Genomic DNA, 60,047 nt, shown 5'->3' with positions numbered 1-60,047 from the left:
CGGCGTCCCCACACTTGGGCCGTCCTCAGGCAGGGACACGGTCTCGGTCCTGGCGCGGCATCCCCACACCTGGCCCAGGTCACCTGCAGCACAACGCAGCCAGTCGTCATCGATCGGTTGCTGCTTCTACCTGAGATGATGTCATCAGACAAATAATCAATCCGGCTACAAAACCGTTCAGATATCAAAGCAGAGGAAGCAGGAATGCTGACAGTTCCCCGGTAACGTGAGGGGACCCACGCACCGTGGCACCTGTGTGGGGGTGGAGTCTGTGCTGCTCCGTCCAATAGGAGCTCCGCTTTCACAAAAGACAGGCACACAGGTGAGTCCGGTCCAGCGCGCAGAGACTTATGGAGCTTCCTCCAATAATAACTTTTGTCAAACATTCATCAAAACGCGGTAAAGAAAATGGGACCATGAGAAAAATTATTACAATCTGCTGGATGAAACCTGAACCACCTAAAATAGCACAATGGTTACAAAAAATAAGACAAGTTTACTCAATGGAACAATTAGCTTTCTTAATAATAACAAAGGACTTTCTTAATAATGTCACAAACCAGCCTTCACTTTAAGTTATTGCGATGGCAATTCATTCATGTTGCGTAAAGCCCGGTCTCAGAACAATGGTTGTAGTTGCTTTTTTTATTATTATTATTATTATTATGTATTTGTATCTGTTGTTTCGTTTTGTTTGTTTTTCTGTTAATAAAGTTCAAAAAAAAGAAAAAAAAGAAAATGGGACCGCTAGCTGACGCCTTCCTGTTAGCTTAGCTAGCTGCCCGCGCTGTTAAAGCCACAGCGCCGTTCATGGCGGCCGCTGTTGAAATACGTAATAAATTATGTTTTTGTCACTTTCCGGTAAGACGTGCGCGTTTTTCAGTCGGTTAATGAGAGTTCGGATAAAGTTTCTTCCCGTTATTCGGTGTTTGAACGCGCACCCACCCGTGCTGAAACGACAGTCCCGCCCCCCGAGTTCCACTTCTGTGGAATGTTGGTCTGTAACTATGGCAACGGAGGTGTACACAGACCGTCGCGGCCTGCCATTGGTCGTCCGAGCTGTCAGTCATAAGTGAGCAATTATGTGGACGAATTTGGACAAAAGTTAGTTTGAGAAATCACAGATAAAACTAAAGACTCGTCGTTTCGCCCGCGCGCCGGATCGAAGGTCCGAGTCCGCGCTTTAAAACACCGGGAGTGTTCCGGGAGACCGAAACGCACGTATCAATCCTTCACGCAGCGCAACAGCTGGTCAACACGTCGGGGCTCTTTCGCGGGGACAGCTAAAGCCAGAGGAAACGGTGGACGCGCGTCGCTTCCCAAAAGATCTCCGCTCGGAGGGACACGAATAAATACTTACCGGTACCGGTCGGTGCGCGGCGGCGATCGGGCTGGCTCCACCGAGTTATTAAAGCCGACTCGGGGGGAGATGGGTCAACAAAAGAAAAGCTGCACCATCTGGCGAAGTGAGCCTGAGGAGGAGGAGGAGGAGGAGGAGGAGGAGGAGGAGGAGAGGGAGGAGGAGGAGGAGAGAGAACCTCCAAGCATTTACAATCAGACAAGGAAATTATAGAGATCTTCGTGTTTGCTGTGTTCATAAAGTGTCGATGGGCTGAATAAACCTTCTAAAAACCACAAAGTGTATTTATTTATTTGCGCATTTATCTTAGAAATCGTTTCATGGAGCAGATGGAAGTTTCCTGCTAATCCTGTTAATTCCTTTTAATCAGGAGCGACCCTGATGGAACAAGAGGAAGCATATATGCTTTCATGCTGCGGTAATTAAAGGGTTAATTAAGAGGCTGGGCAAGATAACGGTGTCGTCTCAGAGACAGCCGGACAACAGGCTGCAAATGTAAACATCGAAATTCATTTTGGGTTCATTCCCACCACAGCTTGATCGGGAAACGGCTTCTTCTTCCAGAACGTTTCAGAGGTTCTCCCCTCACAGGCGGGTTCTGAGATTCGGATTTGGAACATCAAATAAATCTGTGCAGAAAATACAATTCACAAATATAAAGAATAACACCTTTAAATAATTTATTTGTTTCTACAACAGGCTGTAAAGCAGCTATCCATCTTTAAAATAAAAACGTAAGAAAGGAAACATTCTTCTTTTAGGTCTTTTCAAACAACCCTAATAAGAGTCCAGATGAAAGAGAAGAGGGGATTTTCATTATTCAGACGGGTTTTCCTCTAAAGCCAGCATCCAGCTGATCGATCAGAACAAAATCAGAGACTATACTCCCCTTTGACATGAAGATAAATAGGCTTAACGGAACGACCTTGGTCCATGACCTCACCAGCTTCCCAAAACCACAGACTTCTGGGTAATATGTTTTCTCGTGTATCAAGGAATCAGATTTTTATCTTCTACATTTTTAACGATCTCGATGAACTTCAGGGAGGCCTCGTATTGGAACGGCAGCTGCAGAGGACTTCTGTGTGAACGCTTTACTTCAACTAGAGCGCAGGGAAGACGGTCACGTTGCATTCAAGGTCAGAAAGTGGAAACGTGTAGAATACAGACTCAACTCGCAAACACAAAGTGCCAAAAAGCAGACAAACCATTTTGTGATTGCAACTCTTAAACAATGAGATCAAATATTCCGGAGCTCGTGAGACATCCTCCGATTTGTCTGAGCTGCTGCTGTTCAAAGGTTTCAAGGCTCCCTTCAGATTGTGTGGCGTCTCTCCCACCGTCGTGGCAACCGTATCCATGGAAACACTGTGTTAACACATACAATGCTAAGCATGCTTTCAGCGTACAGGACAGAGATTGTCGTTATCTAAGGCAAAGTGACGCCGCCCAGCACCTTCCCAGGACGGTCGAGGCCAAGTGTCCGATAAAATACTATAATCCTGGAGCTTCCTGCACTGCTTCACTTTGTGTGTGTGTGTGTGAGACAAAAGACAGACATGTACTTCTTGTCCATTGTAAGAGCTCTCGTCTTTACAGTCATTTGATCATGCACCATGGCTTCTGATATTACTTTACTGGACGTTTCTACTCCGGTCTTATAACAGTCACACCTTACATCGTGAGAATCCAGAGGAAAGCACGAGGAACGGACCGGTGGAAACATTCAGGTGCCCTGGGAGGATACAAGACTTGAATAATCGGCTTCCGTTTAATAAAAAATAAAAAGGGACAAAACAAATACAAGCAACGTAAAATCATAAAAAAGGTTGAGTTATCCTTCTGGACAGCGTCCACCATCAGAATATACACAGCGTTCAGTTCCTGAAATAGTTTTACTTCGTAGCTGGACTCGGAGGTTCGGACGCAGCGGAAGGGAAGGTGCGTCCAAACCCCCAGCTGGTTCTGAATATACCCGTCCAGCCCGTGGACCTCATGGCTCCTGGATCCGAGTCCAGGACCGGGACCTGTAACTTAGAGTGCAAACAAGTCGTCCTTCCTGCAGTAATAAATACATTTACGACACTCATCCTCTGCTTCCGATCATTCTTAAAGTCCTTTAACTCGTATGAATTTGCGTGACCACCAGTTGTTAACAGAAAGCGGGCCTCGCCGCGGGTCGCCGCGGGTTCACCGGGCCTTAAGCGCTCAAACTAAACGCACTGAAACTTTGGATTTTCTACATTTGCTCTATTTTGCTTTGCTGACATCACGATACTGAAGCAAGTCCTCACAGAACAAAACAAATCTTGTCATTAATATTTGACTTTAAATCAAGGTGCTGTCATTCCGCTGGATCGACAGTCCAGGTGGCCGGGGGGGCGGAGTTTCAGCCAGTGTAAGGAAGTGGATGAGACAAGACAATTAAACATTCTGTTCTTCACCTCCGTCACAACCCAAGAGGAAGCTGTACGTTTTACTGGTGCAAGGCTCCGCCCCCTTCGGCCCGGCCCGGCCGCCTCAGAGTGACGTGTCCTGGTGGATGGACTGCAGGCAGCCCAGCAGCTGGTAGTAAGGGCCGCCCGGCGAGGCCACGGTCTCGAAGACGGACTGGAACGCCCTGCGGTCCAGCTCCTCGTCGATCTGGTGCCGGTAGAAATCCATGGCGACCAAGCAGAACAGGCTGACGTCCACCACGTCGCTGGAACCCATCCGGCTGATCACGTGTGGCAGGCTGGTTGAGGGCAGGAGGGGGTCAAGGGTCAATCATCCTCGCGCATTGGAATTTAGACCGATTCAAAGGGTGCCATTGGAGGATACAGGGCCGAGATCCACTGGGACGTGGACGCGGAGACGAAGAAGCAGGACAGGCTCCACATGGCCATGGCGGCCGGCGTCCTTTGAGTGAAGTTCGATAAGGACAGGAGCACCCAGTCTCGCACCATGGAGGACTGGCCGGTGGCGTGGAGCGTCTGGAAAACCTGCAGGTGGGCCCAGAGCAGAGGGGATCGGGCTGCGGTTCTGATACAATAGTTTTCTCTCCAGCGGGTGTAGAAAAAAAAAAAGATGTTTCCATTTCAATGTGAGCACAGCTGAATCACGTTGCTTCAAATGTCCTTTGTCCTTTATTCTACTAGAAAACAATGAGGAAACCTCAGTCTGCGCTCCGGCTTAACGTCGTCATGACAACATATGGTCAGGTAGATCAAGAGAAAAGCTGCTGCAGCTGTCAGCACAGTGCAAAGAACTTGAATAATGAAAAAAAAAACAATATAAATCTAATCTGTCGCCGTGACTTTAATGTATTTTTTTATTTTCTGCAGAAGTGTTTAATCTCACGGCGCTGACCTTGTAGACGACGGTGGCCATGAATTGTGGGTAAGGCTGCTGATTGGACAGGAACTCTCCAATGACCTTATTCATGACGTCCTGCGGTGGGAAGAAGTCGTCCAGAAACTGCGGCAGGATCCGGGACACCACCCGGGCCTCGCTGGGCAAACCTTTACGGATCCTGCAGGCAGGAAAGCCCCAGAAGAGCGGATGTGTCCGGAACAAAAGCGCCTCGAGGCGTGCATCAGAACCCCCCCACCCCCCCAAACCAAATCATTCATAAACATGAAAGCTGAAGTGTATTTATGCTACTGAACACGCCAACGGGATGCGGCGTGGATCGGGATAAACACGGGGTCTGTCCATACCTGTCGAAGAGAACAGAGACCCTCTCCATGGCAACAATGATCGACTCGCCGTCGGGCGCTTGAGGGTCAGAGAGGGCGGGGCTGACCTTCTCCTTGCCTGAGGAGAAACCAACATGACCCGCCGTGACGCCCATCGCCTCGGCTACAGCAGAGCCGGAGTCAACCGGACCTCTAACCCCTGAACCAGCCGCGAGCACCGCTGGGAGGACGAGAGGGGGGGGGGGGGGGGGGTCACCAGGTGAACCAGTGGAGAGGTTAGAGTCGTCGGCGTAGGGACACTGATAAAGATTCAGATCTGGGATCTTTTAAAAGTCAAATGGAACGGCGTCCGATCGAATCAAACCGGTACCGAGGTGTTCCCCGAGTGGTACCAGACGTATTCGGGTTCAACGGGTGCGTCACAGACTGTCCTCTAGCGACTGGACGTGCTTCAGCTTGCCTTTAAAAAGCTCCCATCATGCTACGGGCTAAAGTTAGTAGGGGTTAGAGGTCGGGTGAGCCACATGCAGGAGGCGAGCATTAAACAGCTGGTTAGACGCTAACGGGATCGCTAGCATTAGCCACCGTGACGTAAACATCTGGAAAGATTGTGTCGTGTGGGGAATAATCCTGAAGGGTCATTTAGCAGCAGACGCTACTTTCTACTGTGATCTGCGCCGAGAAGGAAAGAGGATAGGAAACAGGAAACAGGGAAAAGAAATGGGATGCAGCCGCACTCGAGGCCTTTCTTACCGGTGTACATGCAGGTCAGCATGAGGCCCAGAGCAGCCATGGCTCTGTGTGGCGACGGCATGTTGACTCTGTCCACGCTCAGCTTGACCAGCGCTTCTCCGTCCACGCGAGACAACTGCTCCGACAGCAGGAGGCGCTCAAGCCCGCGCAGCACGCAGTGGTAGATGACAGAGGGGGTGGAGTCCTCGCTAGCAGACACCATCACGCCGCACACCTGAGAGACACGGGAAGCGAGAGGGTTCAGCGGGAATGGTCGTCGCAGATATTTCACCATAGCGCCGACTCAGAAACATTTTTATTCTGACTGAAGAAAGACTGACGGATCAAAGGGTCTTTGTGTTTACCTGAATAACTGCAGCCATGAACTCAGCGCCGACGTCCAGAGGGTAGTTCTCCATCATGTAGAAGGCCACTGCACACATCACCAGCACATGCTGCTGGTTCTGCAGGTTCACACAGCTGCAGGGCAGGAAGAGGCCGCCATTACATTCAGGCGTGTTGGAAACCTGGAGGCCGCCATCTAGTGGTCACATTCGGCACTGCACACTCATCCCCCCTGTTTCCTGGATTACTTTTCATTAACATTGCAGCAAGTGGCGCTTCAAAATGTGTTCCTCAATATCTCGGTTGATTATTGACCGATGTTTATGGAAGTTGACAGTCATGTAGGTGGGGGGGGGGGGGGGGTCTCCATCTCACCACTGAATGCAATCGGATCGGATCCGGATTGCAGATATTATCGAGCTCTTCTACATACGGCTGTATGCTTGCATTTCAGCCTGCTGTGTATTTAATATTAGAGATAGAGATTTTGAACAAGCGTCGTCTTATAGCCGAGTCGATTCCACATCGGCGCAGGTCAACGGATTTGTTCCATCTTTCAGATCCAGTTGAAATCGGTGTGAAACAATTTAGTTTTTGGAGCCTTTCAATAATATCTCTCTGATCAAGGAGGTTCCGTTTCCGCTGCCCTCACCAAGACACTGTGGAATTAGTAGAGGGCAGACAAATTTGTAGCATCTTCACAAGCTGTGGATCGAGATCCAGAAGAATCCTCCATTACTGAAAGTGTGCTTTTTGTCTAAATCACAGTATCAACATGAATCCAATCTGAAAAGGTTTGTTTTCATGGTTAAACAATCTAAATCACAATGTAGGGAGGCTGAGGGGGGGGAGAAGTGGGGACCCAGACGGCACTCACTGAGCGATGGCCCTGAGGTTGGACAGCAGGTACTCGGAGACGGTGGGGATGAGCTGCTTGGCCGTGTCGTCCAGCAGGTCACACTCCAGAACGTAGAGGACTCCATGCAGAGCCCCCATCCGGCTGGGCAGGTGAGTGCTGCGCAGGGTCGTCTCCAGCAGGCGGCACACAGGCTCTGCTATCACTTTGTCCTAAAACAAATGTCCATTCAGAGCTTCCGCACGCCGCCGGACGACGGAAACACGCGGCGTCGCTCACCATGCCCAGCACGGCGGCTGCTTTACAGACGGCAGGCACCAGGTACTGGTTGAGGATCTCGTCCTCTGGAGGATGGAGCTTGTGCAACTCCATCAGGGTGGAGAACATCATGTCGAACTGGTTCCTCTCCGTGAACAGGTCCGACACTGCCAGCAGCTGGACAGAACCATCGGGGAGAGGCTTTACTTCATTCAGTGCAGCAGGAGAACTCGTACCGCTGCGGACGGACTGCGCTGCAGCTCACCGATCGGACCACCTCGCTGATGAGGACGGTCGGGGTCCTCCTCCTGCCTGGAGATCCGGGGACGAGCCACTGGCTGTACAGCTCCAGCAGGAACTGGGAACACGAATGGATGTCCACACCTGCGCGGTGCTTCCTGAGGGCGAAGGCGGGGACAGGTCCCAGCGTTGGTCGTCGTTTCAGGGGGATCTTTAAATGAATATTGTGCTAATTAAATTGTGCGTGTGACCTGGAGTTGATGGGAGACATGGGTGGGGAGGTGGGGGCCGGAGCGTCGGCTTCATCTTCTTCATCCTCCCCCCATTCCTCCTCCCTCAGTGGGGTGATGCCGTTTCCCAGCCACACCGAGTGAATGGAGACCTGATGAGGAGAAACACATTTCACTCCGCCTGAAACCTTCGTCCTCCAGCACAAGCCTCGTCTTCCTCCGCCTCTTGGCTTACTTGTCCCAGTTTGTAGTCCATGTTGCCCACCTCTCGCTCGGTGTTGACCTGAAGCAGCAGTTTTTCGTGGCTGATCAGCGTTCCAGCTGAAACAAAATAAAGAAATGAGCGGCGCACGTTTTGTTTTCTTGCTGCGGCTCTTTATGAATGTGGATTGCGTCTCACCAGCCGAGGCCGCCGACAGCGAGGGCACCGGGTCCCAGGCGTGGTAGGGGTGATGCGTGTGGACGTTGTCTCGCTTTGACACAAGAGACTGAATCTCTCTCTCCACCTCCCCCCTGATCACCGCAAGTTTCTTTCCGAACCTGGGAACCCACACAAATGTTTATTCTTTAGTGTCATTCCGGCCGTGAGGATTCAGCCCAGGCCCGTTTGCTCGACAGGTTGCATCCCGGTGCGGCTGCGTACCTTGTTTCCAGGGCCTTCAGGCTTTTGTTGCGAGGCTGCTGCTCCAGACAGCTGACTGCGGGGTTGCCAGCGGCGGGCAGGGTCATGGCACTCAGCACCAGGCTGGTGATGGCCTGCACTGCCAACACATTTAACTGGGTCCGCTCCAAGTCCTCCTAGAGGCAAAAGCGTCACTCAAGCCGGGTCGCATCCAACAGAACCGACTGCCACCATTTAGTCAGTGTGGTTCTGAGGGGTCATGACCAGGGGTCCCCCAAACCTTCTCCTGAGGGCCACATAATGTTTTCCTTCTCTGATGTCAGTTTGTACAGGAAAAGTGTGACGATGGCAGGGGGGCCTAAACATTTATCGTTTTCCAGACAGCTACAAAATAACCCTTCACAGAAAAAAAGTCTAAGAGTTACCATTAATAAAATAACTAAATAACCCTTTCCGGGTTCATCACAGAAAACAAGTCCATGGAACATTAACTTTCTGGTCGCATGTGATCATCATTAAAATTGTCCCAAACAAAAAGGATGCTTTTCTTCAGAATATTAATATATTCTTCACTAATATTATTTTTAGGAAACGAAAGATTGAATTAATGACCCCTCTTAAATGCACCCCACACCATTATTGACCCCCCACCGGCTACTCCTGTTGTATGGAATGGAAAATAATAATATATATATATATATATATATTTTGGGGAATTGTTCAGGGGGCCGGGCCAAACGTGGAGGCGGGCCGTAGTTTGGGGACCACCGGCCGTGACAGAGAGCATCTCGCCGAGCAGGAGCGCCCGTCTTTATGTACCTCTTTCTGCGCCTCCTCCTCCTGGTCCATGGTGATGGGTTGGGTGACCAGCACCCCCAGTAAAGTGGCCCAGGTCTCCTCGAACTGAGTCCTGCTGCTCCAGCCTAAACATGAAGAAACGTTTGTCAGATGACAAATAAAACATGGATCGTCAAGACAAAGATACGAAACGGTTGCATTGAATGCGGATAAAGAGCATCGAGTGTGTTTTTCTGCACCGAGAGTGTTAATGCGGTACAGGAAGTCTCTGAAGACGTCCTTCTCCTGCAGGAAGTCCACAGGGATCTCAGGCAACGTTGTGCCGTAGTCTCCTCCTGGCACAGGGGCCCAGCCCAGTTTCCACACCTGCGCACGCACACACACACACACACACACACCACCAGTCTTACAGAGCGCTGCTTCACATGTACAAACTCCAGGTGCGTTGTTCACACACTGACCAGCGGAGGCACTCTGCTGTAGCTGTTCACTAGAGGCAGCCGCGACAGACTGATGATGATGTTGCGCAACATTGGTGTGAGGAAAGCCGGGAACGCGCGGTTTCTATGGTGACCCAGGGCAAGGACGCTCTGCAGGCCTTCCACCAGCTCGCCCATGATCTCACACGCCTGCCACTCAAACATGTCTTGAACAAAGTGAATCATATTTCCCATGATTACAGGAACAAGAAAAAGCTCAAGGAGCTGCAGCTGGACGGAATGTAAAGTATTCACGGTTAGCGTTAGCGGAGTCCGCTTCAGAGCCCGTCTCCGCCTTCGTTTTCTTTTCTGGATGCAGAAGTTGGTCGCCGGGACTCACAGCCACTGGGAGGACAAAGACGTTGGCTGATATTTAAACGGCACGCGGACATTAAAGTCTTCATCGCTTGTGACAACGCTGCTCACTGCATTTCAGGGCTTGAACAGACGTGCTCTGCTGGGACGCCTACCTGCAACAATGATGAGGCGCAGGCAGTAGACGAGGGAGCAGGTGTGTGTGGCGTACGCCGGGCTGGAGAGCTTGTTCCAGACGCAGGGCTGCTGCAGGGCCAAACACAGACAGGACAGAGCCCACTGCAGGTCCACGCTCAGGGGCAACCGGTCCTGTAGGATGCGCCACGCCACCACCTGGACAGAGAGATAAAACAGAACAAAGAAGATTTATATTTAAAAATTCAGTAGAGACAGGCAGCATTGCATCTTGGGGGTTCAAGACCTGGTTCGCATTTGAAGCACATTTTCCATCGAAGGTGAAGCTCGGAGTTCTTTTTCAACGTTGCGATCCAAGTTCAATTCAAAAGTACGTGAATCAGCCGTCTTTCAACAATGTGGTTTACCTCCATGGCGGTGCAGGTGAAAGCAGTGATCAGGTGCTCCTTGTCAGCAGGGATGTGTAGCGAGGAAGGTAACTGGCCGACACTCAGCAGGTACTGGGACAGAGCTCTGCAGAGCGACAGAACCCGGGGATAGAATCCTGGCTCGCCTGGAAGTCAGAAAATAATAAATACGACACCACAAAGAGCGTTTTCTCATCTTTACTGCACAGGACTCAATCCCGTTTCATGACTCACCATAGATGTCAGCCAGCTGGTCCCAGTAGGGCCGAGGCTGGGAGGGGGGCAGGAAGGACTGGTGTGGTACAGGAAGCGGCGCAGTGACCCCTGCAAGCTGCTCCAACGTCACCTGCAAGGCCGTCTCCAACAAGAGGGAACCCTGACCCCGCGCTAACCGCTGCACCCCCATGCTCAGGCAGGGACACAGCAGGCCGAGGTTGAACTCCTGAGGAGAGGTAGAGGCCAGTTTGAGAAGCAGTCGATTTTAGTCTATCAACATGTTCAGGGAACATTTGTGTGAAATCTGTGTCACCTTGCAGGTCATGATGCTCAAGATGTCAGCGGGAGGTAGTTTGTTGAGGAGTTCTGTCGTCTCCAACAGAGAGACATCTCCACGAACGCAACACTGAGACTTCACGAGAGACACGTACCACTCCTATGACCAGACATTAAAACTTGCTGAGAAGAATATACCTCCGATCCGAACTGCTTTACACTCTAGGGTCTATACAGAGCTTTAAAAAAACTCCATCCACTCACCTTGTCTACAATCACCAATTCAGGGGCAGGTGGAGGCGCTCCATCCAAGGGGTGTGATGTCACAGGAGGTGTTGGGCTGCCGGTGTCGGCAACAGTCGCTCTGAACCTGTCCAGCAGGGAGTAGAACCTCTGATGCCTGCGATTAGGTGAGCAGAAGCTGGCATGTCATTTCAGTACGACAAACATCCGATCCCCATTTTCTGTTTGGCTTGAGACGACTGTGCGACAGGAAGCTGCCGCTGCTGGAGTGTCACCTCTGAGCCAGGCCACTGGTCTGCAGGTATTCCTGGATCCTGTCCAGTTCCTCCACAGGAAGCTGAGCTACACTGTTCTGCAGGTTGGAAGGACAAGACAAGCGAACTGCACACAGCTGTCACCCAAAGATTGACAGAGAAACTCAGGTTTTAAATCGCTCGCGAGTTGTGAGAGGCTCAAAAATGCAAACCCAGAAATACCTGGAGTGTCTCAGCCAGGAGCATTTCTACCCGGCGACACGCTAGCGTGTCCACCATGCGAGCCAGAACCCTGAAGGGCGTGTTAAGCAGCTTGTCCACATACAGCATCAGCAAGGAGCCCGATTGACTCAGGTGGATTCCTTCCAGACACTGCAGGGTCTTCCTCAACACGGTCGGCTACAAAAGGAGAACGGGAGGAAAGAAGGCAAACGTGAAATTACGCTGTCGATGAACAAACCGACATAAAACAGACAAAAAGCAGGAAAAAGAAATGTAGATGGAAAGAGAACTTAGAGGTTGTGATCTCACAGTAGAGAGGTCGTCACAGCGAGACTGGATGGCCTGGATGAACAGGCCACTGGCAGCGGAGTTGCGGTGCACAGCACTGATGAAGTCCTGCACCGGAGGCTCATGGGAAAGGTTGATGAGGTCACTTACGTGGTTAACAATCAGCCAGGTCAGATGCTCCGAGTCGTGGAGGTTCTGACACTAAAGAAATCAAAATGAAGGCTTCACTTCGACATTGAATGAATATATTTTGAATGAATGAATGAATGAATATATTTATTAGATAGAATGTTAGAGTACAAGTACAGTCACACAGTAGCATGTATTACAGTACAAATAAAGTCAAACATCCTGTCTAAGAGGAGCATTTCAAAAAAGCCCTTGCGGTCTTGTTTCCGTTGAAAGTCCTTCATACATAAATCATCAACAATTAACAATACAAATTTAACAATACAAATAAAAATAAAACCAATATTCAATAACTCAATTGATGTAACATAACATTAGAAAAATAAAAATAAAATGATTTTACACCGCCGATGCAAACTAACAATTAATCTAAAATAAATCACACCACTGATGTAAAAAATGACAATGAATTAAGCTTTATATAATCAAAGCAGTTCCAACAGAAATAAAATATTAGACTCACCACGTAGTCGCAGAAAAGGATGAGGGCTCCTCGTCGTACTAGCTCTCTGTTCACCATGGCTAGCAAAGCCTCAGGCTTCTCCTCGTCCCCCTCCCCCGAGGACTGAGGGCTCAGCAGTTTCGTGCATGAGAGGCTGTGTCTCCTGAAGGACGGACGGAGTCAGGGTACATCTCAACAAGAAGAAGGAGACACCGTCTGTTCTTACTTGGGCGTCTGGTGAACCTCAGCCCACCAGGAGTAGTTGGTGTAATTGATGATGAGAAGGACCTGACACCACAGCAGCACCAGGGAGGGGTGGGTGGTGATCAGGCACTGGACCCTGCCGTTCAGCCCCTCTAAGGGGTAAAATGGGCCGGCCTCATTAGCGGTCTGCCCAGCGCCGCTCTCGCCCTTCAGGAGACGACTGGCTGCGGCCGTGATCCGGCGAAACATTCCTGGGAGGAGAAGGGAAAGCCGGAGACTGAAGGAACGGAATGCTAGAAGGGTGGATCATGGCGAACGCAGTTCAACAGAAGCCGCCTCTCCCTCCGTTATCTGCCGAATACCGATATAAGCTCACCGCTTTTGAAGACGTGTATGAGACACATGAGCAGCGTGCCCAGCTGCTGGCAGTAGAACGTGTGCTGCTGCTCGGTGATGTCCACTTTCACCAGTCTGGAGGAAATGTCATCCAGCAACACGCCGACCAGCTGGAGCAGGAACCTGAAGGAGAGAACAAGGTCCGGTTCGAGCAACGGCGAAGGGAAAATCAATCCTGAAGCCGCACCGCGTGAGCACACCCACCTGGCGAAGGTCTCTTCAGGCGGGGAGTTTTGAGCCTCACCGTCCGGCTCCACGGTACCAAGCGGGTCGCTTTGAGAGGGACTCTGCTGACGGAGACGCTGAATTGCGTGGTAGGAGAGGAGATGCGGGGAGAGGGACAGTTCATGGACCCGGGACAGGACAATGTCCTCAGTGGACTGGGAGACGAGGACCCTGAGAACCGCCAGGATCCCAGACACCCAAAGCTGGACCGTCGCCACCGGTGCCTGGTAATCCATTTCAGAAAGATGCATAGTTCCAAGTAAACAAGGCGTTGACCCAACTAGGGCGCTAGTGCATGTTCAGAGATCAGATCTGCTCTCACCATGGTGGCCGGCGTGGTGAACATGCTCTTCAGGAGCATGTCCACAGGTCTGAGAGACGAGGGCGCGACCGTCTCAAAGAGAGTGTTCAACACCCCCAGCGCCTCGGGCGAGTCCAGGTGCATCTAGGAAGAGACGGCAAACAAATGTATTCAGGGTCTACTCTTACATTTACACGTTAAAAGGAGACATTATGAAAAACTCACTTTTCCCATGTTTCTACACTATTATGGTGCTTTTTGGTCACTACCAACCCAAAAACAGCAAAACAAACCATCCGGTGAACCCTGCAGAGTTCTGTAATCACCTACTGAAACACATCTGGCAGAAATCTCGCCCTGTGATGTCACCGAGGGCAAACGTGCACAAGATGTTCTTAGACATGCACGTGTATGGCGTCATGCAATGAACTTAGTTTCAGTTTCGTTTTCAGAGGCTCTTCTGACAGAGCTGTTTGAGACTGACAAGAGGGACGCTGTCCTGTAGCATCTGTTTGAGATGGACAAGAGGGACGCTGTCCTGCAGCATCTGTTTGAGACGGACAAGAGGGACGCTGTCCTGCAGCATCTGTTTGAGACGGACAAGAGGGACGCTGTCCTGCAGCATCTGTTTGAGACGGACAAGAGGGACGCTGTCCTGCAGCATCTGTTTGAGACGGACAAGAGGGACGCTGTCCTGCAGCATCTGTTTGAGACGGACAAGAGGGACGCTGTCCTGCAGCATCTGTTTGAGACGGACAAGAGGGACGCTGTCCTGCAGCATCTGTTTGAGACGGACAAGAGGGACGCTGTCCTGCAGCATCTGTTTGAGACAGACAAGAGGGACGCTGTCCTGCAGCATCTGTTTGAGACAGACAAGAGGGACGCTGTCCTGCAGTATCTGTTTGAGACAGACAAGAGGGACGCTGTCCTGCAGCATCTGTTTGCTATTTTGACAAAAACCGTTACAGATATTTCATACAAGTGTCTGGGAACTGCGATATTTTGGAAAATACTGTGGAAAAAGAATAATATGTGATCTTTAAAGAAAGCGATCGGACAAGCAGATGGGACAGTTCCATGCTTTTCCCAACCTGCTGCTTGGCAATCATGGGAAGTATGACGTCAGCGATCTGTCTGGACAACCTCTTCCACTTGTCCTCGTTCTCCTTGTGGCACTGCTGCAGCACAAGTATGAACATCTCCAACACCTGCGACACACGCGGAGAGTGAATGTCCCATGGAGAAAAGAAGCCCCGGAACATTTTAACATGCTCAAGCGCTGCCTGGATCGATCCATGAGCGTACCTGGTGGTACTGCACGAGTCTGAGCAGCATGGACACCACCACCTCTTTCTGCGTGTCCAGCTCTTTGCCTGCATCAGCTTTGTTTGAGCCCCTCAATACAAACAAGTCGTGGACTATTGGCTGCAGGGCCGGGATGGCTGCGAGGATATCAAAGACAAATGTGACTATTTCAGCCCCTTTTCGATTCTCCCCGCGTCCTGGAGGTCAGGCGTGTGGTTGGCGCTCCTCTCACCATGCGTGACGGCCTTCCTGCCACTTGCCATGATGCCGTCGCACAGCTGGATGATCCTGGGAATGCTGATTATCTGCTTAGAGTGGTAACGCTCGTAGGACAGCAGCACCAGGAAGAAGAAGATGTTGGGAATGACGGCCTCGGAGTCTCTGTGTACAAGTACAACATGTCATTTCAGTTCACAGTGGAATGTTTGAGCGTAGCGCTCATCACCATGCGAGATGATGGGATGTACGGAACCATCGCACAGGGAACCCAACGCCTTTACAGGCCCTGTCGGCAGGAACCAGCCTCACTCTGTGTGGGGATTCACCGGCTGCAGCACACTGCTCAGTGCTGGAACCATTAGGACCGCCACACACACACACACAATAAAGAAAACATACCAGCGCAGGTGACTGACCTGTTGGACACACAGTAGCCATGGAGTGTTATTAAACACCAGACGGAGCAGCGCTCCTAATCTGATTGTGTAGCCACTATGCAAGGACAATAAAGGCTTTCTATTTCTAATATTAGAATTAATCTACACTGAACAAGAAGAAGCCATCACAAACAAAGTCACGGATGTGCACAGGTTTCTGGAAATGCAGCGCAGACATGAGATTTACCTGAACTGCCCAACTTCAATGTACTCAAACTGCTTCAGTACAAAACCTATGAACACCTGAAATACAGGAAGTCTGAGTGAGCCACGGTCGAAGGCGAGTCGACCCAAAATGCTGCCGTTTGGTTTCCAAACCTGATCGGAGTCCAGCAGGCAGTAGTTGACTCGGAGCTGCACCAGCTGGGCGAGCAGGTCCAGGACTTGTCTCTGCAGGGCCACAGAGGTGCTTGTAGTATACTGCTTCAAAGCTTTGATCACCAGCGGCTCAAACAGACGAATGTGATTGTGGATGGCATTCTGGGTAAACGCAGAGAACACGAAATGAGCAAGAATAGCGAGAAACAAACAAACAAAGCAGAGAGGCGGCGGCGTACCTTTTCTCCTCGGTGGCGTGTTGCGTTCGCGATGTTGGACCTCAGCTGGTTTGAAGCTTTCTGAATCACATCAAACCATCTAGAAACGGGAGATGGAAGCGGATTCTTTAAAGCAGCGTGTCCGATCCTCTGGAGACATTCATGCACACACGTTCCCGTGACTAATACAACTCACCCAGAAGTGTCCTGCTCCTGTTCAGCTTGCACCATGTTACGGAGACTAGCGTCGGCGAGAGCCTGAGTGAAGTGAGTATACGGCGCCATGAAGCAGTAGTGGTAAAGGCCCGGGCGCAAGCTGGACGAGCCAAGGCGGAGCGCCTTCCCCTGGGAACGGCTGGGTCCACTCAGGATGCCCTCGTACTGGGAGGCCAGGTTGGTGCCAAACAAAGTCTTCAGCAGCTGAAGATTGAGAGGTCCTCGGTTACTAAAGCGCTCATCACCATGCGAGATGATGGGATGTACGGAACCATCGCACAGGGAACCCAACGCCTTTACAGGCCCTGTCGGCAGGAACCAGCCTCACTCTGTGTGGGGATTCACCGGCTGCAGCACACTGCTCAGTGCTGGAACCATTAGGACCGCCACACACACACAATAAAGAAAACATACCAGCGCAGGTTACTGACCTGTTGGACACACACAGTAGCCATGGTAGGTTCTCTAGAGAAGCAGGACTTGAGGTAACCCAAGATTTCCTCCACACACTGACCAAAACAAAGAACACCAATTTACTGATCGTTACAATGATTGTAGCTTGGCTTTGTAAGGAGGGGATCATTTGCTTCCCAAAATGCTGCTTCTGTGGAACTTCATATTTACCCTGCTGATGTCATGCAGTGAGGCTATCTCCAGGAGCTGAGACAGGACATCTAAAGTGGCGCGTAAGAATCCGCCGAACTTCTCTTGGTTACTGTGGAGATCCAGCGTCACCTAGGATGTAAAAATCATTTTACACCGCGTCAAAACGTCACCAACCACCATTCGGGCTATAAGAGATTTGCTTAACACTAAAGTTATTGAAACTAGTGGGACCCGGTTCTGACCTTGTAGTTGGTATGTGTGGCTTTGAGGACATCATAAAGCTTGAGGTAGGGCGGCAGGTGGTAGAAACTGCCAACAGTGGTGGATTTGTTCACAGCAGTTGACCCTGTGCTGTCCATCGGCCTGCCTGCTCACACAAAGACCACAACAAACTCATTTAATATTCATATCAGGGGACCGTCTGCAGCCGATGGGTGGGAACACACCTGTGTTGGCGTCGTTGCCTTTCTTTGGGCTCATGGAAGCAGCACTGGGCTCAGCAGCATCCTTCTCCTTTCCCTTTCTCCGAATAGGACTGAGGGAGGGCGTGTTGCTTAGGGATGGGAGCGTGGCCTGCAGAGAACAGAACGAAATGTGAACTCAAGAATGTCTGCTTGTAATCAGAGACCACCAGCTGAAAACTACTTTGATTTATTCTGCCTATGAGCTGAGCAGTTGCCTTAACCGCTGGTCCCGGGGGGCTGTCGTCCAGCACATGGGCGCAGATGTTGAGGACCTTCATCAGGTGGGAGAAGAGTTGCTCCACCATCACCACCAGGGGGCGCTCTGACAGAGCCGCCCAGGGTTCCTCCATCTTACTGGAGCTTCCACTGCTGCCTTCTTCCTCCAAGCCCCAGGGATTTCTCATGCATTTGAGAGCCACAGCTGGGATCACACATTTTACACTGATCAGGAAATAATTTCATATTATTTTACCTGAAAGTTCGTAGGAAATGTTGCGCGTGTGCAAATACATAAACAGCCCATAACCCACCAGCAAGCAGATTGCCAGAAAGCAAAAGTGCATCCTGGTGTGCAGAGAGATCCAGCGGGAACCAGGCCGAGGAGAGCAGGGAGAGGACCATGTTGGCCATTCCCACCGTCAGAGCCCTCCGCTCAGCGTCTGGTGCCGAAGCGCTGCTGGGCTGCGACACACTGCAACCGAGAGGAAAGAAAACGGAACAAAATCGACGTCGGAAAGAAAATGGGTGGGAGATTATGCAACTAGAGCCCTTAACCCAATCTCTACTCCAGGGAACCCACAGAAGCATTTTAGAGCTCCTAGTGTTATAAAAAACAAACACGGGCTTGTTCTGGCTAACCTGGAACCACAAAGACGATTAGTGGCGCCGTTGGCCACAGTAATTCATGGAGACAATATCGAGCCCACAGCTTCGAGAAACATCTTTAAGGGGCTGGCCTTCCGTCAGCTTGCTAATCAAAATGTGCTCTTGTGTGTTATTAGTGACAACATTTACGATGAGATGTGTATTCACTGTGAAGCAGCAGGAACTAAGTCATTTTCAAGCTGCAGTGTCTGACATGCACCAGCGTGAAACCGGACTCGACGACAATCAGTGGAATGGCTGTGCCTTGGCTTCACTGCAAAACAAAAACCCAGGAAAATAGAGCAGCAGAACAAATCTGCAAAGACCTGAAAAGAGTCCAAAAGAAAAGGAGCCTTCACAAAAACTGTACTGCCTTGGTGATGCAGTGCAGGTCAAGGGTGAATTCACAAACCTGAGGGTCCTGGCCCTGCTGCGATGGAGACTGGAGCGTGAAGAGACGCTGCTGCTGCAGCTGACGTAGCCACAGTGCCAGCCTGTGCTCCAAATAGACACCGGAAAATGTGAAGCCAGGAGGCACAAAGCCTCGCAGCAGCCAAACTGCAGAGAGATGCAGACGAGCCGCTTGAGAAAGTAGACATTTATATAAACACACACACAGCAGGCAAACATGTAAAGCTGTAAGACTCACAGTCAGGGCCCTGGAGCTAGAGGAGGTGAACGCATGGGAGATTGCGGCGACAACTCGAGACAAATTGTTCTCCAATGTGACGTCGGCCACAACGTTGGACAAGTTGAAGCCTCGGTATGTTCTGAAAGGAAAGAGACGCCCTTTGATTCCACGAGCTTTACAATGAAACCGCTTGGAACGGCAACTCTGTGCGTACACACCTTGTGATTGTGCTGACCGTGAACTGGGAGGGGGGTTGTGTTTCATGCATCAGCAGCTGCAGGTAGACCGAACTCTGGTCCCGGGCAATGGCCACTACTGGGTCCACTTGACCTTGGTCACAGTCGTAGAACAACCTGGAAACCAGCCTGACAGGAGGAGGCGAGGGAGATGAGCAGGATATTTGGGAAAGTGGCTCGGAAACAGCAACGTCCAGGACAAAAGTGTGACCGTCACACATCCAGCAAGAGACGGCGTACCTGCTGACAGCAGACGCCGCCACGTGCCGGACTCGGGGGTCGTCATCGCCCAACAGATGGATGACCACGTCACTCAGAACTCGCTCCTGCAGTCGCAAACGCTAGACAAACGAGTGAGAAGAAACTGAGAACGGCCTCCAGCTCAAGCTGAACGCGAGGCGTCTCCCAAGCACGGCGCCCTTACCCCGGCGTAGTGATGATCCCCTTTGTGCGACGCCTCCGTTCGCCTCTCTAGGAAACTAACTAACCTAAAAACAAGGGCCGAGCGGATCTTTGTTAGCCCACCTCAACGTGGATGTGAAGAGCACACCGAAGCTACACGCCAACACAATCAGCTGAAGTGAAAAGAAGCATAAATGTATAACTATTGATCCCACCGGAAATCCATCTCAGCCAGGGTGTCCAAGAGCTCGGTACGAACGAGCCAATAGGACGAGTCCCGAAGAGCGAGCAGGCTGATCAACAGCTTCAGGCCGAGGTCGCCGAGGGTGCTGCTGCACACGGTCGCGATGCAGTGCTGACAAACACACAAACACGTCAGGCTCCCGCACGGCAGGCCGGCTCCTCGCGTTCCTGCAGGTGCTCCTTACCCTCACTGCAGAGCAAGCCATCTTGCAGGTGACCGAGGACTCGTCGCGCAGAGTTCTCTGGAGCAAAGGCACCAAGTCCACCAGGGACAGAGGATTACCTGGAGAGCAGCAGGCCAGGTGAGAGAGAGCCAAAACAAGCCGCTGTATGCACACCCCCCCCCCCCCCCCCCCCCCACCACCACCACACAAACTCACCGGTTGCTCTCTGCACACTGGCCAGCCAGGCGTGGATGTTGTAACGCGTTTTGGTGAGCGCTGCCTGGATGATGGCTCCACAGAGGATGGCTGTGGCGCCTCTGATCTGAGGGTCCCCGTGTTCGACGAGGCCCAGGACGTCACTGATGTTCTGTTGCTCTGCATGGAGGGTGGAAAAGGTCACACAGGGTGCCCGGGACAGACAACTACTACACAACTACTACTACTGCTGTACTTTCGGCTTGTCCCATCTGGGGTCGCCACAGCGACCCAACCTTCTCCACTGCACCCTGTCCTTTGCATCGTCCTCCCCAACATCAGCCACTCTCATGTCCTCCCTCACTACGTCCATGTATCTCCTCCTGGGTCGACCTCTAGTCCTGTTCCCTGCTCCGTTCCATCCTCAGCATCCTTCTACCAATATAGTCCCAGTCTCTCCTCTGGACATGTCCAAAACATCGAAGTCTGGTCTCTCTGACCTTGTCTCCAAAACGTCTAACCTTCACTGTCCCTCTTATGGTCTCATTTCTAATCCTGTCCAGCCTGGTCACTCCCAAGGAGAACCCCAGCATCTTCATCTCCTCCACTTCTAGCTCCGCCTCCTGTCTCGTCCTCAGACCCCTCCTGTTAATTTACTGGTTCATCAAGTCAGCTGTCCTTGAGTGAAGCTCCACCCACCGTTAACCTGATTCAAAGTCCAACTAGAAGAGCACTCAGAGCTCAAACCTCCGCCGAGCAGCTCATCCATCATTTCCGTTTATGCCTACCTTCTCCTGGAACGCTGCCCAGCGGCTCCAGGTACAGGGAGTTAAAGAAGGCTTCTGGATGCAGCGCCGCCGCCGCCCCAACGCAGCTGACCGCCAGAGCTTTCACGCTCACTCGCACCTCTTTGTCAGGGATCAGGCCTGGACAAAAACAGCACAGCAAAGACTAGAATAAAAACGTGACGATGTCAGACGCGACAAGAAACGACGACAGATGAAGAAACGACGCTTCGTCTTAAAGTCTGTCCATAGCCGATAGTTTCATGTCAGCGCAAATGGAAGAGAACAGCCGACATCAATGACTTCATTTATTGGTTAAGCTCATCCCAGTCATGTCTCGCTTCCATCCAACCAACCAATAAACACCACTATCATTCTCCGGCTCGGTAGCACTCACCATTCTTTTGTCCCGTCAGCAGGAAGGAAGCTGCAAGAAGCCGAACACAGTGCACCAGTGGCTCCACCCCTTGATCCGTGTAATGTCCAATCGGGCCCTTGATCCGCAGGGGCTAAGCGGCAGGCAGTTCAGTTATAAAGCTGGTTTTCCCCGTTTAGCATCTGGGTGCACACGGCGGGCGTCTTTACCTTGTTTTCAGGTTCGGGCTCGGCGGGTTCTTCCTTTGGGGTGACGCGGTCCACGCTGATGTCAGAACCCTGCCTGTTGTGGCCTCGGCCCTCAAATAGATGCGGTTTGCTCAGCGCTGCCCAAAGAAACAATGAGATTCACGACAACGAGGAAAATGTGCCAACGCAGCGTCGTTTCTTTGTTTAGGGGGGGCAGCATACCAATCGCGCACTGAAGTAACGGTTCTGAGGGTTCTTCTTGGGAGGAAGGTGCCGCTCCTTCGTCTTCTTCATCCTGTAATGCTCCGATCTGCATCCCAGAGTACTGGCTCTCGCTGCCATCCAGCACCTTATGCACAAACACACAGAGCAAACTTCTCTAGAGGGCAACTCAACCAAGTTCACAGGAAAAACACAAACAACAACCTGTGAAGTGTGAAGACATGCAAGGGCCGTTTGAAGAAGCACGACTCGTTCATTATCCAGTTCGATTTGCTGCACTGTGGATGAAGATAATCCAGAAGGCTCAAACATTCCTCTTCGGCTCTAATGGATCATGCTTGGGTTTTTCCATCGACAGCAAATCAACCTCACTAAAGACGGATCTCAAGCACAGGCTTGAGATCCGTGGCTGCACCAGAAGAACAGCAAGCTTTTGATCCAATCGAGTTTACTCTAATTATTAGATCAAGTCAGACATGGGGAAGGGAGAACAAAGTTCTTGGATGCATCACTGACAAAATGAAAAAGGCAGAAGGTAACATGCCGTGGAGAGGACGAGCACGAAGACCCAACACCTCCAGCCTTGAAGTCTGGTGTGGAAGCATTTTGGTTTTAATGAAGTTGATCTTTAGCTAAAAAGAGGCTCAAGATATTAAACTAAACTGAAATAACCGTGCCCATCAAGAAAAACCAGATCCAAGGTTTCACCCGGAGATGGAAGCGAAACAGACCTTTTAACTTGCTGCCAACCGAGAACAACTAACATTAAGATTGCAACCAACTCAGAATGAGCAATAATAAAATCACAGGCTTTCACGGTTCCGTACGGTTAGACCTACTGGCCTCTCAGCCTCTCTCTAGTGACACAGCTATCGGCATCGCTGAACGAAGTGGGTACTGTGACTGCAGCGAGGCGTGGCGATCCACGGCTGCCACAACCAAACAGTTGTACTGACGCACACTGCAAGAAACAAAACATCACTTCTCCAGGTTTCAGCAAAAGCTAGTCACAAAAAGGGTCCCAAATCTGAAAGAACCGACGTCCCTTATGAGGAGACTTTGAATTCAACACTTGGGGGTTGCTTGTTTTGTCTTTCAAAAGCATTTAATTATTGGAAGGGAATCACTGCAGACGAGAAAAGAGGGAGAGACAAAACGTATCGCCACCGGCAACAAGAGGGAAAGTAGCAATCAGCAGGGAAAATCTGTGCATGGATTGTACGAACAGGCCAAGGAAAGGACAAAGACGGAAGAAAGCCAAAAGGTTTCCGGACAAGCAAGCCCCTCCCCCCCACCCCAACCTTTCTTTTGGCTGACCTTGTCGCTAGTGCTAGAGGAGGAGGTGGCATAAGAGGAGGAGGAGGAGGAGGAGGAGAAAGAGAACGACGATGACGAAGAGGAAGCTGTGAAGTCGCCGTCTGTGGCATCAGGACCCTCGGTGGAAGTCGGTGAGGGTGGGGGCAGCTCAGTCACTCGAGGCAAAGAAGTGCATGACTGACCATGTGGGGAGAGGGGCGAGACCAAAACCGTTAGAATGGACAAAGCCACATCAAAAGGATTCTGGACCTGATTGACCCAACAGCGTGGCGTTTTAACTCGTCTGAGACGGACTCTGAACACGAGGGTTCGTAGTTATCTGCAGGATTAAATAGTAATTAAGTCTTTCTGCGTCTTGGGAAGTCCCCTCGTCATACAAACACGTACTCAAAGAACTCAACAGGATCTTGACCTGTCATTTCAAACACCAAACTCACACTGACCAGTTCCGCTACATCCGTAGGAGTGACAGCCGAGTCCGGCCCCTCTGTGGTGGTCTGGGACGAGTCGCTGGGTGGCAGCGAGCGATCATTAGTGGCTAGCAGAGGCCCGCTCTCTCCTAAGGGCCCGCCTTCTGGTGTGGCGTTCTCCGGAGTGGTGTAGTCAGCCGTCTCCGGAGTGATGTTGGCCCCACCACTGGAGCTTTGACTCAGCATGTCCTCCTCATTGTCGTTGGGGGATTCGGGAGTGTCTGATGCAGAGGTCACGCCTCCACCACCCTGGTCCGAGGATGCACTGAGGTCCACGGAGTCGCCAGGCTGCAGGGCATGCTGGGAGGAGCGCGGCTGCTCAGTAATAATGTCCGCCTGTGCTGTGGAGGAGGCGTCGGCACCAACCACGGACGCTGCAGAAAGACATTTTGTTTTACTGCTACGTGGGGGTTTTCTATCCACATTAAAGTGGAGTTGTAAGGCTGCCACGGCTGGGGCTCGCCTTCGGCCCTTAGGTGGGCGTAGCTCACCTGTGAAGGAGCTCGTAGTGACTTCTGTTCTCTCAGAATCATCCTCCAATCCGTCCTCCTCCCCAGAAAGCATTTTACCTGGAAACAAAAGGTGCAGGGTAATCAGCATTATGGTCACAGAAAGGGAACCAAGGATTAAAGCTGGCTGGCGTAAAGTCGCCTTCCACACGCTGCATTGGAAAAACAACAACAACAACAGACTCCGAGATTATCCCAAATATATCAGAAACCCTGAGAGAATCCTCATCAAGCGAGCAGAGGACATAAATAGACTGGTCACCTCTCTGTTTCCTGAGTAGGAGTGGACTGCAGGAAGACCCTCCCCCAACTGCAAAGGACAGGAAACAGGAAGTAGAAGCCAGAGATGAGGAAAAGAAAAGCAACAGAAACTCAGAAAGACTCTTAGGAGAGAAAAATTAGATTCACCCTGATCATAGAATGAGTTAGCAAGAACAGAAAGGCATGTGGCTAAAACACCTGCTGATTCTGTGACCTGTTAAAGACAGTCAGTGAAGTTAAAGAGTTAAAAGGTACCTGAAGCACAAACACAATAACGGCCGAGGTCCAGGTGACTGTGTAGCACAGAGCCAGCATTACATAATAGAAAAGGATAGCCCGGGCCTGATGGCGGTCTTTACCAATGAGCTCAAGGATGCTGCCGGAGCGCGCGCGACATCCGGTGCCCTGTCGGAACACAGTGGCGCATCGAATGCTGTCGGTGGTGATGAGCATGTGCAAAAGCTCTGGTGGGGGGGTCCTAAACATCTGCTGCAGGAGTTCCAGGGCTGCTGTAACCACATTGTGATCCCAGTGCTGCGTGTAGTGCAGGGTCAACTCGTACACCTGCAGAGACACTTAAACATTCACGCAAAGCTCTTTAATACGTAAAAACAGGCAATGCATTTCACATCTCCACCTGTAGCAGCTGCTCAGGTGTTGGCTGCACATCAGCCTCCTTCCTCATGACACCAAAACTTCCCTTCAGACTGCTCGTGTTGACCTGCTGCTGCAGCAGAGGCATGAGATAGCGGAGAGTTAACAGCACCCCCAGGATCAGGTGGCTGGGGTGCTCCTCATCCACTGGAACCAGCAAACCTGCAACGGAAAAACCAACAAACAGAAGGTTCTGGGCACTGCAGCCAAGGGCACAGAGACCAAACAAGCTCATAACGAATTGCTTGTGTAAGCTCAATCATCTTGTTCAACACCGGGGAGGTAATAAAGACCACAGCGTGCATGTCTGTCCTACCCAGGAGCACATTAAGGAGCCAGGTGTAGAAGTAGCTGGTGCGTCTGGAGTGTTGGCAAATGCTGACGGCTGAGCTGCCCGCTGTCCGTCTGATGGTGGGGGAGCTGGATTTGAGGTTGGCTACAAAGGATTTCAGCATCACCTGGGACAAAATGATTGAGAGAAGGCTGTCATACTGGACAGATGTATGCATCCGTCCTCGCATAAACGATGATGTGTGTAGATTTCAGAGTGCTGGTTATATTAAAAAAATTATGTTTATGCAATTAAAATGGGAAATACACATTCTGAAAATCTAAAAAATAGAACTCAAATTTAGATTAAGTTAAAAATAACTCTAGAATGTCACAGTATGAAGAGTGGGTAAATTAGTGTTTGCTTTGCGTGAATACCTTGATCTCGCCATCATTTGCAAAGTTTCCCAGCACTGCCATGATCTTGGGCATTGCAGCAGCGAGAGTTTCCTGTACAGTCTCCTCCTGCCGCTTGGTGATTCTAGCGAGGCATGGCAACAGGTTCACCAAGTACGGTCTAGGCCACAAGATGAAGGGACGGATAAAAAACCAATACAATTCTATGAGTCACTTAAAACGGAGCAACGCTCATACTTATTGATGATACTGTAACTACCTGCATTTCTGGGGTCTAATGAGGTGGGCAAGCTCAGCAAACCTCCACAAAGCTGCCCTTAGACTCCGAGAGGCGCCATTCTGCAAAGACACAAGCATTACCTCACATCAATATCATGTTTTCACGGAAACACACATTCTTACATTCCCACGAGATAAACGCAAAACCTGTTCAGTAATCAGTGAGACAAAAAAGAAATAAGATCTATATTTATCAAATTACCTTTTTAATTTCTTTATACAGCTCCAGCTGTAGTCTAGGCAAGTTGGAGTCCATCAGTGCCTGAGAGCAAGTGTCAGAATGATCATCCTAGACAACATGCTTTAAGAATAAAAACCAATTCATATCTGAAATTTATTATTTATTGCTGATCCCCCCCCAAAAAAACAAATGAATGAGGGACATCAGAAAAGAGCCTTGCTGGAGGAACAAAAGGTCCTGCTCACTTTGATGATTTTGTTCAGGCACTCATCGGCAACCATCCGGACATCTGATTCGCTGTCATCGCTGCAGAGAAGGAACATCTCCATGGCAATGCCGAGCAGTTTCTGAAATTCTGGAGACGTTCTGCTCCCAGGACCATAGAGCAAGGCAAATGTCATTATACACAGAAATACTCAACTATTCACGCCTCGACCTGACCTCCAACCTGCTCCATCTTTTCCATGAAATTAGTTGCAGAATTTCTAGCAATGCATGATATCTATGAGACAGGTACGGTTAGCAGGAGCTAGCGCAGCACAGGCAGCGTCGCCCTTGAGCCGGAGTTTTGCAGCAGGAATGGCATCCAGCGTAAAACCTTGCCAGAATTAAACATGCAATCAGCAGAACACTAAATAATCAATCTTTGCTCACTGCACCTCAGCCTCTTTTACACTTTCTTTCTGCATAAACCACATAAACCTCGTTTTATAAAGCGAAACAGTGAAATTATCATCCATCTTGATGATGCCAGCCAAGAGCAGCAGATAATTATCAGAAATCGGTATCGTCAAATGTCAAAACTTCAAAAATCTGAACCCAAATATTTATCGTCAGCCATTGTTATCACACACTGTCACATGTCAAAGAGCAGAGCCTACCTCAGAGACTGAGCCACGATGTTTTCACATATCGTCAAGCAGTGGGTAACCCGGTCCTTCTTTGTAGTAGCCTGTTCCTTTTTCCTGTGAGAGAGGAGTAAATCACTTAATAGTCAAGTTAACTCGAGAAGTCCCCTTAAGAGCATGCAAAGAATCAGCGTACATCAAACAATCCCCCTCACCGTCCACCTTTAAAAAGAGCCTGAAAGCCCACTTTTATTCATTGGCATTCGAGATGGTGACTGAGGCCTTATTCTTTATTTGTTCTATATGTTCCACTTACTTATGTTTTAATCTACGCATGTACTGCACTTTGTGTCAGCTGTGGTTGTTTTAAAGTGTTTTATACATAAAGCTGAGCTGAATTTAAACTCAAGTCAAATCTTCTCTGATGATCATTGATCTTAAGTGTCCACAGCCACTAGAGAAGAAACTCACAAGAACACAATTTAAACCGTATTTTCCTTGCATCTGAAAATATTTATAGCAAAACGCCATTGTTCTACCATAGTGAAAAATAAATATCAAGGTGATTACCAGAACAGATTGGTTATATGCCAAGTAAAGGTATACTACTACTGACGACAGGTGAAATACTAGGGCTCTCTGGTCAGCAGAGGAGCCAGATGCTTTAACATCAAAGATCTTGAGAATGGCTGGAGGCTGAACAATACGTTTGAAAAGGTGGACGAGATACTCCTCTTATGAGTGTGCTAGGCGTGAAGCTGCTTGAGCAGGGACGCAATAAATCAAGCCATGCAGATAAGGTCACTAAAAAAAACACGGTCGGGTTCGGCAAACGCGTAAAAGACGCCGGTCCCAGAGGCCATCGCTCCGGTGCTCCGGGTCACGGCTGAGCACGCCCGCATCCTTCCTTCGGTAATTAGCGTCACTATTCAATGCTCGAACCGCAACACGCCTTTTTCAGACAGCGTTGTGATTCCAACAACTCACTCTAGCTGAGGAACCTTTGGCTCGATCCCTGGCTCCTTCAGTCGGTGCGTGAGAATCAATTAGCGGCCCCCTTCTACGTTGTGAATCTGACCCTGAACATTTCTCGAGGCAAAGTGTGGATCATTCACCAGGCATTTGAGAAATGTCTTAAATTTAAAACATACAGGTTCAACTTTGCATGTTAGCCAGCGTTTGAAGCTAATCACTGGCGCTAGCTGAGTTACCTCTTTAGGCTTTCGCCTGTTCCCTGAGAAGTCGTTGTTAGACCAAAGAAAAAGAATCGACTTACTGTCTCTGGACAAGCTCCTCCGCGGTCGGCGGTCCCTGTTGCTGTTGGAATGTCTTCAAAGACTCAAAGGCCTTCATCAGTTTCTCCATGGTGGCCATTTTAGTAGCCAACAAGCTAGCTCTGTTAGCTATTATTTACAATATGAGATGACTAGCTAGCACTGTGGAGACAAGTTAGCGCACGGAGAACGCGAACGGCTTGTAGTGCTACGAGAGTGCTAACACCGCTCGTGACAACTACTACCGGGTCTCCGCTTCCTTCTGGTGCAAAATGTTATTCATTAGTAAAGAAAATGATGCTGATAATAAGCCATCTTATGTGCAACCTGCCGCTGCACCAACAAATCATACCAGGAAGTAACATATCGCCGCAGCGTTGCCAAGTCTCGCGAGAGGACCAAGGGAGAATCTACTACACCCGGTATTTAAATAGTTTGTGTGAAATTTCTTTATAATTTTTTTCTTTAGTGGGGATTTGCGTTTAATTATATATACAAACTATCAAAGGAATGCGACAGAGAACGGGATAATAATAGAGGAAAAATAGCCAATCAGATGAAACCAAACAGATGAAATCTGATTAGCCACTGACGTCTGTTTATTGTTCTTTTATTGGAGAGCTTCCAAACACATCTTGTGACGCTGCGTGAGAGGTCACGTGTGAGGAAAACTTACAATTTACGTTTGTGAGTTTTGATGCAACTTGGAGGACAATGATAATGTCATTTCCAAGTGAACTTTTACTAACTAGCACTGAACTTAGGTGGCTGTCAAACAGGTACTTACCGGTAACTACTTTAGTTGCCGTTGTTTAACAGTTGTAACATACAGTCGCAAGAATTCACATTATGCCACGCATCTGAAAGACACGTACGTTTGAGCCATGCTACGAAGATCACTTGCTCAATTCAATTATTTGAAAAAAGTGTGATGGATGCGATTCCTGGCTCGGGTTCAGAAGGTCATCAACCACAACGGTTCTGAGAATTCAAGTTTAAAATATAAGCATGAAGTCAGAATTCTGGTAATAGTTCTGAGAATGATGTCAGAATTCTTAGATTAAAGCCAGAATTCCAATATTTTCCCCCAACAAAAATACATTTGTTCTTAACCTACTTTAAATTGTAAAGAAATTAAAGAAATCACGTGGCCATAATCTTCTAGTGAGAGACAGGACAGCAAGGGAGCAGAAGGTCGATGAGTTTTAGACCAGGTCGAGAAATACAGTGAGATAATGACAGGTAAACTGTTATAGTTTAAAAAAAAATATTTACACTGATAATAGTACAAAGCATAATACTGAAAACAGTCAAAACTATTCAGTGCAATTGTTGGTGAAGGGCATCACCTGTCATCTGATATCGTATTACATGATTGCTATTGTAATACCTGCCAGCAAAGCTTAAGCCCTTTTTAAACTTCCTGAGAACAACGGGAGACGACAGAGTCAACATGGGGTCATGATCCTTGTGTCTCAATGGACATAAGACAAAGTACATGATTCAATTTGTGAGGCCTTTCAGAAGTATTAGTCATTGCAACAAACACAGCGCACACTAACTGGCTTTTGCAAGACTCTAACAGCGATTTTCCATTTAAAAAGTAACTTATCAATTGTTTATCTATTAATGTGTCGAGATACAAAAGGGATCAGGGATGTTAATTTGCATGTGAAACTCTCCCCGATGAGGAGCCATTCCGCAACATCCTTCCACAACAACCAATCATTAGGACACAAATAAGTCAAGACGTGACCATTTTATACAAATGGCAGTGTATTATTTTATAATTACAAATGTCAGCTATGGTACAACAACCAGTGATACAACTTGTACAAGAATTAACAATGACTGCAGTGGTTGAACAACATGACTGTACAGATACAAAAAAAAAAGAATCACTAAGTCCCAGACCCTGTTTGAAGACTAGTGATGCTTATTTTCATTCCTCCTTTCCTAGAAAATGTTACTCCTGTTATCTGACACGCGCAGACAGCGTGGTGTGCCTTCCTGGAATACGTCATCCATTGGTGGTTATCCCAAAATTAAACTCAAGTGACGTCAAGGGACGGAGGATCGCTCGCTCCAAGACGTCACTGGCGAGCGCATCACAGTTTTTAGTGCGAGATTCACCATCACCATCACCACCTCGGACGAAGGCCGGAGAGGAGGAATGCCAGTCACGTATTCAAACAGGGCCAACTTGGATGGTCACCTTGCCATTTATAAAGTTGTCCTCAGATGCCAGTGAGATATGTTGGCACTAGAAGGTCATCATTTACATATACAAGGAACCTGAAGTATTACAAACCAATACATGCTTGAGTAATAAAACATATGTATTTCTTGTTAAACAGGCAATTACAATGCACTTAGTGCGGACATTCAAAAACTGTTGAGCTGTTAAGGTTCCTTTATGTGAAGGAATTTCTCTCAGAATGGACGGAATGAGAACGAGGTTGAAATAAAGGCAGGATGTCAGAAATGAAGTCTGAAATTGGCACGCACTATAAAGGCTGACGACCTTTCTTCAGTAAAGAGCTGAACGAGTTGGATTTACAAGCGGGCTGCTGCTTTTGGTATCATTACAAAAACGTTAGACACTTCCTATAGTCATTGTCAAAACACGCCATAGTGCAATGAAAAGAGACAGAGCTGCTATACGGATGGTATCAGAGTCAAGCTTCGAGAATGACAGCGACGTGGGCGAAAGACAGTTTCCCCGTGACAGCCAGTGAATGTGTTAGAGCTTAGTTACAGGTCAGAAATACATAGTCTAATTTACAAGGTTTTTGAGGCTAAAATCTACATAGGCAAGAGAAATGGTCAAGGGCACCAGAAAAAAGAAGAAAACGACAATAAGCCAGCAACAAGCCAGATGCACGTGTCATATTCCTGATTTTTGATAGTGGAATGTGCAACAGGAGATAAAAAAAAAAGAACAAGCCAACCCTCCCAGGAAGGGCTCGGCCGGGGGGGCTTCATCTGCGTACCGTATGAAACGTCAGCAGTCTTGAGTTTGTAACTTAACTGAGAGACAGTCATGTCCCAAAGTCATTCTCAATTATTGTATTTCAATGCATACCATTTTATACACACAACATTTCCAGATTGGGTCTTCACAGCATTAAAACAGGAAGTGGGGAGTTAAAAAAAAGTTTTAAAAAATTCAAATGCCCCTGCAATCCCAGAACAAAAAGAGTGAAAATTGATTCCATGGTTAGAAAAAAAAAAGGGAAATCTAAGAATATGCATTTAATGATCCGCGTAGTTGGAAGGGCCGACAAGAGGGATCCAACTGGGGGCCTGTCTGCAGGATGTGTGGCCGACAGGCGCCAAGGCCAGAGGCCGACAGGCAAGCCAGGGAGCTTAGGACAATCCGTTATCTAGATGAAGCGCTCCATCAGCTGCAGGTCCAATCTCCATGTTAGCGAGAGTACAGCTTTATTGTATTTGAGTGGCAAACAAGAATACTTGGATTTCAATCCCTGTGAGAAATCACTTTGTATTCAAATGCACACATCAGGAAAAAAAAGGCCACATAGCTTCAGAAAAAGATGACTAAATCATGGATTGTGAGACTTCTACTTGATAGCTGTGCTCCCAGAGGACTCTGGTATCCGAAATTAACATTCTGAGCAACTTGCGGGTGAGAAATCTTTAAAAAGCTCTATAATCTCCGGTTATGCTTGGGAAAAAAGCTTCTTTAATACTGTTATTGTAAAAAAAAAAAAAAAAAAGACTTTTGTGACACACAATACTTTCAGAAGTCCATGCCGTCTCCGCCCGTCATGTTTTACTACACGTGCCGGCCAGTCCTCCGGGCCGGCGGAAGGATGTGGATTATGGTTTCCAAAGAGAATTAAATCAAAAGGGGCAGGTGCAGATCTGAGAAGCTCAGGGAAGGCTTTAGCAGCATGGCATCCAAAAACTAAATTTAGACTGGATTCACCCCCCCACATCATTTGGATTGATGCGCTTTATTCATATCTAGCTGAGCCTTGGAGGGAGCGAAGGCTAAGGGTTCCTTTCGGGCCGGGCTGGTCTGACGTGCCAACTATGAGTCACCGTGGCCAAATCAATGACAGACATGCAACAAGGGCTTCTGGTACATTGAGAAAAATCAAAAGGACTACTGGTACTGTGCTTCTGGAAAAAAAACCCTCCCCAACATACATTATCCATACTCATTCCAAAAGACAATGAACAGGAAAAAAAAAAAGGTCATGTATGCATTCAAGTGGTACTTTTATGGCTTTTTGTACAATACAACCTTTAGTGAAAATATACATCTAGACATAAATTCAAGTACAAATGTACAAAATCTTTAACCTCACATTTTTTTCTTTAATTATAATACACTTTTAATACAGCTCATAAATACAGGTCGACATTCACTGAGTTCCTAAGATTTACGCTCGGTTGGAGTTTGTAGTGAAGTTCAGTGGCGAGGGGGGGGGGGGGGGTGGAGGGAGGGAGTGGTTTAAAGTCGCGAGGGCTCTTCCATTTCGTCGTCGCTGTAACTGCTCTTAAAACAGACCTAGGGAGGAGCCAAAAGGAAGGAGAGGTCATTCAAACGGGAACCTTTCTCTACATCATTTCACGTGGAGCAGAACTCCTCGAGGTTGAATCTGAATCAGCTGGACGTCCCTCCGGGTCGCTTCGGTTCTGACTGGCTGGTGGGCGCCACCGATGTGAAGGTCACACATCAACAGTTGAGTTAAAAAGCACTATTACGGGATGTTAACGTCAAAGAGGACTTTCTAAATCATCCCTTTCGGCTGACTTAAGGTGTGATGTTCAGATCCAACCTTCAAGAATCACCCGGTCCTGCTGAAGGAGAATCTGTGATCGAATCGGTTATCATGTCATGCAATTCAATAATAATAGAAGCATAACAAATATGCAAATATGTTTAATTATCCAAGGACTGCCTCTACTGATTCTGTGCCTCGAGACTTGATCATGTTGGGTTCTTCCTGCAAAGAGCTACCTGGTCTGTCTTCAAATAAATGTTTTGGGAAAAACAAGCAGTGTTAATGACAGAGTCTGCAGGTCAAATACAGACTGAAGATCCTCCACTAATAGGATGCGTGTAGCCAAAAGAGAGAAAACTTCAGGCGAAAAACAAAAAAACAATTGAAAGAACTCGCTGCTGCCCGTAAAGCTCGTCGCTGATTGCATGTTCGTCAATGTGGGCGACTCAGATCGTAAAGTTTCAGCAGTTTTTCACTGGACATAATAACACGAAGGTCAAAAATGAAACTATAAAACTGTCGGACAAGAAGAAGGATCTTGATAGGAAGAGAGGCCCACCCCGTCCCCAGAGGCAGTTACTCCCTCGAATCCAAGGAAGGATTAAATGGCCGCAGAAAATGGTTGAGAGTCATTTCTTAGATCGCCGATGCATCAGTAGATCTAAACAGAGGAAGTCCTGATGTTGGTGCTTCCGAGGAGCACAGACAAGAACAGTCAAAGGGATCATTACCAAAGGGGGGGGGGGGGGGGGGTAAAGACCTTTTCCGAACCAACTTCAACAGGGAATGACATAACTGGAACCAACACATTTCACATGGGCGAAGTCTTCCCGTGTTGAGTTTGGACAAGGCCAAGGGAAAAAAGGAAGGAAGGAAAGAAGGAAGCGAGCAAGTACCTTAGCCCCCACCCCCTCGGACATTTGGCGCAGCGCTAGCACTTGCCTCTCTTCTGAAGAGGCGGTAGAAGAAGCCTCTCTTTGGTGGCGGGTTCGGCCGGTTCACGTCCAGGTCCGAGCACAGCGTCCCGTCTGTCTCGTAGACGTTGATTTCTTTGAAGCACTCCATCTCGATCATCTACAAAGGACGGGAGACTTATTGTGGTTATTGATCCTCACATCCTTTCACTCCTTTCAGAGTCTGGATCTACTAAAAGGCTGGAGTATGGATGGAGGGAGCGGCCGTGGGTGTGAAGCCCCGCCCCCCCACACCGACGATGTCATTTGCGTCGCTCTCATGACAGTACATTTACATTTAAAAGCAAGACATTGATTGATCCTTCGCATTACTCAATCAAGGTATTGGTGCCATATACAGTAGCTGCTGTGGGCGTGAATGATCACGTCATCTCGGAGGCCTGAGCCTGCAGTACCTCGTTCTGCCAGGGGATGGAGACACTGCCTGTGACAAACTTGTGGTAAAAGTCGTCATCCGTGGGGTCAAGGTTGACGCCTTTGACAGTGGAGAACTGCTCGATGTCCAGGACGTCTTTGCAGTACACGGCCCGGGGCTGCGGGGGAGAAAACAGACCGTTTACGCCTCAGGACGTTCTGCTGCTTGCGTTCCCTCTGCGGGGGCCCCGACTGACCCAAAATAGAAACGCAGATAACGCCATCTACTTTCAGCGACGGTACCGATTTATCCTCTCCCTCACTCGAGTCATTTATGACGTAGAAAATTGGATGACTGAACAGCTTCGTTATTGCAGGCGTATAAATCCAATAAACGCTGAAGTACGGTGGTGCAGGCGAGGCGGCGGTCGGCGTGCCTCCCGCGCCGCACACATTCACACCCGAGCTTTCCAATACGGCCGCAGCCATTAAAAAGCTCCCGCCACTTCGGCTGCTGCAGAAAGCGTGCCCTCCATTTCGTCAGTGAGCTTGGGCTCACGGGCGGCGGCGGCGATGAGATCCCACGCCTGCTTCCTCACCGCCACCGCTCGCCATCATAACTCGTTTATACTGGATGCGCTTGTTTACTTGTGACAATGGTATTTCCTGTGTGCTGATCTTCTGCACGTCTGTTTCGACAGCGTGTTCCTGCGTTTGCTCTTACATCAGGGCTGAAGGGGGGGTCCAGCATGTTGGCCTCCAGCCGCTTGAAGTTGATGTTTCTGAAGATGGGATGCTGCTTGACCTCCGCCGCCCCTCGACCCTGGCAGCCCAGGCGCTCCTTGGGGTCCTTAGTCAGGAGCTGAGGAAGAGGAGGGAAACGGTTTAAACGTCGGATCAGGCGGTTTTGCCGCCGCATGAATGACGGCCTTAATTTACTCCAGCCTCACTCTCGCTCTTTAAAGCAGGTTTTCTGTCTCGATCCAAACACGCACCTCGTGTGCGGACGAGACGCTGGATCGGTCCCGACAGCTTTATTACCAAATCCCTAAGCTTCAACGCATCCACCACGAACGCCAGCGCCGCACTTAATCATCGGGACTTGACATGTCTGACGCCACGTAACCTAATGAGACCAGCGTGAATGCATGCACAGCGGCGTGGGGGGGGGGGCAGATTTAGCTTCTGGATCCCATTAGCACCACGCCACCCACAGAACGGCACCAGAATGAGGATCGCTGCCCGGTTACATCACTCCAAGCCAACCGTGTCATGAGCTTCACCGTCGGCACGCTGCTTCACCTGGGTCTCGTCTCGTCTCAACACGCGCCTACTTTACATCCAGTTCCTGCTGAACTCTTTCTTCCCACCACCACCCCCCCTCCTCCTCCTCCTCCTCCTCCTCTCCCTGGAGAATCTTTGAATTTGCTGAACCTCGGGTCAGAATGTTCCACTGCGTCACACAGAAAATCCAACCCCCCCCTGCTCAAAAGCAGCTCTGACTTTCTCCTCCACAAGTGTGGAGGAGACGATGACAGACGGGGAGTGAAACAATCCACGGATCTCATTAATGTCGTCTCTTTATGTCAAATGTTATATTGATAAAGGGTCATGAAGACACGGGGACATTTTGCAGCTAAGAGTCAGAAATGTTTCCAGGATACGAGCAGCAGGACTTTGGCCTTCATCGGGTCACTGGATAAAATGCACGCCGAAGTACGATTTATCTTGGACTGCCTCCCCATGCATGCTGGGATCAACTCCCCACAACCCGGAACAGGACAGAAACATATCCCCAAAAAACCGGATGGCTGCTATCTGAGCAAGAATGATTCCCATTTCTAGCACGCAATCTTCAAGCAGTCCACGAACGAGTGCTTTCCCAGCTCACACCTCCCGTTCCCGCCCTCCTCCATCACACAACCTTGTCCGTGTTCCCTCACCTGTCTGCAGATGTCCATCGCCTCCTCTGAGAACTTATCAGAATACTCTTCCTGGTCCTCACGCACTCGTCTGTCCACCTCCTCCCGCTTGACGCGCTCCTTGCGCTTGCGAAAAGGCGATTGGCCCTGTATCATCTCGAAGATCAGGCAGCCCAGCCCCCACCAGTCCGGGCTGATGGTGTAGCTCTCGTTCTGGATTACCTCGGGAGCTGGGGGGGGGGGGGGGATTATAATCGGAGTCAAATCGCAATGGACAAGTTAAAGAAGTTCACAGGGAATCTGGTGGCAGCAAAAGGCTCAACCCAGAAAGGATGAAGAGCAGGGTATTCCCAGATTCTTACCCATGTATCCGACCGTGCCCACTCGCCCTCGTATCGTCTCTCCTTCGGGGATTTGAACGGCAAGACCCAGGTCTGAGATACGGATGTGTCCTAAACCGGAACAGGAACCACAGATTCATTACCTAACCGAGACCACACAGCGTTTTCAGCGGCTAGCAGAGGAATACATTTTGTTTCCTGCATATCCGCGTGCGACAGTAACGAGTTCAAACTGCTCTGACGACGGGAGAAAGAGAAGCCGGGAGGATTGAGGAGATTCCTCTATTTGAAGATAAGACCCTGTTACAGAGGATGCATGATAAAGAGTGTGACTCAGAGCAGAGCTTGTGATGTGAAGAAGTCGGATGACTTGTCATCCTGCGAAAGATGAGATCCTGAGCTACCGGCAACATTAAAGCAAGGACAGTCAAATAAATCCCCTCCTATTAGCAGCCCAGCCCGGCTTAGACTAACGGGGAAGTATTTAAAAAATGTCAACATACCGCGATCATCCAAAAGAATGTTTTCAGGTTTCAAGTCCCTGCGAGGAGAAAAAAAAAAGAAGTCGTGAGGGAGTCATTCTGTTGAGTATTGAGCCTCCAAGAATAAAACAAACGGAAACCCTGCATCCTTTCTTGACCTCATGTTGACATTTGACTTTCAGAGCTTGTGCGTTCTGCTCTTTGGCCTATGCAACCTTTCATGTGGCTGAATAGATGGCTTATCTGCACACCTCTTTATTTGCTTCATTTATTATCATGCATAATATTATTGTGCCGATCAATATTCCTTTTCTCTGCGTCGCAATAAATCTTAATGACTCGTGCGTCGTCAGGGATACGTTAAGAACCCTTTTCATTTAAATCAACATCCTCACTTATGCTGATTTAGTCTTAATTGGCTCAATTATTCTCTACATTTTTCTGCACCATCACAAAAGTCACTAACAGTAGACAAGCATAAGTGTGTGTTTTTTCACCCAAATGTATTTTAAGAAAGCTCCTTTCAGATCACCCCAAAAAAAAGTTACACAAATCTGCACTGCAAAGCCGCAGCATCTGATAAAACCTGCTTTGTGTTTTTCTATCAATAACTGCAGGAATTTAAAGAAAATGCAGTAGAACGAGTACTGATAGGATCACACAGCAGATACTGCACTTAACCTTTGTACTCTGCACATTTCCTTCAGCGAAGGGAGCAGCTTACGTCGTGGTCGGAGACGCCAAATCTGCTGCACCTCCATCATCTGCTAACACTCCCATCTACACCTGCCTCCCATGTGACCTGACCTGTAGACTATCCGCTCTCGGTGCAGGTCCTCCAGGCCGCAGCAGATCTCGGCGGCGTAGAAGATGGCCCTCTGCTCTTCAAAGCCTGAATTGCCCATGTTGTAGATGTGAAACTTTAAATCGCCGCCATTCATTATGGTCAGCACCAGGCACAGAGCATCCTTGGTCTCATAGGCATATGCTAGACTAACCTGAAGAGGGAGGCAAATATTGGGGAGTGGTAACAGGGGAGGCGAGGAAGTGGGCAAGGTGTAGCGTACGTAGAAAAGGGGGGGGGGGGGGGGGGAGAAGAGGAAAGAGCAGTGGTAAGAGATGGGGTGGCTGGCGGTTCATGATTGTTTCATTTCATTTTAATACGTTACAATTATTCATCTCAAACGTACACAGAACGAAGACGCTCAAACACCAACGGCTGCTTCTCCACTCATCGCCTCACATTTCTTCCCTTTACCCCCCCCCCCCCGTGGGTCAGCGACACCCAGGATATGAGTGTGTGTACAAGGAGGATGTTGCTGCCATCGGGAGGAATCCCATCTGCTCCAGAGCGTGCAGTCAGAGACGTTCGACAAGACGGGGCGGGGCTAACGTTTATACAGACGCATCACACAGGATGAGCGATTTAGCAACTGTTTTTAAAAGGGTTAGCGCAGAGACAGCCCTGTCTCATCCACAGCAGAACGTCGTGGACACACCCCCCCCCCCCCCCCCCCTTCCTCCTGAACTGTACGCTGGAGGGATGGAGACGGTAAGGAAGAGCAGAGAGAGACACAAATGAGGGATTTCAGAGAGCCCTCGACTCTTCTCCTCGCTATTGCTGTTTGGCCAGTGTTGCCAGGCAACAGAGCTGTTCTTGTAAGTAGAGAGGCACACGAGGAGTCATCAGATCCGCCGGCAGCACAGAGAATGAACACATACAGACAGAATCATGTGCAAATCTCAGGTGACAAGAGCTGCAAGTCTGAGGATCTGTAAAAAAATAAAGGAAGCCATGCATGTGTACACATACGCAACATGCTTGTAGCGTGACTCATGCAAAACAAGGACACGCAACATGCCTCATGTCGCATCAGACGCAGACTGATCCGGCGTGTAGGGCGCCTCAAACGCTGCCCTGGGCTTCAGAAAGAGGCTCCGCCTCTTCCAGCCCAGCTGGCTGCACCACAGATCAATGCAGAGGTTCTGTACAAACAGTAGAACACCTTGTCCTACAGTATGTACACAACACACCAAGCCCGTCCCTCCAGCTGCTCCTAGCCATGTTCCAAGAATGCTAATGGAGCGCTTGCTGTAATTTCCTCGTTCTTGGAAGAATCTTTTTTTTTTTTTTACAGACGTGACGCCGAGCCAAAGCTGCGTTTTTATTTTCCTGCCGGAGCACCTGAGGAGGTTTTCTACGCACAGACGTAATGGAGGGAGGCATACGTCATTGGTTTCTTCCGACGGCGACACGCGTAGGCAAGCGGAATTAAAACGCAAGTGTTCATGGCAGAAAGAGACCCCCCCCCCCAGGATTATGCAAAAGGAAGACATGGACTCAAGCGAATTACTCGTATTGTATCAATGAAATGTTAATACAAGTCTTATTTAGTGTGCATTTCACACACATTCAATAGAAATAAATTACCCATAATGCATCATGTAGGCCTTCAGTACTGTGATGATGGGGGGGGGGGGGGTGAAACTCCGCGAGGGTGTTGCCTTTTAAAACGGGGCACATGGTGGCCATCGACTGAGAATCACAATGAGCTGCACAATTCAAAGAGTGAGACCTCGTCTTTGGAAAGTATGGACGCCCCCCCGCTTTGCTTTCGTTTTAAACCAGGGGCGTCAAATTATCGCGTTAATTTGCGATTAATTAATTTCAGTCATATTTAGAGCGTAATGTTTTTTTTTTATTGCGTTAATCTAATTTTTAATCTCCAACTTTACTGCTTCCGTTTTTATGCGTTGGCGTTTTGGTGCTCGCGTTGCTGCGGGTGGAAGAGTCAGCGGCACCCTGAGGTGGACTCTGATTGGCTGTCGTTGCATTTGGGCTTCCTCAACAGCCCTTCCAGCATGTTTTTAAAATTTCATGCTCATGCTCTAGATATGACGTGCATTCCGGATTCATTCCAAATCCTATCCAAACTATTTGTTTGCCCCCCCCGAGGCCTTTTCTTTCTACAAGTAAAGGAATTTGCATTTACTGTAACTCTCTTAACCGACAAAAAGCGCTCTGTTAATTGTGGCATTCAGGTTCTAACACAATAACAGATATAAAAACATGTGGGATCATAATAGGAAAGCCCCCCCCCCAGCCCCCCCATCACATTCAAATGCATAAAAATACAAACAATTGAAACATTGAAAAATAGACTGTAATCACATTTTAGAAAACATTCAGACAACTTCCGGTTTGCAGAATGCTCCAAATGAAATCAAGCTTGGCATGTCTGCACGGCTACGCCGCCAGCTGATTGGCCAAACTCGCCTGCTTGATGGCCCACTTCTGGGTTCTAGTTTTTTAGTTCAGCAGATTCCTTCACGCTGCGACTCACGAGCTCTTCTACCGGGCTGACGTCATTAAACAAGCAGCAACCGTCTGACAGCTGATCGACCCCCTTCGCAAACATGCCAAGCAATTTCTTTTGCAGGATCCTGAAGCCATGACAAACAACACTCTCACACACACACACACGCACAGACAGACAGACAGACAGACAGACAGACAGACACAACATTTCTGTTGAAAGGTTGAATAAGAAAAAGGTAGTACTTACTACAAAACTACTGTTAACTTTTTCTAAAATGCGTTTTTCGTTTAGTGCCATTGCTTCACCTTTTCGTTTCTTCACTCGCTTCTTTTCCAGCTTTTTACAGGCGTACATCTTACCGGTGGCACGTACTTGGCAGGCACAAACCTGAAGAGCAGCGGGAGAAGAAGCATGATCACACACAAACACACACAAAGACGGTAGCTTTCTCTACCCAACATTACTGATAAGTAGCAGAACTCTGGGTTGCAGCTAAACTCACCTCGCCAAATCCACCTTTTCCTAGTACTCTATAATGTCTGAAGGTATTTTTGGTTACTGGTTGCCTGCAGGGATGGACAGAAGAAAAGATGTCAGGAAATGCGACGTTGCAGACAGGATAATGCTAATATATTATTAATCCACTGTTGTTTTTTACCCAACTCCATTAAGCCAAGTATCATCAATTATTTAGACGCACTGACTGGCACCGCCCATCTAAAGCTTATCTCACTGTATATTTTATTTAGCACGAGCACTCCTCCCTGGTCATAATTCTTAGCTTCATTAATGATTTACTTGATTGTCTCTGCTTCCTTCCTCTATTGATAATGATTCATCCAAACAACAACAGCTGACGCAACCCTGAACAACGACGGCTCACGTGTCATTTTGATGCAAAGCAAAGGAGCGGGTGATCTGCAGCCACGACTCACCTCTCCAACCATTTCCACTGCAGAAAACGAGAGAAGTACATGGATTCCTGGTAGGAGGAAAATGGAGCCCCACTCAGATAATCACGGACAATTCTGTAGGGGAGGGAGGAAGAGGCTGGGTGATCGTTTAATAACAAACACGATGAAGATGCACCAAAAAAAAATTAGCACACGTGGGATTAAAAACTCAAAATCCTGCAGACAGACGAGCAGACGGCAGGCCCGTGTCTCCAAGAAAAGATCTTCCAACCTTTACAATGACAGCAAACGCATCCTTCTTCATGCAGCTGTACTCTCAAGTCGCATGCGCGTGCATGTCTGCGTGTCAAGGCGCTGCAGCACAATGCAGATGCACCGCGGGGAAAACGGGTTTCATCTGAGCCCGAGGTCGAGCGGAGCGTCTAATCTCATCTCATCGGTCAGGCACACGCGCGAAAAACAGTCGAAGCTCCCACCGGTGGTCGGAGGATCGAGGTCGGCGCCCGCTGCGAGACAAAAACAGAGGCCTTTGAAAGGAGGGCGTCACGAAAGGTCACGGCCTCCTGAGCGAACGTCACGGTCGCTCCACCGTAAGAACGCGACCCCGCCAGCCTCGCCGCTCAACTTCCCTTTACGCTGCTTTGACTGCGGACGCTGTTGAACTCAAACAAAATGTCCCGTTTAGGACTGTTGTGTCAAACAGATAGGAGCCGAGCCGCACCGAGACGAGTCCCCTCGCGGCTGTGGTGAACATAACGCAGGTCAGCAAAGCCAACGGTGATCGGAGCGTCTCGGATATCTGCCGTCCTTGCTCTCTGTAACGACTGCACACAAAAATAACACTGCCAAGGTGAGCTGGGAGGAGGGCTCATCTGATTTGAGGACGTTTCACGCTGTGTTTGGGGTGTGTCATTAGCACACACACCAAAAAAAATAAAAAAATAAACCTCACGGTGACGTGCGTGCAAGAAAATTAAAGCAAGTAGAGGAGGAGAAATAAATTAAAAGTCAGTTCATGGAACGTTAAAACGCCAGGAAACAAGCAGCAAAAATAGAACTTACTGTTATTATATTCGTGTCCTTTCCCTCACACTGGTGAGACACTGGTGAGCAGCTCACCAGTGTCTCACCAGTGTGAGGGAAACACCCCCTGCCAGCCATCAACACGCCACTGAATACCAAAGTTACAGCACATCCTTCCACTGCCACCCAACCGCTGAGGAGATGCTCATATTTGGCGAGGAGATTTTTCCTTGACCAAATTCTTAAATTACTTCATCGTTACTTCATTACTGAGCAGGAAGAGAAAAGCTGCCTGTGGTCAGCAGCAGCCCCGGGGAGGCTGCTCTCGGCAAAAGGCTTGAGCAGCGAGAATTTCCACAAGCAGAGCTCTCTCTTTCTCTCGCTCTCTCTCTCTCTCTGCTGCGTAAAAGAATAGCGAGTTATGTCATCATGGCATGGCGAATCGGTCTATTTCACCAGGGCTGTCCTTGCTCTGTCTCGGAACTTCAAAGACAGAAACACAGCTTCAACACAATCTGCAGGACGGCCAGTTCTGACTCAAACTCAGGCCCGATTGGCTAACTGGATCTAGCTGGGACGTGTCCCGGTCTCTGGTCACAGACCCTTTGTCGAAGAGGACCCAGAGAGGTAGGATCCGAGCTGAGCCTGGCCTGGATCCGAGCCTCAGCCTCCTGCAGCATGACTTTTGTTTCACACATGAAGGGAGCTGGACGGAGAGGAAAATACAAATGACCTTTGTCGAGCCTGGCAATCCACGAAAGTGCGTGATCCACAAACACGGAAGGGTATTACGTAACATGCCGTGTTTCCATGTGCAGCATCATGCTTTCCTTCAGGCCGAGGAAAAAAACCCAGACAATCTCCGGGTCAGAATTACATATGGGAATATTGAGGAAAATTCACATTTCACAATGGATCGTGGAAGGAGTGAGAGGATCCAGTCGCTGCTGCTGCCTCCACAAACAAGCGTCCGTCGTTCCGTTTTCCTCCATCCTAGCTCACTGTATTTTCAGTCCGGTTGGGAGTTTGGACGGAGAGGATGTCGATTGGGCAACAGTTCTTTTCCTCTGCTCTCTCCACAGGCTTCTGATATCGTTGATAAATCCATGTCTGATTTGGATCCATCTTAGAAGCTCCACAAACCCGAACAGCTCCACACGCTCCGTCCAAGTGGGAGTAGAACACAACATTCCTCATTCTTTCTACAAGATTCCGGTTTTCCCACAAGGGAAGCTCCGGTAAATCACTTGCCGGTCGCAGCGTCTTCCCAACCAGACGCACGCATGTGTGGCTTTAAGGTTCGCGCTCCAGCCCGGCGCTCGCCTGGACCGATATCATGAGGGGGTTGCACAATACTATTGGTATAAATATATCACATCAATATTTAATCTTTCACTGATGTTTTTGTAGCTTCTGTATGGCGAAGGGCGTGGCTCACATGCTGCAAAGCCCCCCCCAGCGTCACTTTATAATAAATAATAAACATAGATGAAGTCGCATCAGGCTGCATGAAAATGTCTATTTAAAGCGCACAACGAGTTGCTGTCCTCGTGTCACAATCTCAATTCTGGTTAAATTGAGGACAACCAGTGTCCTTTAACAGGCCTTCAGCCGACCAATCGGTGCGCGGCGCGGCGCGGGACATACCCGACACAGCGTTGCACTGAGGCGGGGTAATAATCCGCGGTCTGTTTGCTTCTCTGGGCTCAGAGCAGGAAGCAAAAACACCTGCAAGTGTGTGTGTGTGTGTGTGTCTGAGTGTGTGTGAATGGGACACTGAGGTGGCTGTTGTTTTCGTGCCAGCCAATCCGGATACTCGCTCCTCTCTTTCATTCACCTCCGGTGTGTCTGTGAGTCTGTGTGTCACGTCCAGGTGCCAGCTGCCTCATTATCAATAGCGAGAGGCTGCAGCGGTGCACGCCGCCTGCAAACACACACTGAAGGGGCCGCCGCAACCGGACCAGAAGCCCCAAACACAAATAAAAACACAAACAACAGTGCGCCCGCCTCCGACAGAGACGCCTTTCACGAACAGATGGCTATTGTGGGAGAAGTGGCGTGAGATCGCGGCCGCGGAGGCCGTAAAAGCGTCCGATACGCCCGACGAGGGGACGAGATACTCACTTGGTGCAGTCGTTGAAAAGCTCCTTGCACGGACTTTGCTCCAGCCTCTCCCGGCACACGCCGACCACATCCTGGGGAATGTCTGGCAGATGGGCTGCCGACTGGAGGGAAACGGAGGACGGGACAGATTAGTGAGCATCGCGGGCGGAGACGGTCCCGGCTGACAAACCGATCCGGGCCGATCCGCTTTGACCGATTGTAAATATGGAAAATATCATGTTAAAATGACTCGGTTGCGTCCATATTGGACGGGTTTGCGTTTGGAGCAGCGCCGTACCCCGTTGTTGAAGTATGTGTCTAAAACATTCAGTCCGCAGTCCCTCCTCTTCTCATCAGGAGCGAGCTGGTACATGGCCTGAAGGAGGAGAGCACAAGTCAAACACTGCAGGACATCGTCCTATCTCTCCAAATAAGGCGAGGGAGAAGGGCACCATGGGGCAGAACGTCAGGATGGGATGGGGGGAGGAGAGGGGGGAAAGCTAGGTGGACCAACGAGGGGAAGAAATGAGCAGATGAGGAGGCTCCTGGTGGCGGCACGCCTCGTCTTCGTCAACGCAGAAAGCAAGCGTCCGTGTTCGTCTTCACACGTTTGCTGCTACATCTGTCACCCGCCAGGTCCCGGTTTTCACCCCGTCGCACCAGCACAGATTGTGTTTTTGGTCAAACATGGCCGTCGGCAGGGAGAGGGTTGCGCTCGACTGATTCGACCGTGTGTTGTGATGGAAAACAAGCCTGGAGGAGAGGAACGGGATGGAGGAGTGTGTACACGCAGCCAGTAGCAACTAGCCCCGCATGCCGGGCGCTGAATGCTACTCATTGCATGTTTGGATTTATCCGTGCGTCCGCCGCCATTGCTTGGAACACACTAGTGCACTCTGTGGCCTCTCGATGTGCAAGCCCGATCCCCCCCATTTTCCTTTCTCGCATACCTCCAGGAGCCGAGAGACAAGCCCCAGCCCGTGTTTGCTCGCTCACCCAGGGGACCTGCTCGTGACGTGGGCTTGACTTCACGGAGGAGTGAACAGAGGAAGGGGAGGAGTCCCCTCTGACAGCCTGTCTAAGTCACTAATCACCCCGCCACCCCCTACACCCACCGCCCCACGTTCCTGCCAAGAGCAGGCAAGGGACCAAGCAACGAAATTTCCTCTGCTTGTCCTCGCTCTGAAGGGCCCCGATTCAAACCAAGGGGAGACAAACCGAGTGAGGTTGGGACAGCGAGGAGAGGACGGGCGAGTCAAAGCGTGTGAGCGGGACACTGGGGGTCTTACCACGTCATCCATGAACTCGATGCAGCGCTTCAGCTCCGGCCTGGTGTCACAGTACTGACGGAACAGCAGCCGTCCGATGGGCTGCTTCTCACACAGACTGGTGTAGTCCCTGTCTGAGGGGGGACAAAGGGGGGACAAAGGGGGGGGTTGACACACAGACAGGAATGTCATTACGCTAGAAAGGCAGGCGTTTCAAAATTGTGTCAAGACCCTGTGCAAAGTAGTTCTACCTGAAATGATCATGTACGTTTTATTTTTTATAGTGCAGCTCTCACCGAAGCAGCCGAAGCACGAACGAAGAAGGGAACGCGAGTCCGTAAACTGCTGGGGCGGCGTTTCGTGTTACCTGGTGCGACCCACGGCTCGTTAAAACACCAGGAGCGGAGGCAAGTCGGAATCCTCATCGCCGCGGTTACCGTCAAAACATATTTATCCTACCGTCTTTGAAAGTGTGTGCTAAATAGACATTTCACAAAAAGGTAATACTAGGATCTCTTCCCAATAGCTTTTAGCTGGAGTAGCTAAATGCTACAAAGTAAATGTTTTCATCACTTCAAACCAGAGAAGTGAGAGAATAGAACTAAATCCTAATCCTAAATCATCTGAGCTTCCCGACAAGATGAAAGCTCGTACCCGGGGATTGGAAGTGAGCGGCGGCGGCGGCCGCAGCTTCAACCTCATCTCTTCATGCACAGCGACAAACGCTAAAAACACAACGCATTGTGTTTCAGTTTGTATACGTGTGTGCGTGTGTGTGTGTGTGCGCGCATCCCACGCTGCTGGCCCGGGCCCATTAGGACTTCATGGTGTCCATTTGAGTCATATTTCCTCCGGTACCAAATGAGGAAGACGACTCAGGACGTGTTTCATCACTGTTTGACAGCTTGGACACACACAAGGTAAACAAAAACAAACACACACACACACACACACAAACACGCTTGTGAGGAGGGGCGGTGGAGCGATGGGTGGATTTCAACGCAGCATTCCCCTCGCTGCCCTCACAGCAATCCCGCTGGCGAGCGCACAGACTCCAGATGTGTTTTTATTGCTTCCCTTTCAAGTGGGATGTTTTCAATCTGAAGAAGAAATCCCCTTTCACGCCGCCACGGTGGTGGAAGCCTGCTTTTAAGTATTAGCACCTAGTCCTATGCTAACGATGCCAATGCATCGCACCTCAAAGTCAATTACTTTAGTCCCCGAGCCAAGCATCCAAACGCACCTCGAGTTCAAATCAACTTGGATTTTCACAATTTCCGACGGGCCTTGAACGCAGCGTAGGTCGCCACAGAGCCAAGCTAATCTGCCGATTTAGTTTAGACAGAGTCCGGTTCTCCGTGCCGTTGTGTGCGATCCAAACACGGTGCAACGGCGATGAGGTTTCAGCGCCTCGCTCGGAAACAGGTTTTCGCAGCGAGGACTTCAGGGAGGTTTATGTTAGCGGCTCGTGTTTCCTGCCACTTCAGAATCCCGAGCATCCCGCCCTCCGCTGAATCACAGCACGAATCTCTGGGGGGTGACACACTGCAAGTTTGTGCAATAATCAAAATGTTGTGTAAGGTTCTGGAAGCCGTTTGGGTTTTTTTTTTACGTAACCGAAGCATCCGACTCCAAAACGATCCCTCGGCTGGTCACAAACAGAATTTTAGGCTTTGGTTGGGCGGGGGGGGTTAAGATGATTCTCGTCCCCGTATAGCAACAGGCGTGTGAACACAAGTTAGACCAATCCTAACAAAGTTTAGTGTCCCCCCCCCCCCCCCGCTTATAGCCACGCGTTTAAGTCCAAATGTCAACATAGGAACTATTCTTCTTTAACTTCCCCTTTTCTTTGATTAACTTGTTTTAATTTTGACACTGCAGTAAAATAAGGATTTGCTTTTTAAATCCTATTTGCGTGAGAGATCACTTTCCAGAGAATTAAAAGGAAGAAAGAAAAACCTGTGAAAGTGAGACGTGAGAGGGGGGGGGGTGAGAGCTCACAAGATGCCAAGGTGTCACAGAAAATGCGTCAGGGAAAAGAACGGTGGGAAAATCGTAAAGCGTCGACAAGCCTCGACGAGCAGGCTGCAATTAGAACTTCAGTTCAACTCCCATCTCGGCCCAGACTGTGGATTCGACACGACCAACGGCCGTCCCAACGCAGACAAGTGCCAGCGTGTTTGACAGATGTGCATGCAGTGCATGCATTGGATGTCTACCAGAAGAGAGGTGAACATGGGCGACCGTTGGGGGGGGCAGACAGACCGGCTTCAGCCCATATAACGTCATCGAGGCGTCCTAGAAGCGCTGCACGCTTGTCAAGGCGAAGGTCGAATGGCTGACATCGAGACACAACAGACCGGCGCTGCTATCGGCTGGGCCTTCGCTGGGCGTGCACCCCCCTGCACACAGGTGTGTGTGCCGGCCTGCACGTTTGTGTGTCTCAGTAGGCAACGGGGATTGTTTTGATCCGGAGCGGCGCGATATGGAAGTGACGCAACAGTCTGCGTGTGCGCACACGCATCGGTGCGAGCCCGTTTTCACCCTCCCCGGAGGAGTCGTGGTTCAAACAGCGTTCCGTATCGGAGGCACAGGAACGTGTGGCATTTAAGCGCCGTTTTTGGGCAGGAAATATCAGCGCTGTATGCCGCCACGTTTATGGAAATGAGATGAGCTTAAAGCAACATGGAACGAATCTGACGGCGTGTTTCGCATCTACGTCTCCCGTCGTTTCTCTGCCGTCCTCTGCAGATCTTTCCTTCCATTGTCAAAGCGCCCCCCCCCCCCCTCTCCGTTTGTGTTTTTCACTCTCCTGTCGCTCTCATGTTGCTCTGAAGTGGTGGAAAGAGGGAGGGAGAGAGAGAGAGAGATATGGATGGAGGGAGGGGGGATGCATGGAGACAGAAAAGTGGGAGGGAGAGCATGTGGGGGAGGGTAACACTGCGATATCTGGCAGAGATAGCTGTGACGCACACACACACACATGGAGTGCTGTGGCATTCAGAGAACCCCGGTGGGTGGGTGGGGGTGAGGTGATAATGTAGCCCAGGAGTAGAGCACTTGTCTGGGCCACAGAGAGAGAACCGGCGGGGGGGCTGTTCAGATACTCAAATTAAGAAAGCGCCGATGCAGAAGGATTCCCCAAGTCAGAAACTCACACAGATCCACACCGTTTCCTGTCCCCTGCCTGTAACAGCGGGTGGAGACGGGTAGAAACAGGAAGGAAGTCCAATCTGAACTTCCTCCCGCAGGCGGACCCACCCCGCCGACGCAGCATGGCACGCCATCTCTCTGCCTCTCACACTCCCAGAGTCTTACCGATGGCACGGCGGAGCTCCTCACACTGGCTGATGTGGGGGAGCTTCAGCATCTCCTTCCATTTCTTACTGCGCCCGTTCCTCTTCCCTCCTCCACCTGAGACACAGAAAGACTCGGATCAGCCCAGCGGGCGAAGGTGCAAACACAAGAACGAGAACACGTTCAACCGAGCGTGTGTGCGCGTGCAAGCGCGCGTGTGTGCACGTAAAACCGTGATGACGTTCATCCGTGTGTGTGCGTGTGCGTGTGTAAAACCGTGATGACGTTCATCCGTGTGTGTGTGTGTGCGTGTAAAACCGTGATGACGTTCATCCGTGTGCGTAAAACCGTGATGACGTTCATCCGTGTGTGTGTGCATGTGCGTGTAAAACCGTAATGACGTTCATCCGTGTGTGTTTGTGTGTGTGTAAAACCGTGATGAAGTTCATCCGTGTGTGTGTGTGTGCGTGTAAAACCGTGATGACGTTCATCCGTGTGTGTGCGTGTAAAACCGTGATGACGTTCATCCGTGTGTGTGTGTGTGCGTGTAAAACCGTGATGACGTTCATCCGTGTGTGCGTGTAAAACCGTGATGACGTTCATCCGTGCATGTGCGTGTAAAACCGTGATGACGTTAATCCGTGTGTGTGCGTGTAAAACCGTGATGACGTTCATCCGTGTGTGTGTGTGCGTGTAAAACCGTGATGACGTTCATCCGTGTGTGTGTGTGTGTGCGTGTAAAACCGTGATGACGTTCATCCGTGTGTGCGCGCGTAAAACCGTGATGACCTTGCGGTGACCAGAGGCAGCTGGTTCATCTGGACGGAACATGTGGTGAGGAATGGACAGCTTCAAACGATCATTACTCACACACACACACACACACACATTCCAGTGTGAGGGTCTTCTAGACACACCGACTACCATCCTGGGGTGAAGCAGCAGCATTCTGCGGCTACCTGGGGGGGGTCGCCGTCCAGCTGCAGGTTCACCTGCTCACTCAGCTGACCGTGAACAGAACCGGCAGCACGAAGACGCGGCGGGATGGACGCCAAGGCGGATTAGTCCATTCCTTCAGTCCATTCCTTTTTTATATTTTGCTGGACTTTGTATTTAAAACGAGGCTTTATTCGGTCCAGTTATTGCCGGTCGACAACGAGCCCATCTAACAAGGCTGGAGCAACATTAGTCTTATTCTCAGCCCGTTGGACTCGACCAAATCACCGTGAACCGTGTGAAACGCAAACATCCACAGATCGGCGACCGTTCACGGTCGCACAAACATATAAATGAGCTATTCATGATGGCGGCGGCTCGTACAAATACATTTTTCTCCTGTGACATAAGCGTGAGGCCTGATCGGACCCCACCCCCTGAGAGAACCTGAAACCAGACCTGTGAGAACCGGGAAAGCAGAATCAGAATCTTTGAAACCCAAAGGATGCCGAACCCTAAAGCGCATCGCTGCACGCAAAAAAAGACACAAAGAAAGCGTCAGTTCAGGCTCTGGTTAGATAGGAAAACCCTGCCTCTGATCCGACGGTGAGGCACACCTGGGGGGTGGTTGCTATGGTGAACGTGAGCATTGTGTATTTGGATAGGCAACACACATCCCCCCCCCCCCCCAAAAAAAAGGTGCACAATCCTGTTGGATGTCGCACCTGTATGAGCAGCTACATGTTGACGCTAATGAAGATCACACTGGTGTCAGGTCGGAGGTGTTGCCAAACCTGTTTTTTGCTGCAGGCCGCGCACACACACACACACACACACACACACGCATGCGCGGAAAGATGAATTCATGCACGCATGTTCCCAAATACTGTTTCCCCTCACCGGAAAAGGAAAAGGTGAATTTTAACAAAGTTGTAAAGTGCATTTACTGACAATAACATGACAGGAGAATTTTTTTTTAATATATATAATAAATGTATTATACAGTACACAATATATGAATTAAAAAGTAGAATGTAGATATTATTAGAACGACAGATGAGGGTGGAAAAATAGAGAATTCAACAAGAAGAGAAATCCATGGCTGTGGAAGCGAGTGCACGTGTGGATCTGGCTGAGCCACCCCGCCCTGTTTAATGTCACTCTGACGTCAAAGCCCTGCGTGCAGGCCCTTAATGCAGACAGGATGGAGCAAGTATTTATTTAACTTCGCTTCTCCCCCCCCCCCCCCCCCCCCCCCCCAAGAGAACGGGGCCCTCCATAAACAGCGACTCCACAGCAGCTTGGCTCGTTCGTGGCCGGTGCTGAGATCATCACGCAGGATGTCGGGACAGGCCTGCGCCCGAGTGGCGAAGACCGGATTCAGTTCCTTTGCTGCAGCGGCGGGATCAAACGAGTCGCCATCTGCTTCACGTGGATGATCAGCAGCTGGTTAGCGTTTTGTGGCGTGAGATTAAACTGGTTTAGTTTTATGTAAACCAGGATTTGTCAGGGGCTAGCAATGTGCTAATGCTAGTTAGCAGGGATAGCCCATTGAGGCCCAATCCCAAATGCTATTGATGAAGCTAACCCATCGTAATGAAGTGACCGCACCAAGGGACAATCTGGGATTGGGACCAACGCAGCGCCACCAGGTTAGTGCAGTCTGGTTTTTCATTGTACGCCCCCGGCTGAACGGCCGTCAGCGATGATTGGGTTCTGGTTCTGAGGAGCGGCTTAATAGTCCGGGTAAAGAACCTCCGAACATCGCTGGCGTTCATCCGTTCATGAAAAATAAACCTTCAGTGCAAACTGACGATCAATACAATTGATTTAAGGATGACCACGGCCAGAATAAAAGAATCTGCACCATCATGCGTCTGATATCAACCAGAACCCATGAGGGGACATGGGGGGTCACTTCCTTCCTGTTGCAACAACAAGTGTCCCGCACCCTTTCAAATTAAAGCTCTCCAGGCCCAAGGCTTTTATTGTGAAACACTTGGAGGAACGTCTCTCCTTCCATCCTCTCCGTCGAGGATCAGGTCTTCCTTTTATTTAGGATTTCCATGCTAGAATTCGGAAGCCAACTGAATGCCCGTTGAAAGCGCGCCACACCCGTGACTAAATGTAAATGTTTAAATCAAGCCACGCCCAGTCGCCGTCTCCTGCCTTTATCCGGCGTGCCCAATTCCCACGCCAATAACAGCCTTATTTACAGCATAACGCGCATTTTGACACTTTCTGCACTTTCAAGTCCAACCGGTTCGACGTATTCAGGAAAGGAGTCTGAGACATGGAAACAAAATAGATCAAGCAGGCGAGGGCGAGGGCTCGTCCCGTCGATGCATGCACAGGCGCTGTCTCTCCACCCTGTGATCAGTTGCAGGTTTCACAAGATCCTCGTGTTTACGCAGCGAGGCCAAAACACGGCCCGGCACCATCCCAAATATGCTGCACTCCCCGTGCTCCCTTTCCTCCCTTCTTTCATCTCAAGCAGGAGGCGGCTGGCTGGAGGTCACGCCATGTCAACGCCCACCCATCGGCCCGCTCCTGCAACCACCGAGGGTCCGGTCGGGAACCTACCGAAGAGCGTCCCACGTTAATGATGCATTCTGGACGCAGTGGCTTTACAGCGTCTCAACGCTTTCTGTCAGATCTGCATGCATCAGCAGCGGAAGTCGATTTGATGCATCTGCTGATATTAGCTCGAAGATATTGGGGATGCGTGACTTACGTCTGGCGAGGAGGTCGAGTTTCCACCGCCGTTGTTTCGTTTGAGTTTTAGCAACAGAATTTTTCCGGAACATTGCAGTCAATGGAGCTTCAACATTTGTCCCTCGGTATCTCGGTTGATTAGTGACCGATGTTTATGGAATTTGACGCAGTCATGTAGGGTGGGGGTCTCTATCTCACCACCGAATTTCATCTTGATCTGATCCAGAATGGAGTCAGCAAAAAAAGATTAAATCTTAACATTGAAAACTCCATTTACGGATTCAAAAAACAGTTAAAAATACAAATACATAAACTCAGATTCACTTTTACTTTTCAGGGTTGGTGAATAAAGATACCAAGAACGATTTAGAGCCTTTTGATGATTCAGATCATAGATCCAGTTAGGGATCTAGGAACGAGCCGCTTGGCGGAGGTTTGTGCTCTCAGCTTTTCTAGTTATTCATAAATTCCCCGCAGGACAGAATTTGTGTTCTTGTCCCGTAGTGTTAAAAAAAAGCCTCCTAAAATGAATTTGAGCCAGAAAACGCTTCAGCAACTCAGATGTGAAACAAATTGAGACGCTGAACTTTGGAGAAACATTTTACAGAATAAATGATTAAATACTTCAGATTCCTGAAGGACTGAAATCCGCCTTCACTACAATGAAACCAACGCGTGTTCTGAGACTCGTCCTGGATCCCGTGAATAAAACCGTCACGCTGTGAGAAGCTAAAACAAGCCGTGACAAAAGTACAACTTGGAAGTTAACGCGGCGACTTCTCCTGTGATTCCCCAGGTTTCTCTGGGGGGGGGGGGGATTGCCACCAGACACGCTGCCATCTCCGTGACCCTTTCTCTGTTTCTGTCCATGCGGGGGGAATCTGCTCACCGATCTGATGAACACGCCGACACTCAGGAGAAACCAGCTGACGGACAGACAGCGGCGAGCGGCGCCGGAGCATGGCGGTCATCAGGAGAAAGACTTCTTTCTTTCCATGAAACAGATAAAAAGTGAAGCCACGACGTTTTGGCACCGGTTGCATTTTTCCCAACTTTCCAAACACAGAAAGAAACGTTTACCCAGGTAGAAGATATTCGGTACCAGCCCACCGCCCCCCACAGGTGGGGGTTTGGACCGGACCTGCTGCAGGGCCCTCCCAAAAAAAAAAAAAACACTTTAAATGGTAGGAAATGAGAGCGGGTCACGCAGACTATATGAGCCCATTGTAACACGAGCGTGCGCACACAGCAGCACAATGGGGCCCGGGCATGATGGATGAATGGGCCGGCGCGTTCCCATCACCGCTCTCATACGGCGTGTGATTGGCCCACGATAAGGAAAACATTAGCGGCGAGTATCTCGTGTTGCCCGAGTCGAAGCAAAAGCCAAATGTTTGCATAAAGTAATCCGTCTGTATACTCAGAATATCAGCTGAGGGAGGGAGGCATGTGAATACCAGGCAGCTCCGCTCTCCCACAACTCACCTCCATCACACGCTGCCCTCGGCTTCCACCGGCCCTCTCCAGGCGCCCCTCCCCCGCAGAAAGCGTTTCCTTCCCTTATTATGCCTTTGTTAGTTCTTTTTGGCTACAGAGAGGACGAACCGGAAGGTCAACGTTTCGGACGTCATCGCCGACTGTCTCTCAGATGAAGGGTCAGCTGCGTCGAAAGAGCAGGAGCACGCCAACGCAGGTGAACACCTCACGCCTTGAAGATTGTCTTTGAGACAAGGTCCGCCAAGAAGGTTCTTTTGTCGACGGTGTTAGCAGGATTACGGAAAAACTGCTGGATGGATATTGATGGGGGAAAAAATCTGGAGATGGGCTAATTTAGATCCCATTAAATTATTTTTAAAAAATCTGGATTTTCCCATTTACTTATAATGGAGGCTTTTTTTTTAATCACATCATGTAAAATATGCATTCAATTCACTTATCAAAAATCAGTCATAAAGGGGTCCGATATGAACCATCATGAAACATGTATTCTGGTTCTGATCCAGAATGAGGTCAGGAATAAATATTACATTTTAACATTAAACCCATTTATGGATTCAAGAATCAGTTAAAAATACATAAACTATGATTCACGTTGACTTTTCATGGTTGGTGTATAAAGATACCAAGAACAATCTAGAACGTTCTGGTGCTGATCCAGATCACCATGTGGACGGTGTAGATCCGGTTAGGAGGGGATTGAGCTGCTTGGGGGACGTCTGCGCTCTCGGAGTGCTTTTCCAGTTTGAAGGTGGGGTTGACAAATTGAACAATCGAGCATTGAGGACCTTTTTTAATGCTCCCAAAACTATTTTTAGAGAAACCCGATTTTCATTTGCACCATAAGGACTACGCTCGGCCGCGCCGTCATCAGCCGACACATCTGGGCCCTCGCTGGAAGACACATTTAACCTTTAACAGCTGGAACGCCACGTCCGTGATGACGACAAAGTGCATCAGAAAGTGCCCCTTCATGCTCGGTCAGCCTGCCAAGAAGTCGTGCAAATCAACGTCCCAGTTGTCACCCAGTAAAGCCGAGCGCTCCACACAACCCGTCTGTGGCTACAATAACTGTAAAATCGGCCCCACATCAAGGGACCGTCGCAAAGCGACGTGTTTTACGGCCCCCAGCTGGAGGAAACACCCCAGAGTGATGACAACAAGTGTTAGCTCAGCGATGGCCGCAAACCTAATAAAGCTGCACGAGCTAACGTCACAGGAAACCCTGGGGGGGGGGGGGGGGGGGGGGCAGAGAGCAGCACATCTGTAATGTTATACAGCAAGAAAAAAAAAAGAGAAAAGAGAAGAAGCTGGAAGCCAGTTAACAAAATCCAAGCTTCCTCACTTTCAACATTCCCTCCGGAATGATGAAAGGCAGACGGAGTGAAATGTGATTCCAGGAAGAGGTGGGGGGGGGTGTGGGGGCTAAGCCGTTCACATCCAGTTCCTCTTAACACTTGAATATCGAAATGTGTGAGGATGCGATACGGAGCGAGCCGGCCTCGTTAGCCTTGTTAGCTCCTTCCTCTTTCACGCCCTGTTCAAGGCGGGCCTGCTGCACCTCTACCACACCTCACCCTCCCGTTTTAAAAAGGTACAACACGCACCCTGCTAACAAACAAACAAACAAACAAACAAAATCCCAAAGGCTGCGACGACAGGCCGGAATCGGAATGTTTCAGACTCGCTACAAATTTCCTTCCACCAAGTTTTGTCTGTTGCGTTGATATTTGACATCCGTCTGACGCGAAGCGACCACAGACTGTACACAGACGGCTTCCTGTCACGTGCACGCTGCTTCCACGCAACAACGCAGGAGCACAGCCGAGGATCTCCGAGGAGGACCGCCCCGTAGCAATCGCTCACGCCGTTTCAGTTTGGGGTTCGCCGTCCTTTGAAGGAGGGAAACTTCCAGCATTGATTCGCTAAAGCTTTGACAACGTAAAGGAGGCGGGACATTTCATCGTTTCGCTGGGCAGACATCACGCCACCATCTGCTCCGCCACGATGGGACGTTCCGCCAACAGCAGGTATCGTAAACAGTGGCGTCTGCGGGACAAACCAGTTTCTGAGCGCTCCTCTTGTTGTTGGCGTCTTTGCGTTTCACTTTGTGAATCGATATCCCGCGTCAGAAAAACCTCCGACGTCAGACGCGGCGTCGCACCCGAGCGGCGAGACGCTTATGTTAGACTGCATGACCTTAAAGGTGTGGGGGCGGGTGTGGGGACTGCATGACCTTAAAGGTCATGCAGTCCCTCACGGGCTGCAGGCTGGTTTGTGGCGTTCCCAGACTGCTCGGTGTATCCTCAGGGGGGTCACAGCAATAACTGGGGGGGGATACCAGGAATGGCTCACGCCCAAACGCTCAAGTTTCAGGTCCAGCAAGCGTCGGGTTCTGGGACGCGCACGCACACACACGCGCACACACACACATACATACACACAATTAATCTGAGAAATTGGTTATCAATTCCTGTCTCCGCTGCAAGGACAGAGGACCGGCTTAATATCTTGGCTCAAGTCACTTCGGCAGGACAAACTCGGCCCGTGCAGCTGGTGGCTCGATGTCACGCAGGAGGACGATGACGATGAGGAAGACCCAAGAGATGATGATGATGATGATGATGACCCGGATCATCACCAGCAGACAAACAAACTCGCCCTCCTTTAGGAGGTCCTGCCTGCAGGGGGAACCTCCTCATTTATGGGCCACAGACATCTGTGACGTCAGAGGAGCCTGTAGGTGCGATCAGTGACCAAGAAGCCCCCCCCCCCCCCCCCCCCCCCCCCGAACACGACCTGACAGCAGGTGGAAGGAAGTCTTCCCTGAAATGGATCCACCGCACTGGGAACGGTCCATTTCTCAGCAGCGCTGGCTGCGCGTAACGCAACCCGCGCCGGAGGGGGGGGGGGGGGCTCCGGTTGCGCGCATCGAGTCACGCAAATCCCGCTCTGTGCGGCTGAGAACGGATCGACTTGTTCCGATTGGACGGGAGGAGACGAATTAACGCAGATGGAAATGACGGAGCGATAACAACATCTATTCTCCCTCCTCGGGGGGGGGGGGGGGGGGGGGGGCGCCACGCAGCGCCACATTCCTGCGTGAAATAACGCCGCGCTGCCGCTTCACATTCCGGACTGGGCTTTAAACGCGGCGACGCAGCGGCGGGTCGGACCGCGCCGCGCAGCAATGTTTGTAACCCGCATTTCATCAACACGCAACGTGGATGCCATACCCGCAAACCTTATGACGTCATGGACTGCGAATAACCACGAAACCCGCTCGACAGCCTCGACGCGTCCGAGGCGCGGCGCGGCTAACGCTCCCTGCGTGGCGCATCTCTAGCCGGCCGGGCCTCGCGTTACCGTGCCCGGTAAATACATGCGCCGTTCGTTGAGCGGTTTCTTCTAAGACGTTTGCCCGGAGACAAAGCGCCGCGCGGGCGCCCCCCCTCCCGGTCCCCGATCCCCGATCCCCGATCCCCGGTCCCCGGCCCCCGGCCCCCGGCCCCCGATCCCCGGCCCCCCGGCCCCCGGGCGTGACGCCGCGCGTCGGCTGCGCTTACCTTCTCTCGCCTTCAGGAGAACCGTGTTGGCCACGATATTTTCAATCTCCATTGTCAGAACGTCAGTCCGAAGCAGCCGCGACACATTTCACAAGACGTGGGGGGGGTGCTGGATCAAACGCACCGACGACGGTGAGGCTCCTGCACACGCACCGGGCGAACGCGGACCTGGCGCATAGCAGGAGTTCAGAAGTGCGCGTCGTTGTTCTCCATCGGGAAAGACGTTTTCTCAAACGGAGCTGCGTGATCGTGCGTGAACGCTCACTGCCTTCCTTCCTGCTTCAGCTCCCTCCTCCTCCTCCTCCTCCTCATGCCCCTCCTCTGCACAACGGAGCAGCGGGAGTAGGAGGGATCAATTCACAACGAGCACGCACGCACGCACACGCACACACACACACACACACCTTAGACCCAGGCACCTGAAAGTATGGATGGCTATGCCATTTATTGCGTGTTAATATTGCATTGCGCCGTGGCCATATGTTTCTCCTTACTTGCCATCACGCACGATATGGAATCATCAAACAGGCCCGCGCGCGCGCGCGCTCACGTAATGGGGCCATCTTTATTACCTCCGCCGAGGCGCGGCCGAGGTTATGTGATCCAGGCCGTTGTCTGTCCGATAACTCGAACGTTCTGGAGGGATCTGGATGAAATTGTCAGGGAATGTTGGGAATGGTTCCGGGAACAGATGACGACATTTTGGTGATGATCCAGAAGAGATCCTGGATTCTGGATCACTTTGAAGTATTCATTAAATTGTAGTCAATGTAACTTCAAAATGTGTTCCTCAATGTCTCCATTGATTATTGACCAACGTTTATGGAATTTGACACAGTCATGTGGGGGGGGGGGGGGGGGGGCATCTGTCTCACCCCCGAATTTTATCCAGATCGGATCCAGAATGACGTTAGGAAAAAAGATATAACGTTTTAACATTAAAACCCATTTATGGATTCAAAATCAGTTAAAAAATACTTTTCATGTTGGTGTATAAAGACACCAAGAACAATCTAGAACCATCTGGTGCTGATCCAGATCACCATGTAGACGGTGTAGATTCAGTTAGGAGGGGAACGAGCTGCTTGGGGGAGGTCTGTGCTCTCGGAGTGCCTTTCCAGTTGTAATTAGAATGCGTAATTCTAATAATGATAGATATAACGATCAGAAAACTTCTCCTTCATTCCCTACCTTGTGCTGCAGACTCACGCATCGATCTTCCTCTTCCTCTTTCGGCTTGTCCCACCGGAGTCGCCACAGCAAATCAACCCTGCGTTCTTTATTCCGGCAAAGTTTAACGGCGGATTCCATTCCTGCCACAACCCTCTGCATTTATCTGGGCTTGGGACCGCCTCAAGGGAGACACTAGAATAGAATAGAACTTTATTGTCATTACGCACAGTGATGCACTGCAGGTCAAAGGAATACAAATACACACAACAGGTACTACTCATTATGATAGTTATTAAAGGTGCACAGCCACAAATTGTACCGTTACTGAGGTAAGTCCTCGACTGTGATGTGGTTGCGTTGGTTTAATTGCTATTTACGGTTCTTATGGCCCAGGGGAAGAAGCTGCAAGACGGTCTGGTGGTGAGGAATTTGATCGAGCTGTAGCGCCACACGGAGGGCAGCAGGTGAAAGAGGTGGTGGGCGGGGCCTCCTGTGATGGCCTTCATTTTGGCGATGCCTTCCACGGAGGTCAGAGGGTGGCCGATGATTATTTTGGGCTGTGTTGATGACCCCCTTCACAGACTTTCTGGTCTCCACTGTGGAGGCCTTGTGCCCCCCCCCCCCCCCCCCCAGGCAGTATGTCAGCACACTCTCCACTGAGCAGTGATGGAAGGCCAGCATCAGCTTCTGGTTCAGGTTCAGGTTGTTCCTCCCGAGGACGCGGAGCAAGCGAAGCCTCTGCTGGGCCTTCTTCACCAAGGTCTTGGGATCTGTTTGTGGTCCCGTCCATGTTTACTCCATCGATGAAGAGGGGGGGGGCGTGGCCAAGTCTGTGCTTCCTGGGGTCCATAATAAGTTTTTTTATTTTTTCTGAGAACCCGATAGACATTTTCCCTGTACGCTGTCTCATCCCCGTCAGGGACGAGCCCAACCACGGGGCCCAAACGTGTACAGGGAGTACAGTAGGGGGCTCAGCACACAGCCCTGAGGGGTCCCAGTGCTGAGTGTGAGCCAAGGACAGTTGTGTGTTCGCGTTCGTGGTGATATTTATTCTTTAAAGGGGTTTTGCAGTAACTGACTAAAAGTAAACACGCTTCCTTTGGGACGCTGCAGCCTGCAGGCATGA

The 60,047-nt window shown here is 50.0% G+C and overlaps 2 protein-coding genes and 2 non-coding genes across 5 annotated transcripts; all 4 read right to left on the bottom strand.

Moving 5' to 3' along the window:
* Window positions 1-1,909: 1,909 nt before the first annotated feature.
* htt (huntingtin) lies at window positions 1,910-28,379 on the bottom strand. Its single transcript, XM_068750628.1, has 68 exons — window positions 28,282-28,379; window positions 27,039-27,122; window positions 26,403-26,523; window positions 26,179-26,238; window positions 25,957-26,036; window positions 25,719-25,857; window positions 25,327-25,468; window positions 24,994-25,172; window positions 24,716-24,920; window positions 24,358-24,405; window positions 24,078-24,155; window positions 23,554-23,960; window positions 23,117-23,293; window positions 21,800-21,926; window positions 21,599-21,714; window positions 21,411-21,522; window positions 21,017-21,154; window positions 20,250-20,408; window positions 20,055-20,152; window positions 19,842-19,981; window positions 19,649-19,712; window positions 19,465-19,565; window positions 19,207-19,353; window positions 19,007-19,127; window positions 18,770-18,915; window positions 18,024-18,184; window positions 17,709-17,914; window positions 17,476-17,602; window positions 17,272-17,396; window positions 17,048-17,158; window positions 16,855-16,932; window positions 16,404-16,627; window positions 16,229-16,307; window positions 15,990-16,151; window positions 15,859-15,914; window positions 15,248-15,396; window positions 15,016-15,152; window positions 14,802-14,918; window positions 13,732-13,854; window positions 13,389-13,633; window positions 13,165-13,307; window positions 12,811-13,039; window positions 12,606-12,747; window positions 11,975-12,154; window positions 11,666-11,842; window positions 11,465-11,541; window positions 11,211-11,346; window positions 10,984-11,106; window positions 10,689-10,896; window positions 10,455-10,600; window positions 10,068-10,245; window positions 9,853-9,942; window positions 9,580-9,764; window positions 9,358-9,484; window positions 9,140-9,243; window positions 8,342-8,496; window positions 8,099-8,238; window positions 7,934-8,019; window positions 7,720-7,850; window positions 7,494-7,626; window positions 7,250-7,405; window positions 6,992-7,182; window positions 6,135-6,249; window positions 5,773-6,004; window positions 5,059-5,155; window positions 4,709-4,871; window positions 4,181-4,341; window positions 1,910-4,094 (listed from the first exon to the last, which is right to left on the bottom strand). The coding sequence occupies exons 1-68, from the start codon at window positions 28,377-28,379 to the stop codon at window positions 3,881-3,883; spliced, it is 9,606 nt and encodes a 3,201-aa protein (XP_068606729.1). The 3' UTR covers window positions 1,910-3,880.
* Window positions 15,476-15,605, bottom strand: LOC137907193 (small Cajal body-specific RNA 14). The gene has a single exon (XR_011105924.1). It is a non-coding gene; the product is annotated as a small Cajal body-specific RNA 14 (non-coding RNA).
* On the bottom strand, window positions 16,684-16,813 carry LOC137907197 (small Cajal body-specific RNA 14). The gene has a single exon (XR_011105928.1). It is a non-coding gene; the product is annotated as a small Cajal body-specific RNA 14 (non-coding RNA).
* A 1,600-nt stretch (window positions 28,380-29,979) lies between the features above and the next one.
* Window positions 29,980-57,969, bottom strand: grk4 (G protein-coupled receptor kinase 4). 2 transcript variants are annotated; one of them, XM_068751279.1, is made up of 16 exons: window positions 57,749-57,969; window positions 49,056-49,151; window positions 45,759-45,871; window positions 44,768-44,845; window positions 44,491-44,591; window positions 41,365-41,457; window positions 40,932-40,995; window positions 40,676-40,816; window positions 37,917-38,107; window positions 37,131-37,168; window positions 36,649-36,738; window positions 36,308-36,516; window positions 35,089-35,226; window positions 34,406-34,543; window positions 33,979-34,110; window positions 29,980-32,819 (listed from the first exon to the last, which is right to left on the bottom strand). In XM_068751279.1, the coding sequence occupies exons 1-16, from the start codon at window positions 57,798-57,800 to the stop codon at window positions 32,763-32,765; spliced, it is 1,731 nt and encodes a 576-aa protein (XP_068607380.1). In that variant the 5' UTR covers window positions 57,801-57,969; the 3' UTR covers window positions 29,980-32,762. The 2 variants fall into 2 exon arrangements, with proteins under 2 accessions (XP_068607380.1, XP_068607381.1); XM_068751280.1 differs by having other exon boundaries at window positions 32,790-32,819; window positions 33,933-34,110.
* Between the last annotated feature and the right edge of the window lie 2,078 nt (window positions 57,970-60,047).

The sequence above is a fragment of the Brachionichthys hirsutus genome, chromosome 17 (assembly GCF_040956055.1).
Source record: "Brachionichthys hirsutus isolate HB-005 chromosome 17, CSIRO-AGI_Bhir_v1, whole genome shotgun sequence".
NCBI classification, from domain to species: Eukaryota; Metazoa; Chordata; class Actinopteri; order Lophiiformes; family Brachionichthyidae; genus Brachionichthys; species Brachionichthys hirsutus.
Note: the sequence above shows the minus strand (reverse complement) of the source record. Positions and strands in the feature narration are given on the sequence as shown.

Excerpts from the sequence above, each read along its gene's own strand:
- htt (XM_068750628.1), bottom strand. The coding sequence starts at position 28,379 with ATGGCCACCATGGAGAAACTGATGAAGGCCTTTGAGTCTTTGAAGACA. Across the intron at positions 21,715-21,799 it reads GTTACTTCAGTGCGCGATTG|CGCTGAGCAAACCGCATCTA; the intron begins GTATGCTGCCCC and ends TTCTTTGGGCAG. Across the intron at positions 21,523-21,598 it reads AGCCCGAACCTGAAAACAAG|CCCCTGCGGATCAAGGGCCC; the intron begins GTAAAGACGCCC and ends CCTGCCGCTTAG.
- grk4 (XM_068751279.1), bottom strand. The coding sequence starts at position 57,800 with ATGGAGATTGAAAATATCGTGGCCAACACGGTTCTCCTGAAGGCGAGA. Across the intron at positions 36,739-37,130 it reads CATTCTTTTGGATGATCGCG|GACACATCCGTATCTCAGAC; the intron begins GTATGTTGACAT and ends GTTCCGGTTTAG. Across the intron at positions 35,227-36,307 it reads CGATGGACATCTGCAGACAG|CTCCTGACTAAGGACCCCAA; the intron begins GTGAGGGAACAC and ends CCTCTTCCTCAG.